General features: G+C 37.7%; 1 protein-coding gene across 1 annotated transcript; it reads right to left on the bottom strand.

Moving 5' to 3' along the window:
- Positions 1-18,722: 18,722 nt before the first annotated feature.
- On the bottom strand, positions 18,723-57,464 carry GRXCR1 (glutaredoxin and cysteine rich domain containing 1). The gene is made up of 4 exons (XM_041459101.1): positions 57,018-57,464; positions 28,385-28,624; positions 20,937-21,002; positions 18,723-18,902 (listed from the first exon to the last, which is right to left on the bottom strand). The coding sequence occupies exons 1-4, from the start codon at positions 57,462-57,464 to the stop codon at positions 18,723-18,725; spliced, it is 933 nt and encodes a 310-aa protein (XP_041315035.1).
- Between the last annotated feature and the right edge of the window lie 14,625 nt (positions 57,465-72,089).

Raw genomic sequence — 72,089 nt, 5'->3', positions numbered from 1 at the left:
TTTCAGCATTAGAAACCAAGAGCAGGCTTCAAAGAAATTAAGGACCTAGTACATATCCCTAGTAAAAAAACAACTCCACATAAGCACTCATGTGATGCAGCACTAAAAAGAGTTGGCAGTCACTTGATACTTAAATTAGCAATAGGTGTATGAGAAATGAATTTATTTTTAGCTATGCCAAGACTGACATTAATATTACGAAACTGTGTATAGTTTAAATGTCTGCATAGTAAAAAGGTAGCTAGGAAATCTCTAGATGAAAGAAACATAAATGATTTAAAGGCTGGAGAAATTGCCTTGCAGTGAGAGTTGGAGAGCCCAATCTGTTCAGCCCAAGAAGAGGGGCTTGAGAAGTGGTTTGATTACAGCTTGCAAGTGCCTTCACAGTAATAAATTATGTATTAAGAAGATGTTTAATATGGGGGGTCATAATAAGAACATATGGACAGAAAGTAATGCCAGACACTTCTGGCATGATACTTTTCCAGCAATGAAGATGATTAATCATTATAGGGGATCTTAAGGGAAATGGTGAATTTTTAATTGTTTCATGTCTTTGTACGAAGATTAAATGTCTCTCCTAGAGATATAAATTTGTTAAATGCAACCTGTTTGGTGTCAGGTAGGTGAAAGAAAATTATTCAAGATTCTGTAACGTCTGTAAGTCCTGGTGATCTATACACTAGGACAAGACCTGTGCAATGTCTCTAAGGCACAGAGTTCTTTCTGCATTGCAAACATAACTGCTTTCTATCCTGAAACCTACATGGAAGTATTTGGCTATACTTATCCTTCTTTGGGGAAGTCCAAGAACATCCAGTGATGATAGCGGCTCATAACAGTACTAACGTAACATTTTGTGTCAGAGTGAAACCCCCTTTTTCATTTGTGATCCTCTAACTCTCCCTGTTTATCATAACAGAACAAGTTTTGTTAGTTATTATGTACAAACTTTCCGTTTGGAGTTTTAGTAAGCCTTGAACCTTAACAGATGGAGATAGCTCATAAAAAAATTAAATATCTTCGTAGCTAATTACATGAATTTTATTAAGAGTTAGGAATGTTCCCTTGCAACAGGCATTTATACATTTGTGCTTTTTGTGTGTGTGTTTCTTTTGTTTCACAGTGGAGGCCTGCTCTAGGTTTGCTGCAAAGACCAAGAAGTATTCTCCCTCAAGACCTCTGCATACTGAAGATGAAGAAGTTAGCGCTATTCATTTGCGTTTTCAAGTCATCCCAAGTGGCAGTAGATAGTCTTGATTGATTGTGTGTTTATAATCAATCTTCAAATGCTGACCTTCACATCTTGTTACCATGGAATAAGGGTAATAAAATTCAATTCCTGAATGGATTCTGTGTTAATGCACAACGTCCTTTAAAACACTCCAGCGAGTTTCATGAGAAGTATCTCTTCACAGTAGCTTTGGCAATGCACAAGCTTGCACAGACAAGAAATGCTGGTGGTTGAGCTCAGTATAAGGTAACTGATACCAATTAAAGCAGTCAACTTACTTCAGAGCACCACTAGCAAAAATTCAAGTACGTGACTTGGAGAAAGGAAGGAGAAAACTAGAAGACTGTTTCTCTGACAACAAGAGGAAGACTATAAACCTTCTACTGTCACTTTTGTTCTTTAATTGATGCAATGTTCAACCCATTTCCATCCATGTGAAAGAGGTAGAATATCCAGACCAGCTTGCAAAGGGGAGAGTGCCTCTGGTGTCTTCCCTGAACTCTGTGAAGAATTAAAAAATGTTCTACATATGGACTGGCCTGCAGTATGTCTGATTTTGGTTGAGATAATGGAACAGGAGAGTCTGGGGAAGAAAAGTAAGCAGACCCATCTGGATGAGAGGATTAAGGCTCTGAAAATAGTGGTCATAAAGCTGTACAGATAAAGAAAAAGTGTGTTTTGGAAATGGCTTGGAGAATGGGAGATTGAGTCAGGTATACAGCTATGTGCTTCCCAGAAAAAGGGACAAAAAGTCCTGAGTGTCTAATTGTGAAAGGAAAACATTAGAGTGCTCAGGAGATATGAGACATTGTGAATATACAGAACAGCCTCTTTTTAAAGGTTTGCTAGTAAGAAATGCTGGTGCTGTGGCTCAGTTAGCTGAAAAAGACGACTTTTTATTTTTCCTAGCATGCATAAAACAAGAAAGTAGCTGCTTGGGGGAAAACCAGCACATTCGTAGTTCTGCCTGCTGCAAGCAAAGATTCAATGGCTAATTGGGCTTCCGAGGATGTGAAACACACCAGTGGGAAATTACACTATGACAATCATGCTGCAGGAACACAGCCAGCTCTGAAACATCTGTCTTTTCCCAAATTTCGCCAAAGCCAATTAAATTCCCTCATAACCAGCTGGTCCCAATGTGACCACACACTGACTTCATCAATGCATGCTGACCTTTTTGTGCTGGGGCAAGGCAGTTTTCATTTCCACCCCTCTCACACAACTTGCACAGCAATATCAGTCCTGCTCATGTGGAGTTCCTTCACTGAAACGCCATTGCCTCCAGTGTAACACCAAAGCCTTGCTCAAATTGTCTTCAGTCTTCCTTTGTGCTTTACTATGTGATCCAGATAACTTACTGTGCACAGCCAAAACCACCTGGTTCTTCCTGTGTTGAGTTACAGTTGTTATATTGCTGTCAGTGTCCCCAAGAAAATGCTTGGCAGGAAGCAGTTTCCTAGTGCTCAGTGCCAGCAAGGCCTTGGTTTTAAAATCAGTTCTGGGCACATGCACCCTCCTACTCACAAAAACAAGGGCTGGACTGGCTGACCAAACCGCACCTAAACACCATTTTTCACTTCAGGTAACTTTCTGTGGCTTTTTGGTGGATTTCTGCTGGTTAAGGTCACTTACCCTTTGACTTGTTGTCTTTTCAAAGGCATGTAAAAATCATTTGCAAGGGTGCTGCTGGTCATTTTATTTCCTAGAAGACAGCAAAATACTCAGTATGATGGCTGTGTTGTCTTTCTGCTCCCATGCATCAATCAATTAAGATCACACAGTACAGAAAGTCTCATAGCATGGTAATATTCAATAAGGTCGTAGTTGATGAAGTTGTTAACAAAAATGCAAGTGAATTTAGTCTGGCAAGGGATGAAGCTGTTAAAGGCAAAATGTCCTCCAATTCATCCCTTAGGATCAGCAGGTTTTAAACCCAACAGGTTTGCCTTACTCAGTGGTGTTTCAGTGGGAATTGCAGGAGCCCAGTATGCCATCCAGTTCTTTTTGTCTTTGAAGGGCTGTGCCTGGTCAGAGCAGAGTTTGGTGGTGAAGGGAGGAAAAAAAAGGAGCATAAGTAACAACGCTGATTTGAAATTAGGGACAGAAACAACTTTTTCCTCCATATAGGAAAGCCTAAAGTCATTTAATGCACCAATCTGATCAATTACTATTAAAACATTTATCTGATATGATTTTTTCTTCATTGCCAAATGAAAACTGCAGTAGAAGGATTAGTTTTTACAGGGGAAAATAAAAAAATATCATAAATATGTTATTCCATACAAGCATATTTTATTTTACCTTTGCATCTGTGGTTCATAATATAACCAGTGATCAATATATTTTCACCCTTTCTCTGTTTACAATAATTATTTCTTATAAAGAGACAGTTTTACCTTGATAACTTCCGACATAAACTCATCAACTTCTTTATAATCTACCACATCTTCCCAGAATACAGAGATGCCCCATTAGGATAATGTTTTAGTTTGGTTCTGTTTTCAGAGCCAAGTACGGAGGCAAAATAATCTCTGTTTTACCATGTCATGACCAGTCTTTTTTACTGGACTCTTAGAGACCACAGAAAAATTATAAGCTCATATAGATATAACATTATTTGTAAATATTCTAGTTATTTATTGCATTATCTCCAGTAAATACATTTAACATCAATTTTAAGGGATGATTCAGTGCCCTAAAGAGCATGCACTCTAAATATGAGAATGATGATGCATATCAAAGCATTAAAGGGAAGGCTTTAAGAGGCCCATATGGTTGCTCACGGTGTAATTTTTTTTTGTTTATATCTGTATTCATACTTATAAATGCTATACCAATAGTATATCTGTTTATATATATATATATATGTACTTATCTATAATTAGCATACCCATGTCCTACTTAAGATATCTTGAGACATGATATCATTTTGAAAAAACTGATATGCATATATTTGTGGTTGTCCAAACACTATAGATCCACTCTTACATTTTCAAACCTGTTTACATTATCCAAATAATCATGAGCATTTAAAAATTTATTTGAGTTCATTTTTGCTAGCCTAAATGCAGTAATATTTTCATGGGTCAGAAGAGAAAACACCACAACAACAATTTAGTTGTTTGTTTCTCTGGTTTGGAAAAGCTTGACTCACTGAAGAAGACTATTTCTTTGAAGCAATTTCTTTTAAGCTATGGCTTAAAAACACTAGAGCAAAAGAAGTAGTTCCATTTTGAGTTTTTTCATTATTTATCCCTTTAATCTCAGCCAAGGGTGCCTCTTTTTCTGTGTAAATGCTTGTGAATGAAGGTCCTCAGCTACTGCTGATGCTCACCAGATTTTTCCTTGTCCAGTGGTAATGTTGTTTGGATTGTCTCAGTGTAATATATTTCTTGTGAAAAAGCACAGCCCTTTTCCACAGGCAGCTAATTATTCTTGGGACAACATAAAACCACAGTTCCAGAGCTGGAGTCTTTGTCCTCTACTTTTAACCTTATGGTGTCCTGAAGATTTTAGGGCACAACATATTCTCTTTCTTATTCAAACAGAAATTGTTTCTCTTATATTTTTACTGTGCCTTTTTTTCCTTATGATTCATTTTTGATCAAAGTGACACAAGCTTTCTGAGTAACAGAATAGGGAAGCAGGGAATTGTGCTGCCAGCAGAGAAAGCAGCAGGCAAGTAAACAGATCTTTCCCTCTTACATCATGGTACACAGATTTAGCCCTCAAGAAGCAAGAGCAGCTTTGGGAAAAACAATGACAATTTTTCCATCACAATAAAAGAGAGTTTGAAGATAAGCTTACAGAGCTGAATTGCCTGGGACAGAAACGGCTGGGACTGCAGAAAACACTCTGAAACAACCAGCAAGTTCAGCCAGTTTCCTGCAAATGTTTTGCTCTTGTGCATTTTTTTATTGTCAGAAAAGACAAAAATATGACAAAAGTGTACTGTAACACTGGGTAAGAACACGTCCATGGTATCACAAGATGTCTCAGTGTAACCACAATTTTGCCCAACGTGTGAACGATATAGTCATTAAGAAGCTTTCTAACCATTTTAAATTGCTTCTGGTATCTGTAAAACTCCTGACAATAAAATGCTTTCAGGAAAGAAGTTCACTGATAATATACAACATTTCCCACATGAACGTCTACCTACTCTGCTGGGTTCTCATTTACAGCAATATTAGGAAGAACATTTTCCTCTGCTGTCCTCCTGGTGCTGTTTTCATCAAACTCGTGGTATCACTGCTTTCTTGTATATTGTTGGCAATATTTCTTCTAATCCCTGTGGTTCACTGCCAGCATGACAAAGCCATGTATTTCTTACTTCCAGAAATGGCAGTCCTGATGTAAAAGTTCCTAGCACAAACCACACAAAGGAGTTTTTGACTCTATCTCCACCTACACGCAACTTTGTGCTTTGCAAGTGAGGAAAATCAAACATGAGACGCTCATAAGAAATTGTGCAGATTTAAAAGAGGCATTAATATCCATCCTGCCAAAGACAGGTTCTTTCCTACCTTTTCTCCACCTTAATAATTGAGGACAGTGATGAGAAAGCAAAGGGGAGCACTTCAGTTCTCTTACGTCCTCACTTTGGACCTTTCTGAAAGGTGCTTCAAGAAATCCTTCAAGAGGTGCTCAAGCTAAGACACTCAACAGCTCTGCCAATAAGCCTGGATTTGCCAAAAGACTAAAGTGAGAAGGGAAGGGCAACTTTGAGCTTTTAGAATTTATTAGTGAGGGGGCTTATTATTTTTCACTTTCTTCAAGCCTCTAAACTTATGTGATATATTCCAAATAATCATTTTAGTTCTGAAATGAAATCTCATCTTTTGTAATTAGGATATCCTCTCCTTTTTACTGTGAGCAACCAATTAAATGTATTGCCCTACTAGTAAATCCTGTCTAATTTTTTTGGTTTTTTTTTTTTAGTTCAAGATGAGTAAAAGTAGACTTTGTTTGTAATACCTACTTATTTCACTATGTTTCAAGGATTTAGCAATTGACAAATTATTCATTTTCATTCCATGATTCTTACTATGTTATCCCTGAGGATGGAAAACTAGCCAAATCCCCAGTATATTACGAAACATTATTTTTGATTCCTAGGTCTGTAATAAATGTGTGTCAAAGCTGACAAGGTACCTTAAAAACTAAGACCAGTTTTAGTTGTTGGGTTTTTTTTGACAGTCAATATTTTATTTGCCCTACACAGACATCATGACTTGATGACATAATGGCTCCAATGTGTGTCGTATTGCAGAGGCTACATAGTTCCCCTGTGTCATATTTCAGATTGATATACTGGGTAAAGTAACAGGCCAGAGCCTGCTGTAAATTCAGGTGCTATGGCCATGTGAGACAAGAGGTGTGAAAGATTTAAGCAGAAAGTATTTTCTTCCAAGAAAATACATATAAATATTTTGGGTCAAGGATGCTACCATTATTTGCATAGCTTTGGCATCTGAGCTATGGTACTGGACCACCAGGAGCCCTCTCAAAGGGGATTTCTTTTACTGCATCATTAAAATTCAGCCAGATCATCCAGCTTGTGATCCCTTTTGATATATGCTATGCACTTAAATCATGAGCTTAGAGCAGCTGAAATTAGAGAGAGAAATCCCCTAGATTAAGAGAGGTGGAACCAGCATCTACTTTTCATCAGGAATTTAAAATCAAAAGGAAATCATCATCACTACAAGACAGGAATTGTTTCACTGCATGTTCAGTCCTGCTCATCATACTTCTCATTTGCAGCAATCTCCATCTTATCTATGTACATAGTTACATCATTTAGTATGATTAGAGACATGCAATGACAACCTTTGGCTAGTCATTCTTCCTCAAAGATATCTCTACTTTCCCTAGAATTAAATAACAATTCTGGCCCTTTGGTTTTAATGTCAATTACTTAAGGATTGTTTTAAAAGTCTTTCAACACCACTTGTGCTGTGCCAGAATTTCTGTTGCATTTAATCCAGAAGACATGTGATCTTTGCATGATTACTGCGTGCAGGCTTTTCCCAGCAATATTTTTCAGGATTCCATGACCTTTCCCCATGAAGTAAAAATAGACCAACAAATTACTATCTCCAGATCAAATAACTTTGAAGGCATCTAGGGAACATTTCTGCCCAGTCTGTCTTATCTACAGCTACTACTAAGGTCTCAAATCCTTTCTCTTGTTAAAGAACTCAGTGCTGCTGAAAATCTATTCTAAAACTGTATTTCCAAGTTCAGTTGCTGTAGATCTCCTGCTGTACAGTAATACAGAGTTTGCAGCAGAAGGTACAGTGCTAAAAAATAGAAACTTGCTAGAAACTCAATAAAAGACTGCATGGCATAACTTAAAGAAACTACAGTATCACGTATCATATTTTTTTCCCATTACAAGTCTGGCAGTCTCTGTCTATTCTGGTTTGCCTAACAGACTACTTCTAGTTTAGGGCTACTCCTTTCCTCCCCAGAAAAAGAAATTATGCATAAATTAAGTTATATTAAGGAGAAAGGACATGGCTTCTGGTCTTCTATTATGAATTTCTTTGCACTGGATGGTGATTTGTTCCAATATCATAGGACAGAAAGACAAAACTAACCAAACAGCAACACCATAATTTCACAGCAGGAACATTCACAGTTAATATTAGAATGCAACTCAACTTCACTGTTTTTTATTACAGGCAACAAGACTACTGTGTTACCAGAGATGTGACTTTTCAGTGCAGTTGCACATCATAGCTACTTAAATGCCATTTTGGAGAATGCTCTTAGTTTCAATGAGCATTTAACATGATCACTGACTCTAAACTGAGGCAGCAATTTCCATTTGTTATAAGCCTGTGATAAATTTAATCAGGTTAATTTTCCCTGTTATTGAAAAAATTAATTCATTCTAATGGAAAGAAAAAAAAATTCATTCTCATTTCCACAAGGAGACTGTGATGTCAGTAATGCTCTGCACCAAAGGAACTTTTCACTATTCAAACCATTAGGAATTTAACTGTTATGTAACTTTGATACAGGACACAAAAGTTTTGCTTGTATAATTATCTTAGGTGGATTACTGACACGATAGATATTAGAAACAAATCAAGGTTATCTAAAGGAAACTGGTTAAAAATCCAATGCCAAAGGCAACTTTCACTGTGTACTTCAGAGGGACACAATGCAGAGTAGCAAGATTGACTTGGATTGTCTCATAGTTGCCTTCCAGAACAAAAACCAACAAATTAGGAAAGATCTCATAATTTCATATAATTCCCAATCCAAAGAGTAATGAATCTGAGCCATCCTGGCCCAGCATAGACCAGAACAGCATTTCTTTGTACGTTCTCTCAAAAAAGGCAAACCCAGGTCTCTGTGAAAAACTCAAGGTTCTTTGGCATAAAAGAAAGAAAATTAGTGAATATGCAGAACAGAAAGAAAACCTAAGAACCTGGTAGACACAGTAAAATGTAAGAAGGATGCTTCAAGAACTTTAGAGAGGAAGGTGTGAGGTCAGTGTAGAACACTGTTAGGTTGTGCCACTGAGAACATGGCGGGAGAGAAAGCATTCCATTTGTTATTGAAATGAGATACATATAGGCAAGAGAAAAGAAAACTGTGAAGAACCTTGTGCAGTGACTAAAAGCCTGGAAAACTACCAGATAAATATATGGAAAATGTTCGAAATGGCATGATTTTTATTACTATGAAATGACTGATGTGAACTTACGCATTTGTGGGGAGACTTTTATTTGCAGTTATTTTAGAGGTATATTTAAAAAAACTGAATACACAGCTTATGTTTCTTCTGGGCAAGATTTTTTTTCTTAAATTTCACTAATTTAGGAGCTGAATTGGTATCATCTCTTTCATCTGAAAGAATTGGCATTTAAATATTTCTAGATGGAGTGTTATTGGAGAGCACTAGAGGTACCTGGCTGAACATGGGACCTTGTAAGAAGGATTGTCCTACAGTGTCCATGAACGCATGTGCTCCAGGATAAATCACTTGGACTGTTCTTGAAGCATATCAAGTAACTACAAGACATATTTTACTTAGTATGTATAAACATTGCTACTGATTAAATATATATTTTGTATAGATAAAAATGCTCCTCTGCACATTTCTTTCTGAAATGAAGTGGAAATTGAGAAAAGGGAACTGGAAATATACAAGCTCTCATTCTAAACAGAATACTGCAGATTGCATTTAATTTTCTTTTTATTTTCAGGTGTGGAGGTGTTTGTTTCTTATTTGAAGCTCTTTCATGAGCGGTAGGTCTATACACACTTACTAGTAGGAATGGCTAAGCTTAAAATAGATGGCATAAAGTAAAATGCTAAAAGAAGGTACTTCAAAATTGTAACAAAATCAGGGCAATCACGTTTGGATTGGGTAACGTGAAAGGTAGTTGAGTTTATTTTGTGAAACACAGAAACCTTCCCCAAGACCTATCATGTGTTCCTAATTATGGCACAGATTTTGGCCAATTCACAGAAGCACATTAGGAGAGGTGCCAATATCTGCTACAGCATCCAAAACTCACTCACAGCGGGCTGCACAAGGCATGGTTGCATTTAGGGCATGACAGAATGCCAAAAAAAACCTCACCTTTGCTGAAATGCTGCAGTCTTTCCCCAAGTCCCACACGGGACTAAAAGTGCTAATGGGGAACGTGAACTAGTCTGCTCCAGTACAGTCTAGAGCAACTCATAAGTATTGTGCCAGGAACAGGTTCTTCCACTCTGGGACCACTTCTGAGAATTTTGCAATAAAAATGAGAAGGGTGGGTGACATTATGAGAGTAGCAAAACAAATGGCTGTGTACAATGACACAAACATTCAAGTTATTTTCTTCAGAAACAAAGGAATAAAAATGAGGCTTTATTTTTCTAAGTTTTGGTTTTAAGTTTAATGTGAGTGCTTAGGCCATAGCTGATGTCACTTGTGGTAAATATAATGGTTTCAGTTATTCATAATCTTCCTTCAAATGTAAGCAAACAATATGAGCAGATTGCACATATAACAAGTCCTAGGACAAAAGTGCAGGAGAGTAGGAAGCTAAAATGTATTTAGTTAATAAATCTTTATTTAGTTGATTTCATTTAATAGCAAAATGCATAAATTATTTCATTCCTGAAGGGTGATAGATATTTTTCTTTCAACTAGATAAAGTATCCAGCTAATGTATGTGTCATCATTAAGCTTCTTCTCTTGCAATTAACGTAATAGTTGCCCATCACAGATAAGATGCATTTTCTAGTATTTAGTCAATAGAAAAAGCACTGAAAAATTCTCATGTTTCTGTGTGAAATGACAAAATATTGGCAGTCAGTCTCAATTGCAACTTACAGGAGAAAAAAGTCTATCACAAGGGCAATGCTCAAATTTGAAAAATTTTCCAAAAAACTGTGGCAGCCTTTATTATTATGAAATGTAATTCTCTGCTTCTGCAAACACAGTCTGATCCTTTTGTACTATCACCTAAAAAAACCACACAGAATGTAATGGCTGAAGATATTAATAGTTATTTCATGTAATAGAATCAAATGCTGATAAAGACAAAAAATATGACCAAACTTCCTACTAGCATGTCACTGTGGACATCTATCCCTAGTAAGCAATGAAGCCATGGAGAATCTGCTGCTGTTAGGAACAAATTTGTGACAAAAAGATAAATTTATGTACTTTGCAACACATTTGATTTTTATAAACACTTAGGTTTTTAAAGTTAAAGTAGATTTTATATCCATGTTTAAGATATAATTATTTCTAGGTATCTAATAACATCAATAGGGGAAGGAAAAAAGGAAAGTTAGAGACTTAGGTTCTCAGTTATAAAGCTTTTGGGAAAAACTTTACACTTATGGAAGACAAATACTTCAAAGAAATTTGTTTTAGGTGTAGAAGACTTAGTGTATTCCAATTTCTGCCTGATAGCATCTACATGAATCCAGGCATCAATAAAAATTGGTTTTATCTGGAGATTTAGACTCTCTGCCTCAGAGGCAAGCTGGGATGTTAAAAAAGGTATGTTAAATCTGATTTACTATTCAGAATTGTTGTGCTGGTCTTCTCTGTTTATTAAATGTTTTCTGATTCACAGCCAAGTAGTCCTCTATCAGTTTGTAATTATTACTTTCGTTGTCAATATGAAATGCCATGCTAGGAAAAAAGTGCTTCAGGGATTTAGTATAAATTGAAAACAACAAATCTCAAGTTAAACTGAAAAGATACTGCTTTGGCTTTATGCTGTTTCTCTGTAGGAGTATTGGATGAAGACAGTTGGTTACAGTAAGTTAATAGCCCCCTGAGGTGGCTCTCAGGAGATCTGAAGGACAAAGGTGACACCAGCTGAGGATTTAGGAGAGAAGGATAGGAAAAACAACCTCTATTAAGCAGGACAGATAAACAGTTTGAAGGAGAGGGGATGCAGCGAGTGACCTGGGATCAAATTCTAAAACCAAGTTATGGCATAGCAAGATGTTGTGGACCATAATTCATATTACAGCAAAGACAGAAGACAGAAAATGTCCAAGAGAGGACAATAGGATTTGTGAGTAGGCCCTGAGGCTATAAATCATACTGTAAGCAGATATACCAAGTTGTCTGAAGGTAAGCATAAAGTGTGGCATGACAAATTTGGCATTATTGAACATTAGATGCACTGCAAGAAGTATAAGCTGTAATAGGAAAGACTTATTGCCATCATAGACCTGATAAAGGAGTGGAGAATAAACATGGAAAAATATTCCAGGGTTTTCAAACCATATTGCTCATGAAGTATGTCTTACAAGATGAGCTTTGGTAGCTGTAAAAAAGGAGATTGTTTAATTGTTAACTTTTTTTTTATACAGGATTTGTACATTTAGTTAAGAACACGAGAAAATACTGGAAAATTTGGGATCATTATGTTCCAAACTGGTAAAAGAACTTGGGATGAGGAAAACGACAGCACAGCACCACCTGTCTCAGATCAGTGTGCACTGTTGGGGATATCACAAGAGTACAGCATCAAATAGCAAGGAGCCCCACTGGGAAACTGCATCCCACAGAAAACACATTAATGCATCTCTCTAAAACACTGAGGAAGAGGATTACAGACTAAACTTTCTGATAGGTTTGTCTGCTAATCTTGCTTTGGTTATTCTGGCATTTTCTAGTAAGAGCCTGAATGATGGAGACAATAATAATAATAATACAATTCTACTTATGTTTAAAATTTAGTCCTGATGCTTGATGATGTTCTAGTAAATTTTACTCAGTGGTTATGTTAGAAAGGAAAACTTACCAGCATCAGCTATTACCATCAAGCTATAATGAGAGGCAGCATGATTTTCTTATAATGTTAAAAGCAATTATTGCAATATCACAAATATAAGTGTAACAATGATGACTGTTTGTCTTTGTGCTTATACTTAAAAAATAAGTTTTTACTGAGTCCTTTAATTTTGCAGGCTGAAGTATTGATCTGATGTTCACTCTGTCTGGTTGGATCCCTGAGGCAGTATAAAGCATTCATTGCCTGTGCAGCTCTACTGATGCACAAGGATTAAATATATCATCCCACAGGGTCGGAGGATTTCTGCTGGAGTACAATATTCCTGTCCTACTGTGTCCTAGTCCCATATGCGGTATGATGAGGAAAGATTTTGTGCAAATTAAGTTGGAAGGCAAGACAGTGTCTGGGTGTTCTTAAAAGTCTCAGATATTGGCTCAAATCAGGGGCAGAGTCCTAAAATAATAGTATAATGCTGGTACTGGGAGTTAGCTCAGAGAGGATTCACATTTAGATGATGTTTTGTGTACTTGTCATCCTCACTCATTTATAATTTACCTGACTTGAAATCAGAGAGAAATTTGCCCATATCTGACAGACAAGAATGCATCCACTAGATTAAATATTTACAAAGTAAAATAGCCACTTTTAAGTGGTAAGTTGATGAGTGTTCACATTTATATGGTTATGCTTGATGACTTTTTATTGATCATTATTTGCCTATTTTGAACAGATCACAATCAATAATGAAAATAGCAACTTGTAGTCAACTCTTCTGACTGGTCATATAACTGTTGCTTGTTTTGTGTTGTCACAACAGGCTTTTCTCCAGATCAAAATATTACTGTCAGCTGCCAAGAGGCATTACCCTGCAGCATGCTTCTTTTATATAAACTTCAAAATTTCAGGTTGTTAAAAGAAAATTATTTTTGTTGAAATAAACTTCTGATTATTAGGACAGAGAAGAGTCTTTTAAATAAGCTTTGTTTGCAATAAGATTTTTTTTCCATCAGTAGCAAAAATATGAGACCTCAAAGAGAAAAAAAGCAGTATATATCTTATTGCAGTGTGGTTTTTCTTGAATGGAAAACTCATTGGTTTTCATAAACCTTTTAACTCATTTGAAACCAATTTTTCAAAGTAGAGCTGATAAGCTAGAAGAAGCTTAAACGTTAAGTGCTTTTTCACAGTCATTTCCTTCTAAAGCAATTATTTCCTGGTTCACTATCCCTAAGCAAATTAATGCTAGAAGAAAGAAATTGGATTAAACAAAGATTTAGTTCTAATAATTTTTACTTTTCAAGTTATTCTTGGATTACAATGTCCTTTACTATCATCTCTAAATTATTTAAAGTAAGCTAAACAATCTTAATTCTCCTTACTAAATTATTTAGGGCATAAATATTTCCTGTTGAATGCTTTTGTGGTCAAATAATATATCTCAAGCTAAGAGAATAAAATTCATTTTAGTGTGTTTATACAATGGCAATAGCTAGGAACAATACCTGAAGTGTCTTCCATTAGATTGTGGAACTCATGTCAGTAAGAGTCATTCCTTATTTTCATTAATAAAACTCCAAAATTCTTAAGGAATTCTTGTTACTTTTTTCACATGACTCTAAAGTCAATAGCAGAAAACTTTCTTACAATTCATGCTTTCTTACAGGTGAATTAACTTGTCCTATTTCAAGACCTATCAAATCCTTTTCATTCATTATTATGAGTTCACAAGCATAGGAGAAACAGACCACGGAATGAAGGAACACCTTGGAGGGCTTCAAGACACCACATTCTTACTTTTAAAGGGGAATTTATACTATAGAGTATACATTTATACAGTGAAGCATTAATTACCTAATTCTATATTCCACAGCGCTTCACTTGTAAAGGTTACACCCAGCTGACCAGAAATTTAAATCAGCAGGATGGTTCTCATTGATTTGACAGGACCATGTCTGATGTCAGAAAATTTCAGAATTAAGCGTGGAGGGCAGTAAGATCTATGCCTGATGTAGTTTTAGCGCCAAATAAAAGGCTAAGCTTATTTTTGCCACTCTGCCTGCAGAAGCTCTCACCATTACAAATTTATATAAAATATTTTATTACAGTAGACTGTTCACACATAAGACAGTCTGTCTGTTTTAGGTATCTTTAGAAAGAATATGTCATGGAAAGAGTTTGAATGGAAATCCACTCCCAGATGCACTATCTCTTATTCAAAATGCCCACATTTTTTCCTCACAAAATTAACATCCACTGGTATGTTAAAAGAGCAAACTACTCCCCAACACAAAAAAAACAAGTCTGTTTATTTAATAAGACAATATTAAATAAAATTTACAATTCCTACTCTTTTAGTGAAGTGAGAAGAGTACTCTGAAATAACCCATTATAAGGAAAGAAAACAGGAGGAGGATGAACACCATGCTTTATGTGGTCCTCACTATTTCAAGTAAGAAAATCTCTAACCCCCTGCTCTGTCACAGCATATGCCACAGTTGAGACAGCCACAATACACAGAGTCTCATCATAAAAGGTCAGAAAGCTTCAACCCATACACAGCACCACCCTACCACAGCAGAAGGCTTCAAGCAGCTGCCTTTCTTTAGCCCAACATTTTACACCCCTGATGTTGATGCATTTCCCCTGTGTGCCCTCTGTTCCCTTTGGTGTTGCTCAGTGCCCCTGGGCACTCCGTGGCTCATTGCTGTCAGTGCTGCTCACCTGCTGCTCACAGCTGTGCCCACTGGGGGTGAGGCTCAGTCACAGCCCCACTCCCAGTTACCACAAACTGTGTGCCTACGCTGCTCCTGTGACAGCAAAATTCTCTAGGGAGTTAAAAAAAACAGTCTTATGCTCAGATATGTAGTCCACTGGAAAGAGTGCTTCAAGCTACTGGACTGAATACTCCAAACCATTCTCTTGAGTTCATAAAGACTTTTGCAAAGAAATAACCCAAGGATTACCTTGCTCTCTAATACTAGCTCTCATATAGGCCAATATGCTGAGCTATCAGGCAGAGAACATTTATTTGGATCCTTACCTCAGCCTTGTCATGAGGGCCAGAAACAAGAGAAGCAGAGCTTGATGTGCTTAGAAATATAAAATTTCCTGTACAAAGATGCCTTTGGATGAGTCTTATTTGTTAGAGCAGAGGAGATGGCTGTGAGCTCCTTGGAAGCAAAGATGCACTACTGGTGTAAATCAGAACAGACTTGCATACCTCATTTTATTTCAGACTGACTTAAAAGCTATATTGCTAGCTGCCTGATGCATCTCTTATACTAGAAACCATCATATCTCTCAACTGGCTCCTGGGCTTGCCTTTGTAATGCTGTCATTCTGCCACACTTAGTGTTTCTAGGATGGCTGGGGAGAGCTGAGAAGCCAGACCCAAAACCCTAGCAGAGATTGTAAACAATACAGTAAAAAATATCTCCTTAAAAAAAAAAAAAAAAAAAAAAAAAAATTTAAAAAAAAAGAAAAGTTCTGCTTTTCACACAGGCTATTACAAGAAAAATATAGCTGGAGAGAATAAGCTAGCAATTCAGTTGATGAGAGAGGAGAGAAAAATCCTTTTATAGTGCACTGACAAATACTCAGTGCCTGAAGAATGCTATGTTTGTCAGCACTAGGTGTCCTGTGTCTCCCATAAAGATCCTTGGGGGGGGAAGATTCTGCAATACTTGAAATTTTGCATTCATAATTTTTCCTTCTAAAAAGAAAACTAAGGAGGTTTTGCCTTATCTTTGCTCATTCGCATTAGATGCCTCTGAAGAGTGAGAGCCTTGGCTAGGACAGTCTCTCTAGATTTCTTTCGCAGACTCTGGAGATAAATCAGGAAAGAAATGGGCTTTAGTGCATTTGTTTCACTCTGACAGGGAAGTAATTTCTGATTTCCTGAATGACAAGAAAATCAGCTTCAAACCCTTCTTCCAGATCAATGAAGAAATTTTGTTTTCAGTAAAACTGAAAATGTTTAGCATATTTTGTCAAGTCATAGTAATTTGGTCATATGGTGGGTGAATGGTGATATGAACCATCTCATCAAGCAATATATCCTCTCAGGGGTGAGGGCTGTGGAATTGCAGTATCACAAATGCACTGACATTTTCTTCACTAGTAATTTCCCTCAAGGATGAATCTGAGTATGCCGTCTTGAGTTCAGTATTCACTACTGTGAATGTTCTCACTCTCTAGATCCATAGCAAGTTAAAAACTAAGAAAGTTTGTTTTCATGCATCAGAAATTATGACTTTCTAATCATCAGTATTCTGCCTTATGCTGCCTTCGTTCTGTATCATACCTGTCTGGACTGCAATACTAGCCAGAAATAGATGGCTCATGACTATTAAATAAAAAAAAGAGTAATGTATTTTCTTTCTTTTCTTCCTACCCATGCTGTAAAAAAGTAAGCACATCTGCAATTCAGAATTTTACAACTGGGCTGCTGCTAAGAATTATGGATGGCCTTTGTATAAAATTTAGTCTCTCTCATGTCATGCTGAAGATCCAGATGCTCCCAGTGAGCATTAAGGTAGAATCTGTAGGAGCAGTAGGATAGTACAAGCACTTTCAAGCCTGCACATTCAACATGCAATAGAATATGTATAAATCCCTTAGATTCAAATGTTGAAAGAGATAAGTAAGTTCAACTTTTCCAACTCTTCAGCACCACCTACCACCTATACATACAGCAAGTGGAAGGGAGGTGGAGGAAAGATGGCTGTCTGATGATTCAGTGAGGAAAATAAGGCATCAGAAAAACAAAGGTCTTCAGAGAGTTTTGGGGTGTTTTTGCAAGCTGTGTTTTGTGCAGCTGTGGTTATCCTGGTGTATACCACAGCTGTGCTGTGCTCAAAAAAGAATACCTGAGTTTTTCATCACAGAGAAACTAAGGAAGGTTGTATGGGAAAAAGGGAAGGGAAATGGGGCACCCAACCAGAGTATACAACATCTAGTAAAGCAAACTGCACCTACCTTAACCCCAGTTAGCACAACTTTACAAAGAATGAGGAAAGAAGCATAAATTACATGGCTCAGTACTTGCTAAAGCAGCTTGGGCAGGGTGAAATGACTACCAGGGAAGCCTTTTCTAGCCAACACCAATCTCAGCAAGGTGCTTTCTACCACCTTTCTACTACTCATGCCAGTACAGACTGGCAGCAGGAATATGAGAAAGATGTGCAGTGTCAGAATGAGCAATTGCTTGATGCTAAAGTTACCCTGTTAAAAAGTATTCTGTGGAAATGCATGAACGGTAATGCACTTCCAAACTGGAATGTATTCAGTGTGGAGAGCCCACAGTCCACTGAGACTAATCACTGACTAATTCTCTTGTGCTTGTGTTGGGGAAACCCACTAAAGCTGGCAAAGGTATTTACAGTACTGGAGTTGTCTCGTCATAGACCTGGGCCCTCCATCTGGGGAAGAGATGCCCTGAAACAATCATGCCAGGCTAGTCATCAAACCTCAACAATTACTAAGCTGAAAAAACTGAAATCTCCTCCTCAATTACTTTATAAAAGTAAAGCTGTCAGGTGTTCTCACTGAATCATTATAAGATCTACTGTGACATATAGAATCGTAAAGCTCTGAGATACTACCATGGTTATGAACATCTACTATATTAAATGTTTACATAACTTTATCTAACAACAATAATATTGTAACAAAGAGAAAGCAGTGCTAAAAGAGAAAGCTGATTCATGGGACTTTCAAGAAATGTTTCTATTCTTCTGTTGCCACATAGAATTCTGGACAGAATTCAGTCCTAATGGCTTTTCAGAGAAGTGCTATGTGGAACAGTCTTGGGCAAGTCCACATTACAAAATCTTTATTTTCACTGAATTTGAAAACAGCACTGCTCAATAATTTGAAGTTTAAGCTTCATTTTGCTGTAATTTTGAGCGCATTACTCAAAAACACATATGACTGCTGATGATCTCATAGAGAAAAAGAAAGAATTAATATATGTGATAAGTTTTCCAGACTACAAATCTCTCTATAAGGAAACTAGAAAGATGTATTTTAGAGTTCATGATATGGCCAACAGTCAAAGATTAAAAAGCTCAAATGCTCAAACCAGAAGTATACAACAAATGGATTTTTATTGACTGTTTTGGATAAATGGATTAATTAAAAAAAAAAAAAACATATTACAAACTGGTGCAGTACCACAAAATTTGTTTGAACATGTGGAGATGCCATTTTTAGCCTGCACAGCTCCTGCAGCGCTGGAGCCCATTCTCATTGCAAGCAGTGCACTTGAGGGCTTTGAAGGAGTCCGTAAAGCAGTTCCGGAACACGGACATCTTGCTCCCATGGCACGCTGAGCACGGCAGGAAACCAAAGCCCCCGCAAGAGGGGCACTCTTGAGGATGCTGGACTCTCTGCTCAAAGAATGAAAGAAAGACAAAAATGTTACCTCCTGAACCATCATAAGGTCTAGGACAATGAGGACTCCAGGACAGTTAAAAATACACATCTTGGATCCCATTTTGGGCAAGACTCACCATGCCATCCCATGGCAAACCACCATGGAAGAGCGGTAAGTCTGCCTTTTCCTTTGGCCAGATCCACATGCAGTGTCAGAGAGGCTCACACCTGGATCCCATTTTGGGCAAGACCCACCACGCCATCCCATAGCAAACCACCATAAGAGCAGTAAGTCTGCCTTTTCCTTTGGCCAGATCCACATGCAGTGTCAGAGAGGCTCACTGCAGGTTCATTGGTCACTTAATACCTCCATAGCTTGTATTTATACTTGCCAAAATAGCAAGCTGAAGGACAGCTTGCATGCATGACTTGGATGTTGTTTAGGTCTAGATTAAATCTAGGAGGTATTGCAATGATTTAATCCAAACTCCGGGCAGTTTATGCTGATGTTATATTTTCTATGCTGTACATTAAGATATTATGGCTTTCAACATTTGCATGCTCATGCTGAACATATTATACCTATTACAGTTAAAGCTGATGATACCAAAAAGCCATTCATAGCTTCTGACAAGTGGTACTCAAGGAAATAAGTGGTGTATTCAAATTTATGGGTGTAGAATGCTGAAGCTTTAAGAGTAAAGAAGATCATCAATGTCCGGCAGTTATACCCAGAGAAAATTGCTTCAAGGAAGGTTTGAGGCCTCTCAACTGTCCCAATTCCCAAGTAAAATAATAAATTTACTCTATTTTTTATTGTATTAAAGACAGCAGTACATAGAAAAGATTTAAAAGACACTTTTAAGTTTTACTTGCTGAAAATTTGGTTAGTTTATTTAACAATTTCCTTAAAGTTCAAATCAGAGTAAGGAAAGGTATGCCACTTTGGGTACTTACCACCACATCTTTTAGCACTGCACTGCTGAGTAAGGACTTTGCAGATTTATTCACAAAGAAAGAGCAAAAATCCATACAATTCCTGCTACTGCTAGTCTGAGAAATTAGGTACCACTAAAAATTAGTGACCAATTATTACCAGACTACAGTAAAATACCTACAGAAAATGTAGTACCTGGAGCACCATCAAGAAAAATGAAAATATTTTTGCAAATCCATTAATAATAGCATTCACCTATTGAAAACTCAGATGAACATGCAAACAAGGTATTTTTTTCTTGTTATTCTGTAGTTCATAAACTTGCTCTTCTTCTTCACAAGGCAAACCGGTCCTATTACTATTAGCTTTTCCAACAAATGTTTAATGTACAACTAACATTCTTTTTATCTCAGTTGTGCTCCCTCTTTTTTAATTTTTGGTGATTGTTTACTTTATTGAACATTGGTGATTGTTTACTTTACTGCAAATAATCTCAAAATTTTAAGAGAACAATATTTTTAATCTTTACATTCATTATTGCTTGTTGGGCTTTTAAATATACAGATACCTTTAGATGTAGTTAAGAGAACTTTAAAAAGCTACAAAACCAACGGAAAATTGCTTTAGCTCAGTTTTTGAGAAGTGGCCATCTCAGCTTTTTGAGCAATGGCCATTTCCTCCTTGAACAGATGGCAGTTTGTGGAACCACTTTTGGCATCTCCAGCAATGAAGAGGCCAAAAACCCATTTTTGAGGAACAAAATAAATGAGAGGAAAAAACACCCAAACCAACCAAATACACCAAAAAAAAACCACCAAAAGGTAATGAAGTAGTGGTTGTATTCAGTGAGAAGTTATCAGTTTCCTGTAGTCTGACATTGTTTTTCCTATAGATGTACTTTTTTGACCCAGGATTAGGACGCACATTTGGCTTGGTAATAACATTTTAGAGCCTCCACCTCAAAACAGGGTGTAGAAAAAGAGTAAAACAAAAAAAGCATTTGGTTTCATCAGTTTATAGTAGAAGAAAAGGAAATGGTAAAAAAGAAAATCTACTCAATTACAAATAGTAAATGTATATTCCCTATATTTATTTGCAGAAATAGAATTACCTCAATTTTGGTTAAGAGGTCCTGCAGTTCCCCAGATTCATTCATTAGTAAAATTTTCTCAGCACCCTAATAGGAAAAGAAGATTAAAAATGTCAGGCATTTTACCGTGCAACAACCAGAGATGATTAGAAGATTTGGACTTGAAATTTTAAACAGGCTGAGGACAAATTTGACTCACATTAATTATATTGCAATTAGGTCAACCTTAGTAAAGCTAGAACGAGAGGAGAATCTAATCACAGGTCTGATAGTAATGCCTAAAGTTCGTTACCAATGTGACTTATCACATTGCCTTTTCTGTAAAAGGTGACACAGCTTGGAAATTCTGATTGTCTTCCTCTTATTTTACAGGGTATATTTCCTGACAGAATAAAAAATATTCCTAGTTATTATGTCAAAAAATTACAATTTTGTAAATATACAACACGTCAGAGAATGCAAAATGAGAAGAGGAGATTGTATTTCAAAAATATTCTGGCAGCTGAGCATTGAATTAAGACATAATGTGCCTAAAGTATAACAAAAGGAGAAAAAGACTAATGAAAATACTCTAACAACATTAAAGTTAGGCACAACAGTACTAATAATTTAGTAACAGTAATAATAATTTAGTCTGACTTCATTAAGCCTCTTAGGGTTTCTGTGTCCTGAGCCAAAGCTCTACTGAAGCGTTGGGGATTTTTCCTCCTGAAAGTAAATGCTAAGAGACCTGCAGAAAAAATTAAAGTGTTAGGGAGGATATGGAACTCTTTCTTCCCTTCTCTTCTAATTAGAGCACCACATTTGAACGTCTATACTTCACTTAGGGAACTAATTTCATTGAATATTAAATATTGTGAAGTACTTGCAGACACTTTTAACCAGAAACCAACAAAAGGTGGGGAAACTGAGGCACAGATACACAGAGTGTCTTACTTGCTGCTGGGGCAATTGGCCACATCTTCACCCCATGGTGAGTTCATGCCGTTGTGCTGCCCCAGTTTGCTGGTCCCTGCATTTCCAAATTGTTAAATTTTGTCTTTGGGTTTGCTTCCAGTCTTAACTAGAAGGTGTGGGGGGACACTGGCACAGGGCTGAGGTGCAGTGGGATGCTGGCACACATCTGGGATGTGCCATTAGTTTGAGCTGCCCATGGTCAGCCCCAGCTCCTCACCAGCACCTCTCCTGGTTTCTGGGAGGTACAGGAAAAGCTGCTGGTGAGCACAGGGAATTCATGTGTGACTCTAATGTACCTCCAGGCGTCCAGCCACTCACAGAACCTTGCTGGGGACTACTGAGGCTACAAGTGTGCAGCCCAAAAGCCAACTAAAGGTAACCAAACCTTTCAAAGCTCTTTTTATGACACCCTACTAAGGTTATTTTCCCTACAGAAAGTCTTTTTGCTTAGGTTTGTAAAAAACAGTAGTGCTTTTGACTCTGTGTTTGATGATTTTAGTTAAAAAGGAAAATGTTAATATTTTAGTGGACGTAGAAAGCCACATTTTCAGTGGACACTACTTTTACAGTGTTATACTTTCAAAGAGAGATATTTAAAAAAAAAGAAGTTTCACACAAGGTAATTAGTTGTAGTTAATTAGTCACAGAAGATGACAGGGGACTGATGAGCTAGCCTTATTGTGCTGACTCTTCTACTGAAATCCATTACAGATCATGGGCATTGAGTGCACCAGCCCCAACACGTGCATGAGGCTCTCTGTATCCCCAGCAGAGCAGGTTTTAGCCATCTGTTGGCCCCTTTCATGCTTGTCCTCTCATCTTTGCTTTCACACAGAGGAGCAGGCAATGGGAGTAACTGGCACAATGTGGCCAAGGCAGCCCATGGAGTTTTAGCTTGGGGTTTGAATACACTGCAGCAGCTTAAGACAAAGCTTGTGCTGTTCATTTGAAGTAGAGACATTAAGGATTTGCAACTTTATTGATGATGGTATTTCAGCACCCCGAATTCCTTAGGCTGGACAAGCCTCAATTTGCCCCCTTCAGGAAAAGCTCTCTTCTCTGTTGTCACAGGGAAAAGCATTCCTGTGACTTCTGCCCTATGTTTCTGTGATATTGTATAATGCTAATTGGCTTTTACAACACAGTAATTAAAAGTTTGACAGGTTTCCCATTATAGATTTGTATTTTAAAGGATTTCTATTTCTGATGACATTCAGTCAGTCAGCTCTGCTCCTGACAAAGTAGAAAGCTATGGTTTTTCAATTAAAACCCAAACATCAGAATGGCTATCAATGTTTTTAAGTGCCACTGTCTTCTCTGATTAATGGCCGCCCCAAGTGAAATATAAGTAAAAGTCTGTAGAGATTAACCTTCCCTCTGGATCTTCGAGTCTTAACACACAGAATCCACAATTAATAGCGTAATTAACACAGCTGTTTAGTCTAATAGGTGCTCTCTGACCAGAAAGTGATGCCTTTCTTTTTCTTCCTAGGCTCTGCTCAGTCCACAATTATTCAGAAAGGTATGTGAAGCCTTAAATAGCTTGTCCCTTCAGAGAGTAACATAAGGAGTGCGAGGGACAATGGGCATAATCTTCAATGAGAAGAGAGTTTTCAGGTTTTTTATCAATTTTTTTTTTTAAATTTCAAAGCAGAATCCTGTGAATCCTTTATCTACTAATTTTGCTGAATCTCTCTTTGCTGAATTTTGCTGGAGGTGTCCAGGGGTCATAGCCAGATATTCCATTGGCAAGGAAATGCCAAAGGCTTGGCTAAATCGCTCAGCATTTTTAATTAATAAAATTATTTTCTTAATTTTCCCTTGAGGACATCCAGAAATTAACATAATATTTCAAATATTAAAAGCCCATTACCTGTAGAACTAGGACAAAGTCCACTAAGTTTTCTACTGCCCCATGTCTGTCTGGTCAATAAACCTGTCTGCTGCTACCCGTCTTGGATATAAACCATTACCATCTCCACGATGTAATTCTTCATCAAGGAATAAACACAGATATATGGCTCTGCATTTGGCTTTACTAGAACACCTGCAGGTCTTGGGAAGCAGCATCTCTTCCACATCATTCCTTATATACTGAGAAAAATTAGCAAGGCCCCTCACCATCCCTCTTGTGGACACATTTGCAGTGCAGATAAATTGCCTATTTCCTATTTTGCTAAGCACATGAGCAAGGCCTCTTGTTAAGGCAGCAGGAATGCACTCACACCCTTCACCATCACTGGCCATGTTCTTCCCTGGGGTGTTCCGAGGAGCTGGGCTGTGTGTGTCCTGTCTTTGCCCACAGCTCACGCTCCCTCCTGCCACAGCAGCACACCTCTCACTGCCAGGGGCCCCTCGGCAGCAGGGACACAGAGGGTGCAAATAACTGCCTGCAAATCTGCCCGTAAACTGAGAAAATTGACACTGCAATACAGTACCAGCACCAGAAAGCCCGGATTTGGTATGCAAAGAATGGGAAACACTGATGTGTAAAGAGCAATTGAACTCTGTGTTTCCTGACATGTTAAACTGCAAAATGGAGGAAAGTGGGAAAAGGCTAGGTGACTGAATGCAATAATTAAATAATAGTTTTATTAACACAGAGCCATTCATATCCTCCCATCAGGTGAATACCAGAAGAATGTATTTAACAAAAGACAGAGAACAACGAAATACATATGGACTGGAAATCAGCTAAAAGGAAACCGTTAATTCCTCTTTCACAAAAGAAAAAAAAAATTATACACATGTATTTTCTAAAAGTCAGTTACAAAAATCCTCATTATTCTTTGGAAAGGATCATAACCAATGTGTCAAATAAAATAATATTACTATAAATCTCATGCTGCTTTGGATTCATTCTAGCTAGGAAAGCTAAACAGGAGATATTTTCTTCAGAAAAACAGTTTTAAATTCACATATCTGTAAAATCCAAGGAGGTATATATGCCAAGTGAATGCTGGAATTTAATCACATATTTCCAGTGGGAAAAAAATACATGTATTTTTAAAATATTATGCTGTGAGTTAAGATATTTACAAAGAATTACTTATTCGCCTGTTTTATTTGCATCCCTTTTCCAGGTATATGGGTCTTTGCATAACAAAAACCTTTTACTATTCTGAATGTGTTTATAAGAGTAAATGAATGCTATAGTAAAGAGTAAATATTTTTTTTTTTTTCTGTGTGGCTTTCTGTTTTCTGGAAGTAGTTTTTTATTCTGCATTGGTATCCCAGCAGATGGCATAATTCCATTTCAGATGGAGACAACCTCAGGTGAAAAGGGATTAGATCAGCCAGTAAAGAGCATGCAGCAGAAAGAAACAGCAATTTCCTGACAGACTGATATTTAGACAGTGTGTGTCAAGAAATAAAATGGTTCAATCCTGAAAAAAAGAGAAGATTAAAAGCTCTGCTGTATTGCAGCATGCAGTACTTTCTTTGACAGGGGCTAAATATGATTTTTTTTATTGCTTCTGCCCAAGTCATGGATTTGTTTCATTGTCCCTGTGCAGGCAATGATAAATTCCACAGCACTGTGAATATTTATCCCCAGAGCCTGCAATGCTCAAACAACTTTGTCCGTGCTTCTGAATAGCTTGGGTACAATATACTCTATCAGATGTACATATGCTGGGTTTTGGTGCTTTTGTTACCTTTATCTCATTAAGAATGATCTTTCCCCTTTCAAAACTGTCATATTTTATTTCAGGGTTGGGGTTTTTTCTCGTTATGACTCATTGAAAGCTGCATAGATTCTCCTTTGTACTGCTCCATGCAATCTCCTTCAGGGAGGGATTTCTCAGGAAACAAATACTCAGATGAAACAAAAGAAAAAAAGAGGAAAATATTGCATGATTTATTTACTGACACACCAGGCTTTGGGATTTCTGTGTTTCATTTGCATATCAGAAATTAATTATTATAAAAAGCATTATAGAAATAACCACGTTACCAACAAGACCAAACTCTGTAATTAGTTCTCTATTGCATTTTAATTAAACACAAGCCTGGCACAAGTTCCAGCCAACATACAGCCTTTGGGCTCATGATGCACTGTCTACTGAAGGTGAATACCTTCAGACTGGGGGAGGAATACATCATTGCCAGACCTCAACACACACCCCTCCTTATTTCTCTAAATGAATGAATTTCAGATTCTCTTGTGAAGACATATAAGCCAGAGAAATAATTGCCATAAAATAGTGGGGCTTGCCACATTTACCAAACAGAATGAGGGCACACAGGTCCCTTGAGCCTGTCCAAGTGACAGGCTCGTCCTGGGGCTCTCCTTCCCCAGCGCGCCAGCCACAGAGCGCTGCCCATGTGAGCCCTGCTCATGCTGAACTTGGCTTTCTCATCCTGCTGAAGCACATCTCCTGTCAGCTAAAGCACACCAGAGAGGTGCTGCAGCAAGCAGCAGTGCCTCCCATGATGATAATTAGTGGAGAGCATGGAGGGCACAAAGCTCCTGCAGGAGGAGCGGTGAAGAACTCGCTCCCATGAGCTCTCTGTGAGCAGAGGAGCTGTCTCATGCATTGTTCCCGGCCTGCAAAGCTGCTTTTCCACAAATAATGTCACTCTTACATGGCATAACTTTAATCAAGTCATTAAACTAAAGTTTTTTTTCCAGCTAACTACAGTGTGCCTCATCAAGTTAAGGAAAAAAAAATAAAAAAGAGAAATTAAAAGAAGCAGGAAAACAAATCCCATATCTGGGGGTTTTCCTGGTTTTTGGCAGCACAATGCTTTTAGTTTTCTTGTGCTAAACAATGTAAGTGTAGTTTCCTTGCTGCAATAAATGTGTCTAGATCAGAGCACAAAACTATTTCATTTTTCTTTACCTATAGGAGGTAGATTTGTCTCTTCCATAGTAAGCTATCTTCCTAATTTACTTGCCTTCTTTTCTACACCTCTCTAAAGAATCTCATACAGTACTTAGACAGTTTGAATGAGATTTTATTGGGTTTCACATTGCCACTCCTCTTTTAGAAAACAAGTTTCTCACAATCTTTGAAAACAAACAAACAAAAAATCCCCCAACTGGCAGTGACTTAATGGGCCATCCATCATACCAAAATGACCCTATCCAGGCATTTCCTCCAGTTAAGCAAATAATTTATTTAGTCAGTTTCAGTATCTTTTAAGCAAATAATTTATTTAATCAGTTTCAGTATCTTATCTGAATTATTTTGACAAATTGGTCATATGTGGACTGAGATTTTCTTGGATTCAACCATAACTCACTACTTGCACTTTTAACATAATAACTAGATGAACAAATTTTCCTCTGAATCCTGTTTAATTTTAAACTGCTCTTGAATGTTGCACTTTTACTCTGGAGAACTCTCCAAATCAGAGTTTTGATAAAAGCGTATTCTAAAATGAAGTAAAAATCACTGTCTGCTAATATTCTGCACACAGGTGGTTTTACAGCTGCTGTGGTGGTCTGGCAAGGCCTTTGACTGCAAATGCATTTGTTATAATGCTCAGGGAAGCCTAACTCATGCAGAACACATGGAAACCTTGGAAGAGATGGGGAAAAAGAGGAGAAAGTGTTCATACAGCCCCAATAGTTATTATCCTTGATTGTTGGTTACACTGCATTTTGTTACTTAAATGTTTTGTGATAATGAAAGCTTTAAGTGATGCACAGTAACCTCACTGTGTTTAAATATAGTTTGCCTTCACAAATCACAGTCTCACAGTTGGTGCTAATTGCTAGCTTTTCACCACTTAAGACAAATACCTTCTCTGAGTTTTCAAACTGTTTTCTTTGTGCCACTTTCCAGAATCTGGATTTTTTTGGTTTTTTTTGGTTTTTTCTGTTTATGAGAAATACATTTCAAATATACAGGTTCAATGAAAATTATTTCGAATGTCAATAGGCTTCTAGACCTAGAATACTAGTGTACAAATTGGGATTTGCCATTTGGAGTTTATGTCTTACAGTAGGACAGTGTTGGGCTCTTCTTCTCTCTTCTACAGCTAGGCTTTTTAAAAAGTAAGTATTAATCAATTTTGTATCTAAAATACGTTCAGTTGATTACAGATCTTGATACAGACTACATCATCTAAAATTCAATGTATATTTAAAGTCTGACATGCCAAATTGTTAGTCTTTTATTCAACACAGATATTAATAGATGACAGGTTTATGCTATGTGTATCCATCTTCCTGGGTCAATTATACATAAGGTTCTCATAAGGAAAAAAAATCTATTTCTCTAGATTTTCATGGTTTCAACTACAAAATAAGATATTGTTTTAAGAAGCAGATGATATTTTAGATGTATTATTGCCTCTTACTCCCTGGTTATCTTTTGCATCTTCAGATCAAACTTATCAGTGAGGATCTGTGCAGTGCATTCTACAAAAGGATTTCTCTGTTAGCTTGTTACCATCACTGCAGCACTGTAGGCAATTTTCTAAAAAGCCTGCTTCTCCCTCATCAAGATTTTCATCTGCTCCCCCCATCTGTAGAATAAAATAAAGGTTCATGCTTTACTTACCCCAAGATAATGGCCATCAATAAACACAACGGGGAGTGAGGGAACTTCGCAGACACTTCTGCATCTTTCATCTAGTTCTTTTCCATAATCACTGTTCAGAGCAATGTTTTTTTCTTCAAACTTAACTCTGTGATTTTGAAATATCTTTCTAACCAGTTCGCATCTTTCAAAAGTGGTTCTCACCACACGAAGACTGGTAGTATAAATTACTATGCGGCCAAACTCTGGGACTGTTGAGACCTGGAAAAAAAATAATTCCTATTACATTAACCAAAGGGTTAATATCTTCCAAGTATTGAGTAATTTTATTTAAAATATTATTTAAAAAAAGAAAATCAGCATCATAAAAATACAATCCAACATTCAACTTTTATTCAAATGTGAAGATGGAATAGGAAGAAGGAAGTTCTTGAAAACAACAATTTAAGGCAATTTAAGTTGTTTAATGAAGGTGCAACTTTTTGGAAAGTCTTAGAGATGGTAAGTCAACATATATTTTCAAGAAACTGATATATTTTAGATCCTGATGGACTTCCAAATGGGAATAAATTGACCCTGTTCTGCTGAAGTCTGATTCCATTAACACAGTCACTTGTGTTTGCCCAAACAGAGTTTGGCAGTACCCAGACTAAGACTAACCTTGCTAGCTTAGATGCTATTGACAATCTGCTTAGAGACAGGAGCCTAAGCTGAGCCTAAGCAGGTCCATGATTAACTTAGAATACTTTAGGTCTCCATGCTGAGCTAGATTGTGACTGCAGAAGTTACTGATGTATCCCTAATTTTAATATAGTTCCTCAACAAATTACTCTAACATCCAAACAACAGTAAAAAAATATATTTTGTGTGCATTCAATGTCCATTCAAAAACCCACTGCATCTAGCTGGAAAAAAGTTTCACACTACAATTCAGATTTTACTTTTTACCCCACTTTTCAATATGTAAAAGTTTATGCTGTTTCTTTCCTTTCTAGGATGACAACAATTAGATAGTGTAAATACTACAGGGATTAATTTCCCCAAGAGAGTGTGATAGATTTTCAAGGAGCCTGAGAATCATTCTTCTAAGAAAAGATGTTATGTTCAAATATATAACTAAAATCCCAGCTTTTTAAAAGGGTAGGATTTTAAAATGCTTTTAAAAGCATTTCCAAGCTTTCCAAATTATCCATTGTATTCAGCAAATTATATGTAATTATTTCATTAGTATTCCAGGAGTCAAAACACAAGTTAGAAAATAAAAAGCAAGGATATCTCTACTACACTGTAGCACTGTATGGAAAATGAACCTTGATGGGTGAATAGATAATTTTTTACTTGTCTCAGCAATTAACTATAAAAACATAGTTGTTAAATTGGGCAGATGCCATTGCAGATTTTGCGATATAAGCAGTCGTGATTTAACTTACTACTTGAATACCAAAACAAGTCCTTGAAAAACTATATTCTGCTTAGAGAGGTGTTTACAAGGTTCTTCATAAAGTAAAGAGTTCTCAGGAAAAATATTTGCATTTCACAAATCACTTACAGAAACACTGGAGGTGTAATTGCCAACAAATGTAGCCACGGCTTTCATCTCCCATTCAGGAAATGAACCATGTTGTGATAGGTCAATATTTTTTCTCTTAGAATGGATGTCAGAAATTCAGTTTTAATAACAAGTTTTATAAAAATGGGCTACTTTTCTGCAGCCCATTTTCGAGGTTGAAAATCTGTTACACCGCTACTGCAGTATGTCTCTCCTCCAGCATATTGTTCACACATTCCAAGCGAGAGAATTAGCTCGTTCTCTCCGTAAAAGACAAGTGCTCTACATAAATACTGAAAACTATTTTAGTAACCACACATGGGTTGCTTGAAGGAAGAGGAGTTCGTTGTTTTCGTAAGTAGCCAAAAGAAGTTCTTAAAATATTACTTAAATAGAAAATTTCACATATTCCTCATTTCTTCCTCTTTGGAGTGACAATACATTTTGAAGTGCAAAACTATTCAACAGGAGGGCAGCTCTTGTTCCTCCATAGCTCTAATCTCTAATGCTGCCTGTTCCCAGACACCAGAGGCTGGCAGCGTAGCTACAGTCATTATCTAGTGAAGCATCAGGACTGTGGTGTCCCTACAGCATACAAATAAGCAGCTGAAGAGGTGGAAAAATGGAAAGTTGTAAAGTGATCTGGAAAGATATCAAGTGGAAGGGGTGTACAAAGAGTCACTTTTATGTTTATTCCTTTCTTTTTTCCGAATGTGCCAGTGAAGAAATACCATTGTTTGCCCTGCAAAGAAGTATCAAGAACATTGATTGAACAATTCTTCACGGAAATTTTCATAGAACCCTTGTTTTCTGTGCTACAAATGTATACATGTCCTTGCAAGAACTTTTGCCATGGAAAATGGCAAAAATGGAAAATATCCTTCTTGCCACCTCTCTGAAAACCACATTGGTAATGAAAAACAGGAGGGTTATAACCTACATTAATTCTTATTTTTCTAAGCAATATAGAGGGTGAAAACTGTCATATTTAACTACCAGAATACACACTTGAAGTAAACCAGTAAACACTGTGCTTTTCCTTCCTAGGCTGGAACTGTGGCAAAGCCATAATAAATAACAAGCAATGTAAACAAATGAAAAGAAAGACACTTTCAAAAATGAACTTTTACAATATTACTTTGCAAATTTGAAATTCAAATCACCTCATGTAACTCACAAGCACACATAAAATTCTAGGTGAAATTAACCAGAAGGCTGTTCTCTGGTTAATGGGCATGACAAAACTTTAATAAAGCTGTGGAAGTTGGACATATGAATATATCAAACTATTTGGAGGAACTTATTTGCACTACTAGCCACTTATTTGCACTTCTTGTAGGTGGAATTCTCATGGAAGCAAGAAGCTTATGATCCCTAAGCTTTCTCTATATTTTTCATATATTTGTAGATTTTTAAATAGCTAATGCATGGCTGTAGCTCCAGTACTTTTCTTACCCTTTCCCCCTAGATATTAGAACAATAAGCTAACCTTGTAATACATTCCTGAAATACTGTTTACTCTTATTGTCAGGAAGATGGCCTACAAGAAGAACATTTTGTTTTCCAGCCAGAATCTGAGACATCATAACAAGAAGTGGGGCAAAGAAGCCCTTGGACCAACTCCAAGGGATTGACCCAGGGCTGGGTTACTGAGGCAACTGAATCTCCTATTGGGCATATCCATTAGATATCCTAATTAATCAACCTGGTAAAAATTGTAGAAATCCAGCCAGGTGTGCCCATCATCACTGGGACACCTGTAAGCTTCCAAATAAAGGTTTGTTTTTTATTTTACTATTCTAATACTGTTGCAAGGCTTTTTTCTCTTTTGATTATGAGCAACACTTATGGATACCATCTGGCCTAAGGTGACAACAACTGTGTCATATTCTGGAAAACCCTGTGCACATGGGCCAGGGCTGCACTTCAGAGAAAGTGCCTGTATGAAAAGATTGCCAAGGAAGAGATTTAAGTTTTCAGGAGGAAATAAAGTTGCTTTAGTAGTAGTCCTCTACATCATTTACAGCTTTTAGTTTAGCAGCCCAATGTTACCATCTCCCCAAGAGTCTAAAGGCTCATTCTGCTGTACTGCCTCAGCCTGGAGAGCTTTCATTTCCCTTGGGAGCACCAAGTAGCCAGCAACAGCAGCAGCATGACCTGCATCACTTCACAGCAGAGCTGCCACTTCCAGCCTAAGAAACAGCTGTCCTTTTCTTCTGTCTACAGAGAAAAAGTAATTGCTTCAACAGTTCAATCCTGTTCATGATTGAACATAAAAAACCACAATGTTACTTACTTTGTGCCTGACTCAGTCTTTTCCCAGACTTCTTTACCAGGTCAGTCAGGGCTTTTGCAAATCATAGAATCGTAACCTCATTGAATGGTTTGGGTTGTAAGGAACCTTAAGGATCACCTACTTCCAACACCTCTGCCAGGAGCAGGGACACCTCCCACTAGACCAGTTTGTGCAAAGCTGTCCTGATGTACAGCTGGGGGAAATCCATCCCTCTGCCACCCCACTGGCATCCGTCTGACATGGCTGACTAAATATAATCCTTAACTGGGCAAATCTTGAGGAATGTCATCCATGAGGCTAAATTTGTGAGCTCATTATCAAGTGGCACCACAAAAGAGAGGAAGAAATTGCTGATGAAAAAGAGAAGGTTTAATAGAGCAAGCAGATGAGGAACAAAATGAAGGTATTCTGGGGACTGAAAAAGGGCTGAAAATACAGAACTAAAACCAGGTGATAAACCAAAACATAAAATGTCAGGACACTGAGAGAGCAAGAGTAGTAGACACTAAATGTAGAAATAAAAATATTAAAAATATGACAAAAAAAAACAGAAAGTAAAACAACACAAAGTAAATTATAAAACAAAGAGAAGGTCACTGAAATCCTCAACCTTTTTTAAAAGAAATCCCAGTAGTCAATGTAACTGTATAACAAACACATTACGGAATATGTGAATCTCCCAAGTTATTTAAAAATTTTGGAGTGTCTTTTTTTAAAAACTGGTCTATATTGCTAGAGCTTCAGAAATATTAAATATTTGAGAATCATACTCCTAAAACTTGTCTTTGAGAATTTCCCTTTTCCCTATAACAGTTACCTCAGCAATAATTACAGACTTCTCAGTAGCTCTGAAAAAACAGTGCAATAGTCAGGTGTTTCCATGGTGCTTCTGGAAAGCAAATAAATACCATTAATCTCTCATGAATATTTTTGGGTTCAGACTTTCCCCACTATATCTTAGCTGTGATTTTTGGGTCCAGCTGTAACTGAAGCAGCAGCAGAAGTGCCCATGTTTTTCACTTGGCCCTGACCAGTCCTGCCAGTCTGAGCAGGTATTTCTCTTCTCTTTGGGAGTGGAATTTATAACATTAACAATTGAATAATAATACCAAATTATTCTTCAGCATGAATATTTGCCATTAATAACTCTCTAAACACTATAGATTTTTTTTAAAATATATTTTACAGCATTTTTGTCTGTTTGGTGACTTTGAGTGACTTTGAGGTTTTTTATCTTTGGACCAAAACCCTTAACATGGATATTTTTGCAGCATGACTAATAGCTATTAGTGGTCCAAGCCAGTGCTTTTCTGCTTGTAGTGTAAGTACCACTGCTATCCCTTGGGGCATAAAGTGATTGCTCCTAAAACAGTGGTGAAATTTGCTTTCTGAAAACCTTTGTATATGACCATGTCTGTAAACAATTAAACAGACAAGTCCATCAGTGGGAAGAACACTGTACTCATGATGTTAACCTCATTTTTATTTGGTTTCAAATGAAAACCATGAGGGCAACACAACCAAAGTATTCATTCCAATTTTTTTAATCCTCTCTCTAGAAAGAAAATATAAACATGTGTTTTAACCTCATTGGTTGAAAAGGACAGCTACATACATAGATCATTAATTTCAATAGAAGCATCACCCACAAATTTACATTTGATCTTTTTAAGAAACAAAATAATAAATGAAAAAAATAGCTGTTATAGTACATTGATAAAAGCTGAAATACTTTATTACTTATGACATTTTTAAAGGTTTTTACTATGTTCAGGTATAACACTCAACATGTTATTTATGCAGTACTGAATTGCTTGTGTGACCTAAATCAAGGGCTGATATACCCTTCTCTGTCTCACAATATCATCTTTCAACATCTCAGAGTGTTCTGCTGAATTATGCACCCCTTGGCTCTGTAATTAGATACTATCAGACTGGCAGAAGTATCTGCTTCACTAAGTAGGCTGAGGAAGGAATCTAGAGCACATTACAAAGCTTGTGCCAGAGATGCTTCAGTGAGTAAATGCAACACTCATGATCCAACAAAAATGTTGAGCAGAAGAAAATGAGTTATACATATATATACATACATGCATATTTTGTATGTATGCTTGCATATCTAAAAACTTTGAATTAAGCTGCTTACTTCATAATTGGCATTACACCGTTTATAGCTTGAATTTGTATCAATAACAGAGTGGCAAGAAGAATTGTGATTTAACAATAAACTGATCACCATCTGGTTTGAACTTTCTGGTTTTATTTTACACTCAGAAAATGAAGGGAAGAAAATAGCTATGAGTTTCTTGTTGAAGAAGTTCTGCAGGAAAAAAAGCACCAAAATTTAAGCATTTAATTTCTGCAATATTGAAAAGCTTTTACTAGCTTTTGGAGTTTAAAAGACTTCTAAAATAGATACTAAAAGTAGTGAATATTTCTGAAAGATTATTTGAAAGTCAAAAGCTATGACCAAAATGTTCAATTTTTTTCTACATTATACTCCATGAGAGCACACATGTTTTCAAACATGTATAGCATGTATAGCATTTTATGAAAAACATACTTTTCATCAAGTCACTGTTTATATGAAAACATGCAACATTTGAATGAGATGGCTGAAGATTGAAGGTCTATGTTCAAGCAAAAACCACCATATTGGCATCATAACCACAAAGAACAATGCTAATGGTGTTGTGAACCAGTCCATTCTGTTCATTGGTTACCTAGTTCAAATTAAAGTTTTATTTTTCAGGAAAAATTGATTTGCTGATCAGAAGACCTCTTCCAACACACAGACTTCATCTACCAAAGTAAAATGTTTTTCTTTGGCAAGTAAGATTTGTTTACACATATTAAAGCTGTTGCAAGCAGTCCCCAACCAAGGTGTGTATTCTTCATATGAAACCACATTCCCTTCCACTGCACTGTTTGCAGTCCAGCCCTTTATGGGCTCTCACACAGCAAAGCAGAGTGCACATGTCAATTTGAATCTACACTGTCTCTTAGGTACTTTAATGCATTAAGACTGCAGTCCTATTTGCATTGACTTCAAGGACCCAGCACTACATCAATATTTGGTAAAATTCAGAACTTCATTAAATTCAGGAAACCGTGCATATTACAAAAGCTTGAGAGAATGGAGTCTGACTTCTGCAACACAGCACTCAAACACTCAACTGAAAGCATGTACTGGCCTTCTCTTACAATAACACTATACTTTTCCTTATGCAGTTTTGGCAGTTAAAGGGACTATAAACTGTAGGACTTGCCAGCTTTGACCCCTTAGGGCAGTGGAATGATATCACCAGTAGCCATCCTCATGACTACCAGCAAGCTGGATACCAATTTACAAGGGAGGCTACACTCCTAAACAAGGTAGCTAGAGAGTCTGGGACATTCCCAAGCAGATACTAGGTTTGCTTTCTCAAAAAAAAGGGGTCACATCACTGCTTTTCTCAGCTTTTAAAATAGCACAAATACTTGTGTGGCTTTTGTCAAGCTGTGTGCTGTAACTCACCTCACCCACAAACAGCAGCCCTAGGAATATATCAGTTTCCAAAAGCTGTGTAGGAGCGCAGACTCCTCCTCCTGTCATAACACAAGATATGAAACATCTCCTTTGTTCCTGTTTGCATTTCATAGGGCTAGATAATTCTGAGGGGCTGGGCATAGTTACAGGGAAGGGTTACTGTGATCCAGCAACAGCTTGAATTCTTTGGTCTTCTAACTCCTGGGCTATTCTTGTCTCTCTTATCTACAAATCACAACATATTCTGCTGATTGTAAAATAGCACAGTTCTACCTCCTGAAAGTTGGCATCCTCAAAATTGTTCCACTGTAGTGTAAAATAGATACAGACTGCATTATAGCTCAGATATTCATATAGCATTTTTATGTATGTTTGTAATTCATTTGTACTTTTCAGACCGTACATCAATGTTTGGGATGTTAGAGGAAGATATTTATACTGTTCCTTTTATCCTAAAATCACTTAGTGGTATACTAAGATATGAAAAACCAAAAGGAAGTCTTTCCATCCTCTGACATCATGTGTATGTGTGTTGTTACCCTTTCTGTTCCTCAAAGAGTACAATATAACATCATATGTCTTTTCCTGCCACTGCAGGCTTTCCCACATATCTTCAGCACAGACTGCTTTTCAAGGGATATCAAAGTGTTTTCATTTCAAAGCAGAAAAAATACTTATAATACCAGAGCAAAGGAGTACAGGGCATGACCTGGCCTCTCCCTGCTCTTTGTAGTGCTCCAGCCGTGGGCAGGGTCAGAAGGTACAAAGACTACAGCTGAGCTCACCCTCAGTGTCCTTGCTGCTGCTCATCCAGCACACACTCACACCGCCAGGTTACAGCCTGCTCCCAGGTGACCTGAGCTCTGATAAGAGAGCAGGTTATCTCCCCGGGGCTCCTGGTCTCTGCTAGACCCTGTTGGCTCTGCCTCGGCAGCAGCTAGAGTCGCACTGTGCGATACGCGTCTAGCTCTGACTCTGGGCTAAAAGCAGCTCCCGTTCAGCAGGGCACAGAAATGCTGTGCAGTCAGCCAGGGCAAAATTTATTTCAAATAAATGAAAAATATCTTCAAATTAGTTGAAAGAAGACCACTATCTGTCCACATCTAATTGGATTTTATTGATCAAGAGCTGAAAGTTCTATCAGTATTTTCTTACTAATGTATTAATGCAATTCAGTGTATGATAGGACAAAATTAAACGTTTGAAAATCAGAAGCAAATCTGAGATTAACTCTAACCTAATCTACTCTTCTCCTGGGAAGAAATACTGTAATATAATGCTTAGTTCTCTTTTGCTTGCTCAGTCCTTATTTCTCTCTTACCTCATATTTACCAATTTGACACCTCCAAGAAATTCTTCTCAAATAAAATAAAGAGAGAACCTCTGAGAAGACCCTTGGAAATGTTCTTCTGGTTGGTAAGAGAGAAGAAGCATTTCTTTGCTCTGCAAGGACACTCCTTAAAAAGATTGAAGGGGAAGAGGCAGGAGCTACTGAAAATAGTTTTGCTGTCAGCAGTTTACGTGAGACACTAGAAGCCAAAACAAGGAGGGTCCAACAGCCACCTTTCACATTGTGCAGTTCTTTGAACCATTCCCGTATTCAGCAGAAGCCAGACAAGATGCACTTAGACTGTCCTATGACATCTGTATGAAGCCCCTGCAGGTACAGCCTCCTGTGTAAGCCTACACTTCATTGCTGCAGAGATCTATGTAATTCAATTTACTAGTGTCCTCATCCCCTCACATTAACCTTATAAAGGCACCAAGCAAAATAAAATACTATGGAGCACAAAACAAATACCAATACAATATTTGAGCCAGCCACATAGTCCAATGGATAATCTTTTTGTCTGTAAAAAGATGGACTGCCAATAACCTTGAAATTTCCACTACCAAAGAAAATCATAGAATTGTAAAATGGTTTGGGCTGGAAGTAGACCTCAAAGACTACCCCCATACTATGGGCAGGAACACCTTCCACTAAACCAGGTTGCTCAAAGCCCCACCCAGCCTGGCCTTGAACATTTCCAGGGATGGGGCATCCACAACTTTTCCGGGCAACCTGTCCACCACCAACAAAAGTAAAAATTTCTTCCTAATATCTCATCAAGACCTACTCTCCTTCTGTTGGAAGTTATTCCCCATAATCCCATCACTATATCTTTATGACTTTCACATCAGAAAATTCCGCACAAAATTTGGCATAGTACAATTTTCTTAACAGTATTAACACAAGAAAATTCTTTCAGAAAAATTTCATCAACCATCACAATCACCATGCAAAAATAATATGCAATAATTTTCTGAGGACAGAGAGGTTCAGCTCCTTGCCATTTACAGCAATAGCCTCCCAGTGCAACATTAAAGCAGCAGTCAAAAAATATCAAAGCCAAGTTTCAGCAAGGCATATGATAACATTCCCTTTCATTTTCAACGTGTGCTGTGGGATCTCACACCAAAATAGACAAACTGAAACCTCATATACATCTTTTCAGCCTCATTACAATCTCTCCTACAAAATATGTCTCTCTAACCAAATATTTCCTGGATTAAGTAGCACTTCAAATCAGGAACTGGGTGTTGTCCCATTGCTTTGGTTCCTTTATCAATCATTGTAAGCTATGGAAAGAATTATCCTAGGATGGTTATTTTATATTTTTTTGGCTTACAATACACATACATTTCAAGGCCTTTAACCAGTTCTAATTGGTAAACAAGGTTCAGCCTTGTAAAAGTAAATGTGACAGAGAGAATGCTCTGTCATTCACAAGGCATTCATTAAATAAAGTGAGTGAAACAGCAGTATTTCCTAGAATACACTAGGTAAAGGGAATGTATTTGTCATTAAGAAGGTTGACTGGAGGCATACTTCATAAAATTAGTTTTTACCTCTAAGCACAACTCTTTGAGTACGCATTAGTGACTATTCACCTGGATAAAGTTCCATGGGAGTTAGTGGTGGATGCATTTTACCAAATACAGTGGTTTCTTGTCAGGTGAGCAAAATGGGCTCAGACCACATGAGAAGTATACTTGTTTTTTTTCTGATATTGATCTTCATTTTCACTGAGAGCTTGAGTGTTTCTCAGCCTTCAGTGACAGGGCCATAGCACATTCTGGCCTTGTTTTTTCATCTGTTAGTTTAGTAACTGTATTTTGTCATCTCTGAAACAAACCCATTGGGAAAGGAGAGAGTAAAGTTAGTTGCTGCTCTGATGCTGCTGATCAAACAGCCTGTTCTTATATTATCCTCTTCTTCTCTCATCACTTCATTTAGAAGTAACAAGATTTGCTATATAAGAGGCAAGGTGCTGGGATTACTTTACTTATAAATACAGTATTTTCAAAATGGCTCCTTTGAGACAGGAGACAACACTAGACCATAAAACTTTTTATTTCCAGCAAAACAAGCTCAGTTTTTCAGTGGGAAAATGCTGCAGTTTCTGATAAGTACTTTTTGCTTTTCATGGCTGCTTTACAGTATATTTAATATGAACATGCTTAATATCTATCTTAACCTATATAAAACATGACATTGCCCAGGGAAGTTGTGAATATGGGACTCTGGGCAACCTCATCCAGCAAGCGGTATCCCTGCCCATGGCAAGGGGGTTGGAACCAGTTAATCTTTAAAGTCACTTCCAATGCCAACTATTCTATGATTCTGTGATTCCACATTGTGCAAGCTCCAGTCAACACCTGTCCTAAAAATGAACTTTCTTTGGCACTGGCTTATGCCCTATTTCCCCTCTGTGCCTATTCTGTATTGCAAGGCTGATTGTAGTGTTCTGTAACCTGGCATCCAACCAGGGAAACATTTGTTTTCCACAGGTGCAGGGCTAGTAGAAGATTTATAAGCTAGTGCTCCTGATGTTTGATTATCTGCTATGTTTGATAAATGGCTTTCAGCTGAACAATCTGGGTGGCAATATAAACATTTTTTCTTTGTTTGATGTAATCATTGGATCAGGAAATTGAAACCCATACTTCTGCACAATTGTGTTACAATGTTATAGGATATATTAGCCCTCTGATTTACTTCTTGGGTCTTTGACTGCATAAAATAAATGCTGATTGGAAGTTCTTATTAAATTTTATTACCACCTCTTAAGAACTAGACTGTGCCAGTCAGGTACAGATGAAGAGTGAAATTCAGGAAAATTAAATGGTAAAAACAGCACAAATTTTGCAAAACTTCAAATTACCTTGTGGTCAGAATGGAATTTCTGGTGAAAATTACACTAGGGTTTGTTCTTTTAACTAAAAAAGTTACAAAGAAAATTCACCATAAGATCTTAAAGCAGTTAAAATACAGGTATTTTTAAGCTGTAATCAAAAGAATGAACAAAAGGATTAAACTCAGTGTTGGTCACCAGCAAGTGTGGTTGAAGTAGTGTGCTAAAAAAACCTCCTACATACTCCCATTCATCTGTCATTGCTAAAATGCCTGAATTCAAGTTGTAATTGAAATCCCATGTTTCCCTCATTCCTTTTTCTTTCTTTACTTCAAAGATCTGACCAGATTGCAGAGTAAGCTTCCCTTTCCCCTCCCCCAGAAAGCTTGATTGCTCTTCATCTGTCTTCCATGTCAAAGGCATTAATTTTTAAATAAGTTTTAAAATGAACGCCCAATTTTGCCAGGCCTCCAGGAGTGAATTTATTTCCTCTAACATTGCCAGCATGTGGAACCCTTTTATCTGCTGCCTCTCACTTTTGGCTTCATTCTCTTAAGACAAAGTACTTCACTGCCACAACTGAGGTTTCTGACAGCTATTAAGGAACTGATTTAGGTGAGGGCCTTGCATTTTCATGAGATTTACATAAGGTCAAAATTACAATCCTGTGCTCAGGTGGTCTGCGGGAGTGGCTGGGAGCTGATTTCCACGGTGCCAGCTCAGAAGTAGATGGCACCTCCTTGTTATGTTTCAGTAGGGCTGAGCAAGTAATGGATCAACCAAAATGGGACAAAAGCCCATCAGAGACCTCACACCACTAAGCAGAAAGATGTGTCCAGATGGAACCGGGGGCATTTGTGGTGAGCACAGCTTCCTGGTTTCTGGACAGCAATACTCACTGCAAGCGTCACAAATACCTTGCCCTTTTGTATGAAGATCATCACCATGCATTGCCATGGAGCATGTACAATGCTGTCATTTCAGATGAACTCTGCCTTTCTGGCACATTCTGTTGGTCACAGTTTATGTCTGAAATGTGTTGAATTCAAAGTATTTCTTCCCTCTCTGATAGGTTTGTTGAGGAATTCTCTGAATCCAAGCAAGCACATTTACCTAATCATCTTAACAATGAAAATACAGAGAACTTAAAATTATTTCAATCACATTATTTAACAGCCAACACATCAGCTTCTCAGGCTCCTAAACAATATTTCTAAAACCAGAATCACAGCTATTCTGTTTCCCTCCAAGATATTGCTGTGAATGCAGATACCAGAGAGCTTTCTCCAGCATCTCACAGGCAAACTCAGTTTTCTCAACAAGCATTTATCTCCTAAATTCCCTCTACAATATCAGTGTTCTTATTTTATTTCCCTTCAGCCAATTCCCTCTATTCACAGTCACAGACCTTATGTAATTACCACTCGAGATTTTCTAAAAACTAATTACTTTAACTCAGTATCTACTACCCAGCCAGCATCATTTGCCATGACCTTGGTTTTCACTAGTTCTGGCTCTTGGTTAGCTTTATCTTTTCAATTATGTCTACAATATAACGAGGGGAGGGGAGGACCTTTGCTTATTAAAACACACCTATTGTCTTTTACCCATTAAATCCCAACATCTACTCATCATTGTTCTCTATCTTATCTCCTTTACTGCTTGATATAAGTTAATTCCTTTAAAAATCATCAGACACAAAATTTACAAAAGTTGTGAAGTACATGATTATGTGTAAATAATTTGCAATAAGATTCACACCCAGTCCAAAGAAACCTGCTATGAAGCATTGCATATCAGTGGTCAAACTGAAAGTTCTTCTGCAAGAAGAATATTATTTCTGGCAGATATGGCTGACGTTGTGACAGGACTGCACACAGTTGTGATGTCTACACAAATATTATGCTGTTGCATGAATCCTGTAAGCATTTGGAGATATGTTAATTTAGGACTAAATTTTTGCTTGAATTTTCATTGCATATTAGACTAATTTTGGCTATAATAACATGTCTGATCTATGTGAAACTAAGGAGACACAGCTTTTAAATTATCCCAGGGAGAGTTTATGACTTTGTTACATCAATGAGAAAGGACAAGGAAAGAGCTGAATTTCTGCTTTGACTATTTTCAGCTGTTTATCTGGAGACAGTTTACTGAAGACTTTGCTCACTGAACAGCACCATAACAGTTTATGCAATGTGCCTCAAACAAAAATAAGATACAGGCGCTCTAAAATGGTTGGAAATTGGGAAGTCAAACTAAATGTGAAAGTAAAAATCATTCACAGTTTATCATTCCTATATGTTTTCTGTGTCTACTAACAGACAACTCAGAGAACAGGCAAACTGGAAGGTCACTGGTATTTCAGTGCAAACAGAAAGTAATTAATGTAAAAGAGGGGAAAAAGTCTACAGCATGTCACCTAAGGAAATGCTGCTATCAGTAAATTAAAAATGTATGGCTTGAGCTGCATAGCATCTGCCTACCTGAAGCTGTGCCTGTTAATAGTGTGGAAGACCAGAGAACTGAAACAATGGATCCCAGATGGGTCATGAGAAGAATGTTAGTATTAATTACACAATTCCAAAAAAAATACAGTCCCCAGAAATCTGAGAATAAGTCTCCGTTCTTAGAAGATTTGTCCTAGATTACATCATTTAATTTCCTACTACTTAACAGTTATGAGTTACCACTTGGTGATAACAGTTATATGTAGGAATATGAAAATAATTATTATTCAATGGCTGATCAGTGTTTATTTCACTTCTATCTTTTATCACTTGCACCAGGAATAAATAAAGAGTGAAATGAAAATTGAACTTTGATAAAATGGAACTTTTTCTCTAGTTTAAAAAACATTGTTCAATTTTGGTTTTTGTTTTTTTTTTTTTTTTTTTTTTTTTTCTTCTGGGCCTGTTTTGTGGTTCTACTCAAAACAAGAGGGGTTGGAAATAAAAGGAGGGAGCATGTAGGTCCACTTGAAAGTGTTCTGTTTAGTACTTAATGTTTGGTCACTTGACTGAAAAGGACTTTTAAACACCTCTAGACTTGCTTATGTTTGGATGCATGTATGAAATATTCAAATAAATGACTAGTTATTTTTGTGGCACAGTTGTTTTCCATATTGTCAGTTGACATTTTAAATTACTTTGGGGATTTGTCTCTAACAATATGAGTAAGATTTTCAAATATGTTTACTTCTCTTGGAAGGGAATGTTTTATCCTACTACCTACTTAGACTTTGGTGGTAATTCTGCTGTTTTCTCATGTACCATTTCCCATGATGACACCCTGAAAAAGGGTTGTTAAAAAAAGGAACACAATACATTTGCCTGAAACAGCAGTTTTGGAGCTCAAATCCTATTTTCCCCTGCCATGAGCAGCTTTTCATTTTGCTTGTTGTATATCACACTGTTCTAGGTGTTTGAACCTATGTTGTGTATTTGGGGACAATCACTGGCCACCTCATATCCTCTTTGAGAATATTCTGTGAGTAAGGATGGCTTTAGTCAGAAGTGAACTAGAACTTGCTGAGGATAGACAGATGAAGATGAAAGTGTTTGATATCTCAGATCATGTGGAAAAGTTAGCAAACAGCATGGCTCTGAGTGAGTCCTGGTTTGTGAACCCTGACCCCATCTGTCTGTAAGCGCGGCTGCTTCACTCGGTAGAACATTTCATACTGCAGAGAAAGAGACTTGTGTGATCAGCAGCAAATGGCTGTCATGAAATGCAATGTCTGCTCTGGACCATTCATTTTTAACTTGGCAGTAGCTTTGGAATACCCTGTATAGTGTTTTCTGGCAGGCCGATGAAGTTCAAAAACAAGAAGATTTCTATCCCTTCCCTCTTTCTCTTTGCTCCTCTCTTTCACTAATTCCTAACTCATTATTTCTAAAATAGACTTAGACTGCTGTAGAGACTGATAAATGCTAATAATAACATAATAGTAGCACATGCACACAGGGATCTCTGACTCATTTTACATTTAAACACTGCCAGGTGCAGTTAATGCATGCAGTGATCTCCTTTATAATTCCCAAATTTCAGTTAGTTTGGTTAATTAACAGGCATTAGAGGTCTATGAAAACTGTATTCTAATCTGCTGAGCTTCTTACCAATGCCATTCATCATATTTCTGAGTGGAGAATAAAACCACTGGTTTTTTAACATCTGGTGAGATCCTGCTCCTGATATGACATGGCTCTGCCTTTTTTTGTCAGCTATGCAGTTAGCTGGTGAGATCTGCTCCTGATATGACATGGCTCTGCCTTTTTTTGTCAGCTATGCTTTGTGTGGTGAGTGGGCCTGTTTTCCCAATACTTACTTTCAGTATACCAGACTATCTTAGGAAACAGCACAATAGTCCATTACTTCTCTATATTTGCAGCAGTGTTGCAACTGATTTTCCTAGTGCTAGAGAGAATCAGCAAGTAAAAGCTGGTATTCAGGAAAGCCCTAATCAGTCACACTTAGCTCAGTCAAAAATATATTGCATTTTAAATGAAAAATGTTTCAGATTTTCATGGATTAATTACAGCCTAGAGTCAGTCTGTCATATACAACAGAACTGTTCACTCAAAAACAATGAAGTGTAATAGCATAAATGAAATAAAGTGTCATTCTCAACTGCAATCATCAGAGAAAACTCAAAAATTGCTATCATCCTTCACAGTTTACCTTCATAAGGAACAAAACAAAAGAAAAGGGTTAAACAAGCTCTGGTTTTGATTTGGGATACACCCTGGAGTTTTCATGCTCAGCGGACAACAAGCATTCTGTGAAATGTCATTATACCTCTTACTTTATTCCTACAAACAGAAGCTGAAATGAGATGCACTAAAATCCTGAAACTCCCAGGGAACGGTGAGCAAACCAGGGAAACCACCACTCTCCCTCAGTTTTCGGTTCCAAACACCTGGCATATTATGTACTTTTTCTTTCCTGACGCTTTATACAGCTTGAAGTCTAGCTGAAAATGTTACCCATGTGGGTGGAGATAAAAACAGGCTATTGTGTAAAGGTTGGAGCTGTCATTTGCACTACACTAAAGTTAAGGAAAAGGACAACCATTTCTCAGGTGGACATGGAGCATTGTCTCACCTGGGGTCACAAAGCCCTCTGCAACCGGTAATGAATTCTGCACAGGTCTGTGAACGAGGCAGAGATCAAAGTTATGGTGTGATTAGTGCAGCAAAGTGCTGATTCAATCCTTAGCTCCCAGAGAGCCCTATCACTCAATACATGGAAGTGATGCAAAGGGGTATCTTGTAGTTACAGCACTCCTTTGTCCTGCACTAGCACTGAGTGATGAACGACCTTGTTTCCCCACAATATTACTTAACCTAATTGGAACTATGCTCTCAGCTATCTCATTACTTAATAATACCTAGAAATTTGGTACCTTCATCTTCAAACCCTGAGTAGTTAATTATTACTTATATACTTAATATCCATTTTTAAAATTAAAGATCTGTCTGCATTGCACACTTTAAGTGCTTCATTTCCTTTTTTAAGCAATAACTTTTCAAAAAAGGCAGAGTGCTCAAGATTATTATGCAGGTACAACTCCTCGACAGCATACATAAACCAGCTCTGCCCTAAAATAGCCTATACTGTGGCTTCTGGCCTTGGTGCATGAAAGGGGGCAGATGACTCATCCACCAGTTCTTTATAAGTAAAATACAAGACAATTTCATGAAGCAGAATTATAGACTTCATTGCTGGAAAGACTCTAAGGTGTAAGCTTTTGTTTTCTTTTGGTTTTTAACCATATAGGTATAATGTCTGAAAATCAGAATGTAGCAGGTTGTATGCTTTATACCAGCTCCTAAACCTGTTGGTCAAAAGAACTACCAAGTCAGTTATTCTGTATATATCACATCTGCAGCTGGACTAATGTTTTACCAAGGCCAGTGTAAGCAGCTTTATGTTCTAGTCTGATTCAGGATTTTGCTCACAGATGTGTATTTTTTTAAATAAAATATTCATATAATCATACTTTTCATATAAAAATGTACTTACAGTGGGGCTAGAATCTATATCATGTCATAGAGTTAAATGTATTCTGTTCCAGGAATAAGACTACAAATGAAGAAGCTGAGATTATTAAATCATCTCATCTGTCTTCTTTTCTAATAACATTTCAAAGGCTTCTTTGCATAGATAATAATTAAATACTGTGCAGCAAGAAAAATCAATAACATTTATTCTAATTTCATATCATGTCTTCAGACATGAAACTCCATACTGGATTGCATTTCTGCCAGCTGAATAACCTTCTTTGAAAATTACAATTGAGACAGCACAAAAAACAGGTCAGAAAATGCACTAGACTGCTCTCCTGTTTTGGAACCTCTTGCCCTTATTTATTGTGTCTTCCCACGAGCTGCTGGAGTAGCTGATGATGAAACCACCTGACTGAAGGAACTACATGATTCAAGTCTGCTCCTAGTCAGGAGCAGCCAAAAAATAAAACCAAACAACCTATAGTATTAATTATCAGCATTCAGCTGTAAATATTGGCCAGGGTAAGTGTCATTCCACCCCACAATCTTCCACATGAGGATGCAAAATAATATCATCCATCAAGCAGACAGGTTTGCAAAAGGCTTGACCACCCAGCAGATACAACAACAGCTGCCATGGCAATATCTTCTAGATTTAGATTAAAGTAATCTCTTTCCTGAACAAGTCCTTTAGAAATGGAGCTTTTTAAATCCTTATGACAGTTTGAACTTGAAGGCTCTGAGTAGGTGCTTATATTTTTGAATCATTCTGGCATTTGAAAGAACAGCCAGATTTACCCACTGCATGTCAGTGAATCTGATTGAAAGCATCACAGAATCATAGAGTCCATTGGCAGGATACTTTCAACTAGACCAGGTTACTCAGGGACTCACCCAACCTGGCCTTGAACACTTCCAGGGGACAAGCATCCACAACTTCCCTGGGCAAGATGTTCTAATGCCTCACACCCCTACAGTAAAGAATCTTTTCCTAATATCTAATCTAAACCTGTTGTCTTTGAATTTGAAGAATTCCATTCCCCCTTGTCTGTCATTACATGCTCTTGTAGTCTTCTTGATGTCTTCCCCATCTTTTCTCCAAGCTCCCTTCAGGTACAGGAAGTCCACAATTAGATTACTCCAAAGCGATCTCTTTTCTGGGCTGAACAAGCCCAATTCTCTCAACCTTTCCTCATAAGAGAATCTGATCAACTCGGTTGCCCTCCTCTGGACTTGCTCCAACAGGACAATTTCCCTCCTGAGTTGAGAATCCCCAAGCTGGATGCAGCACTGCAGGTGGGGTCTCACCAGAGACCTCACCAGCCAACACCTGGAAAGAAAAGTGTTGGCAGGGGGAAAGAAACATAGAGCGGCAGGGGGAAAGAAGCAATAATGCTTAAAGCTCTCATTTTTCACTGTGTCTATCAGTCTGCCTCTTAGGACATTCTCCACTTGGACAACAAGGAAATGTTTCATAGTTGCCTGCAGGGCTAGAAGGGAGAGTGCTTTGCATTTGGATGTAGTAAACAAACAGCAAGACATGAGCAGCTGGGCAGGAAAATATTGCATTTTCTTTAAAAAGTAAGTTCTTTAGAAACTAAGTTCCTTCTGTGTCAAAGAATTTTCAAGGAGAAATTTTCTTAAATAACAATGTATGTCTCCTTAAAATTCCTAATAGTTTTAAAGATTGTTAGATGATTAGCAATCAGTAGTATTCAAAACAAGGGTGAATTCCAAAGAAACTGCTCTTTGCCTTTGTACCAGCATTGACTGATTTGTCAGTGCTGTTCATAACACTGCATGGTGTTATAAATGTGTGCAAATATTGGCCAGAAAGGCTTTTTATATTTCTTTTTGAGAAATGGAGAAAGAATGAGTCTGTGTGGTTTTACTGCAATACAGAAGACATGCTCGTCTGACACTGATGGATGGTGTCCCTAGATAAAGTTCCGAAGCAAAATGGTACTAAGGTTGTTAAAATGCTTTCCACAATTCCTGCTAGCAATGAATGATGGTTTTTCTGTCTTCTTTCTTACCATGCGTGAAATGAGTCTCTACCTCAGTGACTCCAGCTGCTCATCTGTGACCATTTCTGTTGCTTTCTCTGATGGAGGCTATAAAGAGTCGTGCTGTGGCAGCTTCTCCACAATATAACTACTGCATCAAGCAAAACCACGAGATTGCCTGTTTGGATTGGGAGCTGCAACTTTACAGCTTCTTTTCAAAATCAGCAGGCTGGGTATTCCTCTTACAAGCTTTGGAAAAATTCATTGAGGTTTAATTTTCATGTTTTGTACTACCTTGCAATGGATGTTGCAGCAATTAGAAAGGTTTTCATGCATGAAAGCCATACTCTTTTCCCTCTGGTTACAAATTCCATTCTAAAGAATGTTTTATTATATTTCAGCTACACAATTATAATGCCACCAAACATTACAGTTACAGGCTAAAGTTCCAGCCAAGAAAAAAAATTGTATTTTTGACCACTTATTTCTGTCAAGCTGTTAATCATGTACCTTGTTTTAGTGCCGTATGTAATAAATTGTAGATAAATATCCAACCCCAGTATATAAATATCACAGCCAGCTGTAGACAGACTGGAGCAGTCTAGCAACATAATACCTGTGGCACATTTACATTTATATTTTCTAACTTAGTGTATTTGCAAATCCTAGTTCAGAACTGAAACAGTTTTGATATCTGTAAACTAAATAATGGGATTTTAATGCACTTAACTTGTTAGATTTTTTTTTTAAGTTTTAGTAAAGAGATTTTATCTTCATTATTGGTTTTTATCTTTATTATTACTATATTTTTGCAATTGCACAGCTGTGCACTTTGGTGACAAATTGGCCCAATGTAGCCAAATATTTGCTTCCATGTTTGTAAAGTTATAAGTAAAAGATACTTAACCTAAGACATTCAAGTGTAGTGAGAGCTCTGAAATATTTGGTTGCAGATTAATTTATTTGTACAAAATATTAAGGGTCAGTGACCAAGTATGAGGCTAGGAATTAACCACTTAGGTAATTTATTTCATCTTTATGTGTTCTACAAAATGCATTTGCTGTGTTGAAGACATGCAAAGGTTCAGGGTCAATGAACTAGCAGGCAGCTATTACCATGTCAAAGAAAAGTGAATAGCCCCAGATTTTCATAACAGTCTTAGTTATAAGGATACTTCAAAACACATTTTCTCTTTATTTTCCTGCTGAGTTACAAAGTTGAGCTTCACATATAGCATAAGACAAGAGTAATTGCTACTAATTAAGGATTAAGGCTAATCAGTTAATCTTTTTCATCTCTGTTGTAAGAGGCCAATTCAGGGAAAAAAAATTTACTCTTAGAATAAGTAGAAACGAATTCTGCACTAGCATCCTAAGTTATTTACACAAGGCTGCTTGTGTAAGATGACCCTTTTTCAAGTTAGTTTGAAGTAAGATGAAGCATTTTCCATGTTAATTCAAAGGCTGAGCACCTTATTGAGCAGTCCCACAAAGGACCATTATGTAAGGGTCCTAGAGCAGTACGTAGGATCAGACCCAGTGCTTGTCTGGTATTCCAGGTCATCTACCAGACAGATAATTAAAAGTAAGAGTCTGGAAAGCATATGTGGCAATTCCTACTAATACTGTTTCATTTTATGACTATTTTCAGCTCAGAAAATTTCCTGAGGCCAATATGACTTAGGAATCCCACTTAGTACAGCCAGGAAGCCTTTTCTTCTATTTGGCAGTTGCATTCATTCTTTCAAAAAGAAAACAAATCTAATTTTAGATTTAAAGAGAGAGGATGAAACAAGGCAGCAGAACATGAGTATTTGCAGTCTCTCGTGTCTTGAATACCTGATTCAGTCTCCTCTCTATATCTTTTCTGTAACAAGCAAGTCACAGGCTACAAGTTTTTCTAGGATACCTCCATTCTGGAACACTGTGACCACTATTGTGATCACTATTGTGCTTAAGAGAAGGAAGGAAGGAAGGAAGGAAGGAAGGAAGGAAGGAAGGAAGGAAGGAAGGAAGGAAGGAAGGAAGGAAATGGAAGTCAAGCATGATGCTGAAGAACACAGTACTATTTGGTATGGCAAGTAGAGAACTAGCACTCCTGTGTTCTACTCCACAACTCCAACTTATTCTTACAATCTTGTGACTGTCTATTTCAAAGTACATCTCTCACCACTTCCTTCTGCAGATGCAATTTGTAACAAAGCAGCATCTGCTTAGGTGCAGTTTGCAAAGGAGCTGATCCACCAGGACTGCTCATGGAACACCTACCGCCTGAAGCCATACAGCTGGGACAGGCAATGGAACCTTATTTTATGGCTCCCATAGGACACAAGTAGGAAGTAACTGTCAGGTGCTGTCAATCCTGACATGCTGAGGCATGAGCATTAGTGAAATTTTCAATAAGGAACAGCTTCTGGTGCCTTTGAAGCCAGATGGGACCAAGAAAGATTTGGGGAATTAGTTTTGGAGCTTGATGCCTAAGTCCTTCCTCAGAGGGCTGTGGGTATTTTGAAACTATACCTAAAGTCTTGATTCACTCTAGTACTACATATTCTGCATATACATACTTACTGCAGTAACACCACTCCTTCTTTGCTATGCTCTTTCCCAGGCAAGGGACAAGGCCAGCATCTCAAGAGCACTGACTTCATTTATGGATCCTTTACAAGGATCGAGACTCATCAGGACAAGAATTATTTTGAGGCCATGCAGTGCACTGGAGCATTAGACAGATGTCTGGTACATTCTGTACAGACTGCCAGCAGTAAAGCCTATAATTTTTTTACTCAATTATTGATTCAGTCTTTAAAAAGTGATATATATAACCATAGTTTTGTTGGTAAGCCACCCAATGTTGAGTGTGTTCAGAAGTTAAGACCTCCCATATCTACACTTTCTGAAAATGAGACAGACAAGTCTTTTTTAACTCAAAACTTGTATATCACTCTCAGAGGTTTAGATAGTTAAAATATATATTTATTGATCCTATCAAGTATATGTCAAATATATATTTCAAGTCCAACAGAAGCAAATCCTAAAATGTACTGAATAGTCTAGTAATAGACTTGTCTGACCTCAGTGCCTTGCAACTGATTTCTCCAACATGTGAACAATAAAAACCAATATCTTAAGTACTGACCAAATGCAGGTTCCAGTTAAAAGGTCAGAGACCTGACCATCTCGCTTTTTAATTCAGTGTGTCTGTTCAAACATCCACTCTGGAAACCACTTCTAATAACTGTGACATGATCAACAGCATCAGTAGAATCAGTGTCCAATGCAATGTGGTCACAGATCAAAGCCCTTCTGAAGGTACAAAGCAAGTGGTGAAGCAACTCTGTGCCTATTCAAGTAGTGATCTAGTTGTCCTTCTAACTGAATTTTCTGTAACAAGCAAAAACCTGCTTTTCATAATCACTTGATCCTCCATGTTATTACAATTTTTCCTGTTCTCCAGTGGATTTCAGCGCAACACTGTTCAATAATTAGTTTTCCAGACTTAATAAAATTAATTTTAAATAAATAAAATTAAAGAAATTAATAACACTAGGAAAATACACTGGAAGTCTGTAGCTCAGATACCTGCAGCTCACTGGTATTTATCTCTATCCATATAAGGGACGTTACTACATCAAACCCTCTTTACAAGCAATCCATTGTTTTCTTTTGTAAGCTATGTCCATTTCGGAGTCAAAGTAGTGTCTGTGGAGGAGAATATGAAGGCAAAGATCAGAAGAGTTTTTACAATCTTTGTCCAGTCCTAGAAGAGGATTTTGAATTCAAATAGTCCAGTGATTTCTGGAGTGTCAGGACTGACCTTCAGCTGATCAGCAAGAAAGAGACTTCTCTTTATCAAGAGACGTCTCTTCAAGTCTTATCAAGACTTCTCCAATGAAAGTGCAGATCTCTCTTTCTCATCTCCCCAGACTTTTGGGGATTGTAGTGATCTATGCTCCAGAGGCTGCAGTGGTATACAACATGCCACCCACCCTAAAAATCTCTGCTTGTACTACTACACAAGAACCTTTCCTTAACATCACTTTGCAACCTCTGACTTCATTGGAAGATGGTTGGTTTTTCTGCTGTATTTCACTTTATTTTGTTTGTGGTACTAGCTAGCCCTATTAGTTAGTAAGCTCTGCATGTCCTGCTTTATATTCACTTTTCCAGGTCACCGACAAGTAAAGAAAGATGAAAGTGCTCTTAACCACCCCAAATGCTCTCCTCCTAACAAACTTCCACATGATTCTTTATTCTTTCACACCTTTCTCTCTAAACATTAATAAGCTCATTCTTCATCAGGCTGAATAGTGACTTGCACTTCACAACCTTACATGTGAGCTCTGCCTGAGGAACTGTGCTTGGAAATTTTGTAAGGACTGTGTGCATTATGTCTGACTCCTCACCCGTATCCTCTCTGACGCAATGCTCACAAAGGCATTCATCGGGTTTGTTAACCAGGCCTGCCCTTTTGCAATAGATGTCAGGAAACCCTGCCTGAGAATGAGTTCTGTGGTTAATTTAGCAGAACCTGACCTTTCAGAAGAGGCTGGAGGGCCAGTGGAGTGTGCAATTATGGGAATGGAGGAAAAATACCCATGCTGAAACATGGAAAATGAGGAGACACCTGTGTAAAACCTTTGACTGAGCTCCATTACATTGCACACTGGGATGGAAACCCAGTTTGGCATAAAATGATCACTGCACTACCTAGTAATGTATTAGACAACCCAAGGATTTTTGCTCTATGTGGCTCAGCCATAGCCATAGGAATGGCTTAGTCATAAAAATTGGTTGTGAAGAGAATTATATTTATTTCAAGGAAAAAAGAACTATTTCTCTACTGATTTTTACAGAGGGTTACAGGAAATATTCATATCCAATTGCATTTAAACAATATTGTAATATTTGAATACGGAATTTTTGGTAGTATACTGAAATAAAACCACAATTACTTCAGATATGCACAGAAGGGGCTTATGCTTCTGACACAATTGGCAAGTCATGTCCCCAGCTTCAGAGCTGCCAATGCTGTCCACTTCAGAGTCTCAGCAGGAGAAAATTTATACCAAGGAGGGGCATGAACAGTGAGAGTGGGAGCTCCAGCTCCCTCCTGCTTTTCAGGATTTTCAGTAGTGTGTGTTTCTCACAAATAAACCGTTCCCAGCTGTCTGCCGCCTGTATTTCCAGCATTGTGGGAGGCTCTCCCCAGGCCCAGATTAGGTGCTAGTGGAGGCTGGGTGACACATGTGACTGTCCCTGCCTGCCACAGATGACCACCAGTGACCTCCTTCCCACCTTCTTGACCCAGAGTGGTTGTTATGTCAGCACCCATCACCACCCCACCCACCACTCCCTCACCCTGCCAGGATGTGGTTGCCATGTCAACAGTCTGTTTGTGGCATCCACCCCAAGGAGGAAAAGGCTGGAGGTGTTGCCATGGAAACCATGCTGTCCTGAAGCATCAATAGAGCTGGTCTCTTCCTCACCTTTCTTCCCCCAGAATATTCTCTCTTGAAGTTGAGGCAAGCCCTGGACATGTCCTGCTTTGTCCCACATTCCTTCCCCATGGATGTGTTGGTCCCAGCTCCCACAGCTGCTCCCACTCACCTGGCAGCACCTTCACATGGGGATGCCCTGGTGTGCAAGGGTGACCTAGAGGGAGACCTTTCACTGTCACAGCGCTGGAGCAGCTCCCATCTGGGGACACAGACATTCTGGGGACACAGAGTAATGTGAAGGACTCAGCTTCCCAGAGAACAGTGGAAATGAGAGGTCATGGATTGAACGGGTGTAGGAAGTGCTGAGTGCGTGACTGTGGGAAGGTGTAGCAGGGGACACACGTCTAGATATATATTCTCAGACCAGGCTTGTATAATATAGCAACAACAACCAAAAAGACCTTTTCATCTGAAAATACTTCTTGCCTTACGTCACTGTCTCAAAATTAAAAAAAGCTTCAGAAGGTGTGATTTTTTTTCAGATAAGTTTTTTGTGGGAAGAAAGTGTCTGAACCAATTCTGTAGAAAGGCTGTAGTAAGAAGGTGTGAAAAAAATATTCACAAATCCAAGCATTTCCATAGAACATTAAAATACACAAGTGCTTTTAGCACAGGTATTGAACAGAAATCAAAATCAAAGATCTTGACTGCACAACATAATGAAGCCTAGTTAATGAGTCCCTGCTTATCCCTAGAATAACTGAACAAAGTGATTTGCTTCAAAGGATCTCTATCACAGGGAGCCTCTAGGGATTTGGGGAAATTGTATATTAAAGAAGTTTTCAGATAATCTGAAGAATCAGAATGCTGATATTGCAGAAAAAAAGCCACACCCTAGTTTCCGGGTCACAGGACACCCACACACACTCAGTATTTGGCTTCTTACACACGTGTTTTAGCTAGGCAGTGATATAGTAAATACTAAATAAGAAGAATTTGCATACAAGAATTTATCAATGCTTAGAATACAAGATTGTCAAGATTTCATGTGCATACTCTGAGATTAACAATACTGACTTGACACTAACACTGAGAGTGTACAATGTATTCATCTTGTTCAAGCTCCTGCTGTTGAATCAACCAAGGGGCAGAGATGGACTCTCCTCAGGGAGGGGCACTCTCCTATTAACTGCTGTTATACATTTGCTGCTGCATATCTAGGAGAAACATGTAATTGAAGATGACTTCATATAATCAAGGGCATAACTTAGAAAATGCCCAGATGGAGAGATTTTTTGTTGTACCTGCTAAGACATCTTTCTATCTTACTAAGACTTTGAAACAAGAACTCTTGTTCTCTAACTGGTATTACAGCTCAATTAATTGTCTGGAACATGCTTACGGAAAACTAGAAACCGTCTTCTAATCTCATTCTAAAGGCCATTATTTCATTTGTAATTGGATGGATTTCAATCATACTTCTCATTAGGATCAAGCATTTTCAAATCCATCTCAAAGCTAACCTTTGTGCTTTGCTCTCCTCTGTGCTCAGCATGTGGCATACAAAATGGGCTCAGAGTATGACATAAAAGATACACAAACCATCATTCTTTTTCACTAGACTTAGGGCTTTATCTCTGGGGAAATCTGAATTTGTGTAGAAACCTCAAATCATTGTCTTCTCTATATTGTTGAATATATGTCTTAATGTAAGAATATACCATTTTTTCTGGGCATCACTCATCTAGACCTGCCTAGGAAGAAGCTTCTCAGTTCCACTTGTATTTTACTCATTCAGTTTGAAAACCTGCCTTTTCTTTTGGACTTCACAATGCCTGTAGCAGAGTTCTTCATTAGAATTACCTGCTGTATGAAAAATTATTTTCATCTGATAATTAAATTTTTCCCCTTTCTTCCACAGTAAAATATTGTCAATAAAAAAAAATCCTTACCACCTTTTAAACTAAAGGTTTTAATTAAGGAATTCTGTGGCAGACTTGGATACATGTACTTTTCTGAAGCTATAAGAGGGATATGCCTCCTTTCAAGAAAATACTTTCTTCTGTAAAAACACCTCTTGGAAATAGCACTGGTCCTACCATTAACTCTGCTAGGAATACAAGAAGTTTTGCAATCAAAGTACATTGATCTCAGTCCATGGGCCTTTCCTGAAGAACTTCCAACCTAAAACTGGGGATAGAAAAAGCAATAAGGCAGGGACAATAATTAGGGTGCATATGTCTTCAGATGGGTCTGTTTATTTAGCTGATTCAAATTTCTTAGCTTAGTGTTATGTTACTGATGTAGTAGAAGACTGTTTTTAGAAGGGAATGAGGCTAGTGGGGTGAAATTGGGTACTGTGTAGTGAAATAACATGGAACAATGGAGTTGAAGTTGGAGAAGAACCCAAACATGGCTCAGTTAATACTTACTAATTCAAATCTACCTTTAAAACGTGAGTTTGTTACAAATTTTATCAGAATAAGGAATTAAAGACAAACTCTTCCATGGGCAGCTTGAAAGAAGGCAAACCACTTGAGTGCTATGTGATGTGATGTGAAGGACAGAAATGAACATGAAATTCTTCTCTGAAACTCAGCTTCTACAGGAACATTCATATTGACAAAAAGACTGTTAATTAAGGTACAATACAGAGAATAAATTAGTATCCAGAAGCAAGAGAATTTTAATCTACTGACATTTATTAATGTAATATGAAATTACCTCATTTCAAAGTAATTTCAAAATGCAAAAAGAATCATTATTAATATCAAATTCCCCATTATTTAAAACTGCGTAAAAAGTTTTAAAATAATGCCCTGAAACCATAACAGGATAATTTAATTGAAAAGCATAATTCTGGATTTTAAGAACTTCAGAAACAGTCTGGTTGCACTCTTGTTGCTGTCTGTTGTGAATATTAATGATTGAAAGGCTTGAATAGCATATAGAGATAAATTATATATATGAGATAAATATTTTAGAACTTTTATCTTGATTTTTCTGAAGGCCTCTGTTTCTCTGACTAAGGCATTAGTGTGGCATATACTGTTTCAAATACAGATATTCTGCTCCTTCTACAAAATAGATAGAAAACAGACATTAATAAAAGAGACCTCCGACTAAGATTTTGTTCCCCTGAAATTTTCATGTGGGAAAACCATCATTGCTGCCACCTTGTACCTAGTTTGACCTACTTTGCAGATTAAACAGAATGGAATTTGCAAGTATACATATTTACATGTAGGGGACAGTAGATAACATCGTAAACTCATTAGAATTAATATAATAGGAGTGGAAACATGACACGTCCCTGTATGGGAGACCTGTATAGATCTCCAGCAAAGCCCCACTTAAATCCTCTGATACATTTCATTCCTCATCCAGTCATGGGAAACACAACATACATATTTCTACTCTGCAAATATTAGGTCAATTTTGAAAAGCAAAGTTTGCAGCCAATATGGAGCGTGGAGCTGTTTGATACTAGAATGACCAATGAGCTCCTCTTGTCCAAGTGGATAGTAATGGGAATGAGACAGAATATTGAGAAATCCTAGATCAGAGCAGTTTGAACAAAGGGAAGAATAATGTGTGGAGTTAAAAGGGACACAGAGACAGCTTACAGCCAGCAGATCTGCACCACCTACCTGAAATACTTTTGCCAAATTGTCAAACAGAGCTTGACCAGCGCTGACTTTGTGCTTGACTCCCCTGACTGTGCCATTTTTGCTGAGGATGTTGACTCGCTTTGTACCAAACCCCTTCTCTTTAGTGGCTCTGACTAAAATGAGCAAGTCGTCCTGCTCGTTATCATTCTCATCGCACTCGGACCCTACGTGTCCATTCTGCTGCCCGTCCAGCTCGCTCAGCCGGCTGGTCTGGTCGGTCTCGGAGCTGCTGGCATACTCGGAGTCCAGCGAGTCGGCAGCCTCGCCGTCGGCGTACACCTCCTTCAGCACCCGCCCGCTGTGCGAGGACGCGACGCGGAACCGAACCTTCCTCAGCAGCCTCTCGCTGTCCGCCTTCACCTCACCCTTAAACATCGCCTCTTCCATTGACAGCAGCAGTTTGCATTGTTCCAGCGTGGTCCCCATTGCATTTGCCAGTTTGTCACACTTAACAACAATATCGGCGCTGTTTTCTGCTGACAGAGGTTCTCATATTAAACTAAAGAGGGTTCCCAAGAAGCCACTGCCGTTCTGCAGTTAATAATGGATGCATTTGTGCTATGGTTACCTTTAAACTAAAACCTGTAAAGCGATCTCATTAATTAAATATTAAAAAGACATTGTGTACTTTTTAGCACTAAGGAAGAAAGCAAGAAAGGGAGGAATTATATGCATTGATGGGAAGGGAAGGGAAGGGAAGGGAAGGGAAGGGAAGGGAAGGGAAGGGAAGGGAAGTGTTCAAAAAGCATTTGGACAATGCTCTCAGGCCCAAGGTATGACCTTTGGGGTGTCCTGCACAGGGGCAGGAGTTGGACTTTGATGATCCTTTAAGTTCCATTGCAATTCATAACATTCTCTGATTCTGTGACTCTGTAATACACCAAATAACAGCAATTACACAAGTTTATATGAAAGCAGTTTGATTTGCTAAAAAACGCAAAGAGGAAGAGTTTTTCACAAGATCTACAAAGTCAAAACTGTTTATGTTCATTGCATCTGGGGAAAAAATGAAAAAACTTCATCACCTGAATCAATGATGAGTACATTTCTTTCATCAAAACACTTAACTTCCCTATCAGTCAAACCTCATTTGCCAAAGTCTGCTTTTTTACACAATCTTACAGAAATTCAGCAGGGAGCTGCTACTTGATGGTTTTCAGTGCTGACCTTTTCACAGACTGGCAGAGCAGTGGAGAAGCAATTAGTCAGAATTTGTTGCACATTTATTTAATAACACAATGTTATTAAATAAAACTGAGTTGCAGCTAGCACCACACAGCAATCACAGCGTATGTTCTGCTTTGTCAGGGACTGAGCAAGGGAATCTGAACAAGGAGTAGGAGAAAACTAAATAATTGAGGCAACAAGGATCAGTAAGAAGTAGGGTAACATGGATTCATCCACAGGGAATCACATTGTCCTATCCTAGCAAATCACAAGTAGTGGTTGCCACAGTGTTCAGCACTCAGCTTTGGATGTAAAAATAACCAACCCACACTTGAGATTTCTAGCTATGTCTACTCAATATCATGTAGTAGCACCTTAAACCCCCAAGCTGCTTCTGAGTTTGCATGATGATTCCTACTTACAGTGCTATTTCTGTGTTTTCTTCATTTAAAGAAAAATACAACATTGAGACCTCCATCCCCTCCTCACTTTCCTGACAAACATTCCCTGGACACTCTCTACAGCTTCATTTTCTCTCTAGACTCATGAATACTGAATTCCTTCCTGAGGGCTGTGACCCCCCAATAGGTGTAGGCATGAATGAGTCCCTAGATGCTCAGCCAACCCAGAATGGTAATGCCTACACTCACAAGCAGCTGCAGAACTTCAAGCATCTGGTCAAGATTTTAAAAATGCAGGTTCATATCTTTCAACAGTTATGTGGGGGTTATTTTGACTTTATTTAGAATAAGATGCATGAAAATACTGCTCTTCAGCCCAAATAAAATCACGATTTTTCAAGGCTGAAATCTAAAATTACTTATTTCCCATCCACAAATTGGAAACACAATGATTAGTGGCATTTCATAGCACTCGTGTTTGCCACACTTCTTTCTACATAAGATGATTCACTGTATTATTAACTACTATAACTAATGCAGAAAAAATAGGTTAAAATAATGTTACAAGAGTTAAAATACATTGTTACTTATCTTTCAAAGAGAAACATCTAGTATCAAAGTCTGTACTAATATTAAATACAGTTATAAGAATATTTGTGAAATGCATTTGAGGAGGAGGATGCTGAATCACACTGATTGTGTCATAGCCACTTGCCCACAGGAGTTTTGACAAGAAATATATTTCATTATTACTAAAATGTGACTCAGAACAAGGAACATTCTGTAGAAGAATAAATAGTTCAAAGTATCTTTTATGGAGTTATCCAAACAGAGCTGCAAGATACTTGGAGAAATTACTTAGCCTGGTACCTATGCTGAAGTTAACTGTATCATAGTATTTCCATGATTATCTGAGTGGCTTGGAAACTACTCTTGCAGTAATTAACTTTGTTCATATTCATTTTTATTTAAACAATACAAACCAACTGTCTTTCAATTAATTGCCACACATTTAAAAAATCTGATCTTCTATAACACACATGTTTTGCACAAAAATTTTGTAATATTTTTCTCTTCTCCAATTGGCACTACATATCCTTTAACAGAAACCATTTTACTGCTGTTGCAGGCAGTGAGTAAACTTGTATTTTCTGGAACACAAATAACTTGACGCTACCTGAGTGACTTAGAAAGTTAATGTAGCATTGAATAAATGCAGAATTAATCACTACCACGTTTTAAAAACCCTCCAAATACTGTTTGCATCTTGTACTCTGTTGGTAGGAAATTAGCTCATTGTTTAGTTTCATGGCAATTCCATTATTCACTGGGAAATATTTTTATGTCTGGCTATGACAGATAAGAAATTGTATGCACAATTTTCTCTGCAAAAAAAAAAAAAAAATAATTAAGCAAAGTGGAGTGTGCCTCTTGACAGAAGCATTTACATCTGTAAGATTTCATCCTGGTGTTCCAGCTGTGGACCTTCTGTGAGCAAATTTGTGACTTTGGGGCTAAGTGCACATATCTAGTAGAAACAGATAAAGACTCTAAACAGGTTGTGTAAGTGACATAAGATATTTGAGAGCTCAAAAACCTGAGATGCATGTATTTGTACCATCTGCCTGGGTGTATGTTCTCAGCAACAACAGAAAGAATACAACCTGACCAAGCATCTCTGTTGCTCCTGTAGACTAAAATTGTATTAAATGCCTAAACTCACTCCATTTGCACAGTTTGATGCTGCACTCTGCCAACTCTTTTATTTCTGTTTATCATTTTTAGCTTTCCTACACATACTAGTGTTCATCCAAAGGCTTATCTCATTTAATGAGCAGTATCTGTTAAAAACTCTGGGGTTTTGCAGTAGGGAGATATTTTTTGTCCACAATTATTATTCTTCCTGAATCATTTGGCTATTTTAGATTTTGTTTCTGCTTAGTTTGGTTCTAATGTTCTGCCACTGCTTAATTCGAGGACAGGGGTTCCAACAACCATAAAGTCAAAGCACACAGGAAATAAAGTGTCTAGAGAGATCTCACCTGAACAGAGAAGCACTCTGTAAAAAAAAAGAGCAAACACTTGTAAATAAGCTATTTCATCCATTCCTTTTCATGTGACTGTTTCATTTCACAAGGAACTGGACTAACACATTACCCTGATACTGTGATAAATAATATGACTGCCAATAAAATCCACAGATTTATCACATTTATTATATCACTAAGTTGAAAGAAACAAAGAAGATGATGCTTCTTCTAGTTGTTGACTGCTACTGCTTCTGCTTGACATAGAACTAAGATATCAGTACTAGATGAAGGCCAGGGGACAGATGCTGTACATGGCAAACTGAAAGACAAACATCTACTCTGAGACTGAGAATTCATGCTCTATGAAAGAAGGTACCTGCAGAAGCAACTCATTACATCTTTCATCCATGACAAAGTAGGGAAGTCTAGATAATAAACTTAGTCTCAATATTTACCTTATAAATCACTCATATTAGGCCAAGGGAGGCAAAGTCTTTAATACTTCTATAATGAAAAATTAAGCTAAAGTAGCAATCACATTAAGCCAAGTGAGATCATTATAGCTGTACCAGGAAGGGAAAAAAAAACCAGAATGGTGTAGAAGGAAACTGTAATCTCATTTATAATTCTGATGTATTTTCTTTAATATATCAGTAAATCTTGCTGTCAGAGTTCATCACACATATGCATAGTTCAATTTCTACAGCTTACACAAGTAAAGAATCTCCCCTAGGTGTTCCATTTCACTAAATTTGGAGCACTACCAGCTTCAACTCTGGAAAGAACCACAAATCAATAACACTAAACTGTAGCAAAATGTTCCAAAGGGTATCTAGACATGTGTTAAGAAGCAAAGATTGTTTGCACTTTGCTGAAGAAGCGTAGAGTGTGCTGTTTGAAATTACTGTAAAAAATGTACCTTGTGACATCCCCATGGATCAGAGAATAAAAGGTATAAAAAAAAAATAGAATTTCTGGCATTCAAATAACAGCAAAATGGAACCTGAATCACAAAATGAGACTTCAGGAGAGAATATGTAAAAAAAAAAAGAATAAAATGGGCTGAAATCAGTAACTGCCTGCTTCATTTCTGACCATGTGACCATTTTAATAGACCAGTTTACCCCGTGACAAAGCATTATATGCTCTGTTTTGTTGCACAGTGTGTGCAGGGCCATTCTGTGTGATGTATTTGCACATTACTAAGTATATATAACCAATCTGTAGGCTGACTTGATACCAACCCCACTGGTGTCATTCATCATTAGACAGATGGTATGAATTCACAGTGACATGTCTTGTGATGCTAATTTTTTTTTTCATTCTACAAACTGTCCCCAACTCTATTTCACTGGCAGTAATCAGAACCATATTTTGTAATCTCTAATTCTTAATACGAAATTAGCAGAGTAAACATCAGGACACAGATATTCAAAAGACCTGGATTTCCCTCCTGTTGCTGGGGAGCAGGTGTTTTGGTTTGTAAAAGCTTATATGGTAAGCTTTGTTAATTTTGCTACAAATAATTAAAGTTTATGAACAACATGCCTTATGCCTTAGAGATTACAAAAGCAGATAATTTGAACAGTGAATGCTAACTAAATTGTTTCTATCTGAGACAGATTTAGTGCATTTCCCACTTGTTCAGAGAAGGAATATTCCTATTTGCTAAGTCAGCAAAACAGCTGTCTATTTTTCTGCAGGTCCAGAATCACTTTTTGACTGTAGTGAAGTTCATGAGGACACTCAGAGCACATTCAGGTCCCCATCAGGGAACTCCTGCATCTGGCAATTGTTTGTCAGGTGTAGCAGCTGCTAAATGGAAATAATACAGACAAGAACAAACCAATTATACTGTTGCTATTGTAATGCCTAATTATTCATATAGTAAGTGCTTTACACTGTAATTACATTTTATTTGTAGATTTCATTTAAATTCTGTTAAATAATTGTTAGACAGAAGGTCAAGGGTTTTGGGCCTTTATTTCTGTTTACATTAGTGAATAGGGTACAATTTTTGTTCAATTTATATAATGAAGGAATTAAATGAATGAGGATATCGAGAGCTGTCTAGGCCACGCACACAAGTGCACAAGGACCTAGAGACATCGGGAAACTTTCTGTTATCCTTTTTGCTAGGGTGAGCAGAAAGCATCCATTTCCAAAATCTTTAGAGAAGAATGTTCTACATTGCATTTGGAAATGCAATCAATTAGTATCCTGAACTTTAAATTCACAGCCATTTGAACAGTACATTCATTTCTATTTTTCCCACAGTAAGTTTTCATAGAAGTCAAGCTGCTGAGCTAAACACAGAAGCAGCAGTACATTAAAAGATTCTGTCATGACGTGGTACTTCCAGATTTAATTTGTTTATTTACTCTGGACAAAGTAAAAGGTCAACTCTTAAATATGTTACATTTTATCTGAGTCATGCAAGGCAAAGAGCAGGAGGGTCTTGAGAGTGTGGAAAATACTTGTAGCCTACTGACTATAGTAGTAAGAATAGTGGCTAGAAATTTTGATCCATGTCAGAAAGCTGATAACAAACATTATTTTTTGTTACTTCTCTTACCTAGTTGGTATAAAAATTCATTGATTGTAGCTCTTTCTAGTCATGTAAGTGGTCACTATAAGAGATGTGTAAATGTTAGCTGTTTCTCCAGAAGCTCTACCCTGTAGCTAGATGCCAAAGTTTTTGGTGGACACAAATTTTACAGCCTAGATTAGAACTGAATTCCTATGCTGAGCTCCGTTAAGAGCTCTGTCATATCTTCTCCTGTGTTCTATTTGAACATAAAAAAAAATAATGACAGAAAAATATTTCCATTAGAGCAGCAATTTGTAGAGGAAAGAAAAATTTTGTTGTGAAAAAATTGTTGTGTAGATAAGAAGCATCAGGGAGAAAAAACTTCAATTCAGCAGAGAAAAAAAAAAGCATGTCATAAGATAGGCTCAGCTAGAATGTTCCTTCACGCGATGCATGGGCCAGATATTAAAACAGACATTCCATGTAGCTCCACCCACACAAGTAACACCACCAGTTTCTGGAGCCACATATGCAGTCAAGACATCCTACTTGGGGGTAGGATTAAGTACAGAGAGTGAACCTCTCCCTTAGTCCACCTCCTTACTGACAGGCAAGTCCCAGGAAAGGAGATCTGGTTGCCAGAATCCAGCACAGAACACATCTCAGGGTCAGCTAAAAGTTTGCTAGGCTGTGGAGCAACCACTAAAAAAAAAAAGACAAAAATGTGTTCTGTCTGATGATTCCAATGGCTCTGCCCAAGCCCCGCTGAGCTTGGATTCACTGTCATCTACACTGGATACTATAGGTAAGGCTGTGTTGAGAAAGAAAAAAAATGAGATTAGAAGATAATAGCAGAGCAAAATATTTGTGCATAGTCCTTGTAAGTTCTGCTTAAATTTCCTAAATGTGAAAATGTCTTCCCATATTTTTTTGCTTGAAATCTGACCTAAAATCTGATACCACTTCTCCATCACATGTCCCAATCCAAACACCAAAGCTTTGGAAGAAGAACTTACCACAGGAAGCTCTCCTTCACTAGGAAGAATATCCCCTCCTGTATCCATAATGCATTTATCATTGTTTCAATGACTAAGGAACAGTCAGGAACTTTAAAAAGAAATACGCTCTTTGCTTGTAAAGAAAAATTACTAATTACACTTTTCAAGGTTCGTTTTGAAGTATTGCAGTCAGTCCTTCTTCAAAGACGAAAAAGTCAGCTTCAGTGAAAGCTTCAGAGAGACATTTCCATTCTCAGAGCTCCACATGAAACAGTTTCAGCAGCAGCAGCAGAGTTTCCTGAACCCTGTCCTGAAATTCCTCATACACCTATTTCTCCTAGCTCCCACTAGAGATAGAGGCCATCTTTCGGTGTTCGGCTGGTTGAAAAATATAAATAAGACAAGTATAAGGAATAAAAGGACCTGGCATTCTGTTACATTGAAAAGAACTAACATTCTAGTGAAATTCAGTTTAGTGCTGCTCTTTCTCATGTGATTCATAACTATTTTTTAAGTACCACAAGTACGCTTTCCAGGTTATCCATGTTTACAGATAGCTTGTCTGAGTAGTATAATCTAAATAAAATCTCAAATTCTGTCAAACTTCTGTTATCTTTTGACGCATAAATATATCACATATCAATATATCTCATAAATATAGCACATATCAGACACAAAATCGTTATAGCTCTTTTTACAAGATAGGTATGTGAGGCCTACATGTTGCTTTCAGCATTTTGGACAAAGTCCAAGTAGATCATTGAATGCTGTACTGTTAAATTTTGAAGGTGGTGATCTTCCCCACACACATTGTTTTGTTCTGTTAAACAGCTTCTGAGTCTTTTGCTGAGTTCTAAACTTCATTATTGGGTAGCCTTATTTAACTATATGTCTCAAATATTCCTTGGATGCAAGAAAAGTTTAATTATACAGTTTTAATTTAATTACTCAGAGAAACTGAGTTATATTACTTGTAGAGAAATTAAAAGGACTTATAAATACTGTGAGTAGGTTTATGTTTTATTAAATTTTATTCCTAGGTTATAGAAATGTTTTGGGTTGGTTTATATCCAAATAGATTTTTTGGATGGGCAAAAGTTACTTTGGGGCTCTCACGCTGAGGGAATCAATTCAAACAACATGTAAACAGTCCTTTTTTGGGTCAGATTTATTCTTTTGTGGTAGTTACTGCTTTCAGACTTGGAGACTGGACTGTTAATGTTTAATGACTCAAACAATCGACCATTTAACAACTCAGATGCAGAGGGAGTGCACTCCTTGGCTGGAGGCTGCAGCTGATCTTGAACAACGTAAGGGAAAAGTCTGGCAAGAGGCTAAGTCTATGAGGTGGGATAGTGCTTTTTACCATGCCAATGTCCTTCTTTACATAATGGCTGAAAACTCCCATAGATAGATAGATAGATAGATAGATACATACATACATACATACATACATACATGCACACATACTGTGTGAAAACTCCCTTTCAGGGGAGTGCCAGGACATTCATGCATAGCCCAAAGTGCTCATCCCTGCTGATGGGCCGAAATGGGCCATAACTGACTTAATTGCACTGATGGGAGAGGTGGCTGTGAAGTTTGAGAAGGTGCCCTAAACCAGCAAAGGCTCCTGAAGTGTCCCTGATCCAAAGTAACATCCAGGGTGAAACTTCCCACCTCAGGGGAGGTACCTGGGCATTCTCACCTGAACCTGAGTGAATGCAAACTCAGTGGACTCTGTGTTTCTTCAGCTTCCCCCACCCCATCAAGACAGAGACCAGCATTTTGACAATACTGAGATAACTCACCACTAAGACCAGAAGAAGGGTACAAACAGGACAGGATCCACAGCATCTCTCTTTCCCCATTTCTCTCTCCTTCTCCCTCTCTTCCTCACATTTACTGTTAAATTAAAATCCACACTATTGACTTTGGTATATGGTCTCATTTGCACCTTAATTTGGGCAGAGACATCCCTCTAATAATTTAAATAATTGGTTCTTAACCAGATGGAAAATTCTGCTGCTGAGCATGCAAATATCTACCATGACCCTCGATCTGACTTGAAGCATATATCTTGCATGCCTCCCTCAAACATTCCACTATGTACTACTTCTGACATTTATTTTTGAGCCAAAAACATGACTACTAGTCATTTATGGCTTTCGTGGGAGAAAAAAATACATTTGGAGCTTTCTTCTTATCATTTTCTTCTCCCCAGAAGACCACACCATTATTGTGATAGTAGACAGCAGATACTCTAGCAATAATAATATATAATAATGTAGTTTAGGTCTCATTTCATACCCAGAAATAAAAGTGATGAAAATAAGATAAAGGACTTTCATTTATTTCTATTGTTACTAGCTGATGTCACCTCTAGTGTTCTTGCTGCAGGTTTTTTTCATTCAAAATTTGATAAATCTCTATATATTTGTTCTCCATGTCTTCAGTTTTTCAGCTAAGACAGGAAAAAATTTTGTGAAGTTGGGTTTTTTCCAAATGCTATTGTTGAACATGACATCACACTGACTCCTACATAAAGAAGATGATTTGCATATAGCGTGATTCCCCATAGAACCATCAGCTGATAAGAAATATCATCCAATCCCTGAATTGCTATGCTGTTTTTAATATAAGGTGGATATCACTTTCTGTGACATAAATATTTCTGTATATGCAAACGTATTCAACCCTAGATGGTGTTTCATACAATCTTCAGGATATGAGAAACACAGCAGCCTTCTCTTATGTGCCTCTGAGGAGATTTTAATAGCCATGAGTTCCCAAAGGTAAATCATTATGACACCTGGAGGCAGGAAAACCATTCATGGACACAGAAAAGGTGAGACTGGTTTGACTTTTCCACCTGAAAGTGAACTATAACTGAGTCTAGAGGCAAACAGAGGGAGACCAGATAGAGGGTATTAGTCTGTTTAGTAGCTGAGGTAATTGCAAGAGGGATGAATCATTAAGTCACTTAGGCTGTGTTTCCTCAGCAAACAAATGGGGAATCACCTCACTCCGCCTGAATCAGAGAAACCCTTACTGTGAGCAGGGAAACAATGTCAGCAAATGCTTGTCTGGACTGACTGATGAAACCACTCTGAAGCTGGGTGAAATCACTGCCTTATACCAACAGAAATCCAGAGCCTAGTCAGTGCAAATGAGCAGCCTGGGCAGTGATTCACCCACTGGCACAGGGATGTCAGGCTCTGTCAGAGCCAGGCTCTGGGTGACGCTGGCACACAGCAGCCCCGGGCAGGGGCAGGGGGGCTGCAGAGGGAAGAGGCCCTCCTTTTCTGTCTGCCAGCAGAAAAACAGGTGCTTTTTGATCTAGAGGAAGGAAAATCTTGGAAGGACAGATTAAGGTTTTTTTCTTCTGGCACTGATTGTTTCAAAACTATCGGGAGCAAATGATGCAATGAGAGGCAGCTTTTTCCCCACACTTGAATGCACTGTTGCTGTCGTAAATCTAGTTATTTATGATTCCAATTTCCAGTCACTTCCCTGGGCCATTCATTTGCTATTTAAAAAAAGAGATGACAAACATTGTCCAAAAGCATATGTACATACTATAGCACTGGGGACAAAATTAAAATATGAAGCTTTCCCCCTTAGCTACTCTTAATCTCTTTAGAGACTGCTCTTTAGAAGCAGGAAACACTGATGCACTGACTGGGTACCCAGTACTCTGATATTTGAACACTTTAGTGGGTTGCTTTGTACAATATAATGAATCATATCTCTTCAGTCACATACTCTTTTGTTGTTGTTGTTATTATTATTGTTATTACTACTATTATTATTTCAGTCTTAATTAGCAAGTATAGGCACCATACTCCACTCTTGTTTTCTTTTCATTGCAGCTTGGATTTTGAGCACTTTGGCTGAGTTAATTCAATTTACAGGCTCATTAACCAGACTGCAAATGAAAGGGGAAGACAGTCTATCTCCACAGGAACTCTCAATGTCAGAATGGTCTCTAGGTCTTAAAATCTCAGGAGCTTCTGGTGCAGCATCAGTCTGATTTCTTATACCTGCAACCCAAAATAGGACCCAATAGGTGAAAAAAGTAGCAAAGAAACTGAAAAAAAAAATTGTAATTATTTTTCCTCCACTAAATACAAAGTTCTCATTTTTTCTATTTTCCTGGTCAAATCTTCACAAAAAATTACTGACTTGCCAAAAAGACTTGTATGCTAAATCTCTCCTTTTTTTTTTTCAGACATATCTTAAAGCTGTTTCAAAGCAAAACAAATAATTTTTCTCTCTCTGAATCATTGTTATTTCTAGCTCTACCTTAATTTGTCACTGCTGAGAGCCAGTGACAGCATTCAACACTGTTTCCTGAAGGTTTGTCTGAGGGCTGTATCCTGAGCCTGCCTGTGCAACCTTTTCAATGCAGCCAGCCCCACAGCATTATTCTGATCACATTGCTATTCCACCATCTAGTTATAAGATTTTTTCTGTGAGTGTGAGATTCCTTCATTTATAAATGGCTTTCTGGTTAGAATACCTTTCGGAGGGGGTTTTTGTTTTGGTTTTATTAGTTTTACTCTGTTAACTTGCTATTTCTTATTTCTTTGCTCCATGAAGCTGAATTATATCAGTTCCTAAATCATTCAGCCTTCAGCAGAACACACATATAAAAATGACTATTTCTTTTGTGACGTGTATTCATCAGAGACAAATTCAAATGCACACTCTCATTTTATTGGGTTTTTACATTTGAAGTAAGTATTCTCAAAGGCACACAATTTCAAACCAAATTTTTGGTGAGGTTTTGTGGCATCCTAATTCTAAACTCAGCAGGAACTAAAACTGCCTCCTCACCACCCCCCGCCTCCCCTCACCATCAATAATGTTGAACTCAAGATATTGACTGAGCTGCAGCACATTTAATTTTACAAGTTTACCCTCAGTCTCCAGTTAACCACACACATCTCAAACAAACCCTGTTCACAGGCAGTGGCCTTTATGCCTGGCAGTTAAATGCCTGGTGACTAAATGTCACCTCTTTGAATGCAAAAGCTACTTCATTGTCCAGAGCTGTCCCTGGAACACTGAGCAGCATAATGATTCCTGATGAAATAGGCACCTGAGATGTCTGATACTGCAGTGAATTTTCATGGACATGCTCTGTCACTAGAATGCCTTTACTGTGGTCTCCAAAGGCATTTATTGGATCCAAAAATCTCCTTTCACTGGGAGTTCAATTCCAGGACAAGTAATTTGTAAGATTTACCTTCACAAATCTTTCTGTATCTTACACTTTGAGGGAGAGTTTCTCATTTTCCTGCAGCAGGCTTTGTTTATTTTCAACAAAAATAAGCCAGATGAAAGCAAAACCAACTGGGCAGGCAAAGACTCCTTTTCATAAAGTGAAACATTTTGGTGGTTTATCTATAGTGCAGAGATCAGATTTAAGGATGACCCACTGACTGACACAAATTAATCTTAGTTATTAGTGGCACTTCCTAAATGTTCAAAACTACTGAGTCAAGTCCCCTAAGATCTGAAGACTGGGTAAATATTGTGCAATTTTAAAATGTGCATATTTCTTTTCTCTTTGATCTTGAACTCATTTGTTATTTTCAAACCTTTCCTTGCAAACACATCACATTTTTTCACAGAAGCTAAGATCTCCATGCAATCATTTTATTTCAGCAGTTATACAGTTGCCTGTGTCCAGTCGGTTTTGAGTAATGGCATTCTTCAATCTAGTGCTGAAGATCACCAGTCATTGAGATACAACAAAATTCCAAGAACTGCCAGAGCTAGTATCTTAGGGTGAGTTGCAAAAGGGTGCATAGAACACATTGCATCTCTCTTAGACCTCTTTCATATGGTCTATTGTGCAAGGATAAGCCAACAAAAGATATAGCCATTAACTCACACAGCAAAAGTTATTCCCTTCAGTGAGATCTCAACACTTGGCATCTAATCCATCAGCCACATGCTTACATGGATTTCTACAGCCAGTTCTTGCCAGGTTCACATTACCACAGTGGATGAGTACCTAACCTTATTTTAGAACATCTTCACAATGTGCAAAAGCATTCATCAGCTCTCCACATTGTCTAATCAGGGAACAGCTGGGTACCAAGTTGCCACCCCTTGCTGTGGGAGGACGCCAGATGTGGAGGGACCTCAGGGGTGATGTTCTTTACAGAAGCTGGATACAGAACTATCTATAGATCACATGTCCTTAATTGTCCTACCTGGCATTTTAGTGATTGCATTTTAATATTTAATTACAGCTCAGGTCAACATAGACCTTTCTCAGAGGGATGCTCTGATTGCCTACTACAGGGGTAAGGGAGACTTGTGAAGGTTGTGTGAACACAGTAGGCATGCCAGCAGCTAATGGAGGAAGCACTCTGATCTTTGAAGTAGACATAGATTCTGTGCCATTTCCCAGGCCCTCAGTGGCACTCAGGCACTTCAGTCTTCCTGGACAGACCTAAATCTCATAATAGGAGATGGAGTTTCTGAGCAGCTCAAAGACTACACAGTAAGTAGTACTGTATGGCATTTACCTGAACTGGCCCACTGGCCATTAGTGCTCAGATGGCTGGACCAGTCTTTCTTGATGAAAAAGTTGAACCCTAGACCATCTGCCAAATTTTATTTTTGTTGTTTCAGTCCCTCTTCACTTTAGAAATGTCACAGGCACCCAGTAAGGCACAGGGTGAAAGCTTCACTGAGTCAAGAGAGGGTCAAATGGTTGAAGTGGGGGCTTTTTTGTGCCCTCTCCCTTCAGCAACTTGACAGTGGAGGGCAATACAGAGTAGAGCAGGGAATCAAGTTATAATTTGCATGAGCAAATGGGGTAAAGTTCCTGTCAAAAATACTGACAGGAACTAAGGGCATTGTTCTTCAGTTTTGGAATCTCAGCTACAGTTTTAATAATGTATTTGCCTAAATATTTTTTTAAATACGGCTTTCTAAAAAATACTATTTGTCAAATCTAGAGGGAAAAAAAATATCTCACAGAATGCCTTTCCAAGCTTTTTATGAGCTCTGTATCACCATTATTTGTCCATGTAATATTGATTTCTTTCCTGATAGACAAGGATGTCAATTTTTATACACATTATGCCCTCAGTTATACAATGAATGCTTTAATCAAACACTGTACCTGAACACCTTAGAAATTTGTACACTTTTGGCTACATATATTTCTGTTTCTTAGGACTTTTTACCTATCATTTAGTATCATTCATAGGCCTAAAAAATGTTCATTCTGGGATAAAAGCCAGCATATAGTGTGATGATATAACTTACAAGAATACCATGATTGTATTACTGAAAATACATATGTTCTGCAAAATGCTGTTTTACACTGATTTGAATTTATTTGAATAAACATGAAGTTTAAATCCCAGTTTTGTTTTTATGAGACTGTGGTTGGAGTAGATGTACACACACATGCACATTCACTGGAATGCAATGCATGAATGTGTCTTGTTATTTTCCTTTTTGAAAGGAAACTAAGATTGTTTCCTCTCTGCTGATGCATTGTTGCAGCCCTTACTTCATAAGACTACACTAGCCAGCACATGAGATGACAGATTTCAAGAGCTAATAGGTTTCCTTGGTGCACAGTAATTGAATTTGGTGCCATCAGCTGGAGTCAAGAGTCTCACTTCACCTTACAGTAAATGAATAATGCTGATGTTCTTTCATCTTAACAAACACATATTGATGTATTTCACATGTGTATCACAACCTCTTTGCCATGTGTTGTTCAATACAACAAACTATTTGCATGTGTGTTTCACTGTCAAATTTGAAGTCCTTCTACCTCCCTTCCTCTGTCCAAACTTCTCTCAGTTTCAAACATTTTTCTCTAACTTTCAGACACTGTTAACAAGAAAATAAAGCAGAGTGAGAAATATATTAATTGGTATAATAATTTG

The sequence above is a fragment of the Pyrgilauda ruficollis genome, unplaced genomic scaffold, assembly GCF_017590135.1.
Source record: "Pyrgilauda ruficollis isolate IOZ18807 unplaced genomic scaffold, ASM1759013v1 scaffold1, whole genome shotgun sequence".
Classification (NCBI taxonomy): Eukaryota; Metazoa; Chordata; class Aves; order Passeriformes; family Passeridae; genus Pyrgilauda; species Pyrgilauda ruficollis.
The sequence above is the reverse complement of the archived record's forward strand: the minus strand, read 5'-3'. Positions and strand labels throughout refer to the sequence as shown.

Bases quoted from the DNA above. Each gene is read 5' to 3' on its own strand.
- GRXCR1 (XM_041459101.1), bottom strand. From the start codon at position 57,464: ATGGGGACCACGCTGGAACAATGCAAACTGCTGCTGTCAATGGAAGAG. The intron at 28,625-57,017 runs GTAGGTGGTGCA...TTTTTTTTCCAG, and splicing joins ATTTGGCAAAAGTATTTCAG to GTCTCAACAGTCCCAGAGTT. The intron at 18,903-20,936 runs GTAATTCTATTT...TTCTTTGAGCAG, and splicing joins ACCTCTTAACCAAAATTGAG to AGAGTCCAGCATCCTCAAGA.